This window comes from Aegilops tauschii, chromosome 1 (assembly GCF_002575655.3).
Source record: "Aegilops tauschii subsp. strangulata cultivar AL8/78 chromosome 1, Aet v6.0, whole genome shotgun sequence".
NCBI classification, from domain to species: Eukaryota; Viridiplantae; Streptophyta; class Magnoliopsida; order Poales; family Poaceae; genus Aegilops; species Aegilops tauschii.
Genome location: NC_053035.3, coordinates 60,318,247 through 60,390,335, shown reverse-complemented (window position 1 = coordinate 60,390,335; position 72,089 = coordinate 60,318,247). Strand labels below are relative to the sequence as shown.

General features: G+C 48.1%; 1 long non-coding RNA gene across 2 annotated transcripts; it reads right to left on the bottom strand.

The window, feature by feature from the left end:
- Positions 1-31,641: 31,641 nt before the first annotated feature.
- On the bottom strand, positions 31,642-39,057 carry LOC120972897 (uncharacterized). 2 transcript variants are annotated; one of them, XR_012201903.1, is made up of 4 exons: positions 38,474-39,057; positions 35,452-37,478; positions 32,767-35,286; positions 31,642-32,724 (listed from the first exon to the last, which is right to left on the bottom strand). It is a non-coding gene; the product is annotated as an uncharacterized lncRNA (long non-coding RNA). The 2 variants fall into 2 exon arrangements; XR_005767042.3 differs by having other exon boundaries at positions 31,642-37,478.
- Between the last annotated feature and the right edge of the window lie 33,032 nt (positions 39,058-72,089).

Below are 72,089 nucleotides of genomic sequence, written 5' to 3'. Positions count from 1 at the left end.
TGCAAGCATAGAAAATTTTCTGCTCTCCACATAAGCAAAATTCTTCTCATTCGGGATAGTGGGTTCACTAATTCCTAAAGTTGACACTCTTCCAAACCCGCTTTAGATGATAGTATTATTCATACTCCAAAAGATATAAGTGAAGTTCATGGAGCATTCTACAATTAATATACACTAACCAATATCCAAGCTCAAAATATAAGTGAAGCACAGGAAGCATTCTATAAAACCATACTATAAATATTTAAGTGAAGGACAAAGAGCAATTCTATAAGATCATACTTAAAAGATATAAGTGAAGCTGTCGGGGAAACGACACCTATGGGATCACTGGGACCCCTTCTACGGTTGGCGGGCGCGGGGTTGTGCAAAGAGCGGGTCTGACAGGAAGCACAAAGATCGTTTACCCAGGTTCGGGCCGCGAGGATGCGTAAAACCCTAGTCCTGCTTTGGTGTATGTATTTGAGTGTTCTTGAGTTCGTGAGCTAGCTACGGTGCGTTGGTAGCTCAAAAGATCTGAATCCTTCTCCTGGTCGCCTCAGGCCTCCTTTTATAGGAAAAAGGGGTTGCCACAGTGGCACATAGGAGGTGGAAAGGTCTACAGTGGATGAGTCTATCCTCTGGCACCGTCACACAAACGCATTTAATGCGCTGCCGACGTGCCCCTCTTGCTTTATCGGGGACGGCAAGGAAGCTCGTCCCAGCTGTCGCCGCCTCGCCTAGCTTCGACACGCGTCCGAGCTGATGAGGCGTCGTAGCGCCACGTTGGCTGGCTGCTGGGCTGGCGCGCTGGTGGAGCCTTCACGAAGATCTGCATGTCACCACACAGGTGCTTGCTGAGTCAGCCGTGGAGGCCGCTCGTCGCCACGCAGGTGCCTGCCCAGCTGGTTGAGCTGGCAACTGTGTGGGGACGGCGGTGGAGCCTTGGCAAACGCGGGCCCTGCTGCTGCCCCGTAGGTGTCTCCGGCAAGGGCCTTGCCGGGGCCCCGGCAAGGGGCTTGCCGCGGCATCGTGGTCTTCCCCGGCAAGCGTCTTGCCGGGGGGTCTCATGGATTTCCACGGCTAGGATCCCGCCGAGGATCGTCGTCTTCTGGTCCTCATCTAATCTCGTATGTTTATGATCTTGACAAAGATCTGCATGCCATCATTGAGGTGCCTACCGAGCCTTGATTCCAATGTGGTTGTTGGCGGCGTTGGAACCCTCGGGCTCAAGGGTGGCACGCACCATTGGCGTTGGGCAAGCTGCCCAGGCAAGGCTCATGCCGGGGCCGCGGAGGCCGCCCCGGCAAGGGTCTTGCCGGGGGAGTCCACCTTGCCCCTTTGCTCTTTTGTGTTTCTTGGTCTTGGCGTTGCCTCTGGTCGCCTTTGTGCCTTCGGCTTCCCTCCTCTGTCCTGCTTAGTGTGGCCGTGGGCGCGGCTCCGACTGCCCGTGCACAAGTAAAGGGGTAAAAAGGAGAGCCCCTACTTTTGTACACCGATAGGAGCCCCCGGGCCTGGGCCACACATAAGCGCGACACGTTTTTGGGCCAGGCCCAGAACAGTGCGCGGGCAGGCGGGGCGGATTTTTACCGCGGTAGCTTTTTCGCTCGCTTGCGCTTCCCCACGACCCGCGTTGAATACGCGTCATGGAGGGTCATGCGTGACGTGGGGGGGCATGCATGGGACGGTTCCCGCACGCATGCATCACATCACAGTAAATGGTAAAGAGGCGGCCCGCGCCTTCCCCATAAAAAGGAATAACCGCAGGCGCGCTGCTCATTTACCCTCTGTGCTTTCTCCAATCTCGGAGCCGCCGTCCCCTTCTTCCTCCCTCTCAAGCTCTTGCCTTTGCTCGCCGTCGCTGCGTCTTCGTCGTCCTTCCCCCCTTCGCCTCTCGCAGCCGCCATGGCACCCAAAACCAGTAAAGGCAAGGGAATGGCCAAGGACGCCGCGGCGAAGGAGCCGCCGGAGAGCGAGTTGGCGGTGCAGCAGACGCAGTCCGCCTACTTCCCCACGACGGTCGACGCGGTCCATCTTCGTGATTACTTCAAGCACCTGTGGGGGTGCAAGACGGGGGGAGACGACGGGGCATCCGGCCACGCGCGTCATCCCTGCTGCTTTCGCCGAAGCCGGCCCGAATCGGTACCCATTCTTCGTCGACTACTTTTCCTGCGGCCTCTGCCCCCCTTCTCCGATTTCTTCAATGATATCATGCACACCTACGGCTTTCACCTTCTGGATTTTACCCCAAATGCCGTGGCGTGCATGGCTCTTTTTGCGCATCTCTACGAGGGCTTTGCCTGAGTGCTCCCCAACACGGTGCTCTTCCGCCACTACTTTTATCCTCGAATCCAAAAGGGAGGCGCCATCTCTGGTTGTGTCGCCTGGATCCCAAGGTCCAAGGGGACATACCCAGAGGGCGCTCAGAAGGAGAGGTGGGAGGAGTGGCGGGGCTGGTGGTGCTGGATTGAGGAGGAGGACCCACAGGAATTCTGCCAGGTTCGCCAGGCGCCGCCGGTTCACATAAATGACTGGGGCGATGTCGACGCCGACGATGGGAAGCTCACGGTCGCCACCACCAGGATTCATCTCCTCAACGAGGCCGGGCTCACCCTTGAGATGATTGGGGCAGATTTCATCTGCCGCTGAATCGCTCCGCTGCACAATAAGGGGAGGTCGGCCTGGCTCTTCACGAATGTGGCCGACATCATGAGGCTTCGCCCCGGCTTGGACCACAACCTCACGGTGATGGGGCACGCCCACTTCTGCCAGCGGCTCTTCCAGCTCGACGTGAACCGCGACGGCAAGGTCGAGCGTTCCGGCAAGGCCGCGAAGTCCGGCAAGGTCGCCAAGGGGCCCTTGTTTGGGTTGCCGGCGGGGGTGGTCCCGCTAAGCAATAACTCGCGCCGAAACGACATCATTGCCATGATGCCGGAGTTCAACGCGCACGGCCTGGTCCCAAATTGGGCCGAGCCGCCGGCGGATCAAGTGCAGGAGTTCTTTGATTCCTTGGTGGAGAAGTCCGTTTGCGACGAGCCGCTGCTCGTCCAGGACACCACCCAGGCAGGTATGGACTACATCGCCGCCAGGGCGGCGGAGGCGGAGCTCACTAGGGAGGCCGGCAGCACCGGCGGCGTGGAGGATTAGGCCGCGGCGGCAGCGGAGGAAAAGAAGCTCACCCAGTGGGCGGAGTCCGCTGGGGAGGCCAGGAGTGCCGGCATTGGGGCCCCTCTCATCGAAGATGTGGTCGACGAGTCGTTGGAGGAGGAGGTCGAGACTGTCGACCCTCCGGTCACGGGGAGAGGGCGAGTCCTGCGGCGGGCCATCTCTGGCGAGCCGGTTCAGCCCGGTAGGGCCGTGCAACCACGGCAAGCCCAGGAGGCGTTCGTGTGCCAAACGAGGGCCACGGCGGCGAGGAAGTTGGTAAAGGCCGCGGTGGCGAAGAAGAAAGCAACTGCCTCTTCTTCGTCCAAGCGTGGCCAGACTCCACCCTCCGCCCCTCTTCCAGCAGATGCCGACGCGGAGGTCGTCTTCGATTTTGGGTCCCTCAGCCCAAGGAGGAAGAGGAAGGCAACAGAACAGGAGGTGGAGGATGAGTAAGTATCTTGCTCTTTTTTTTGTCATCTCCGTCTCCTCGGACTGTGCCACTTATCTTGATCTGTTTTCATCTTCGCAGGGACGTGGAGACGCTGGCCCAGAGGGTGAAGAGGGCCAGGGCCTCGACAGGCGGCCAGCCCCCGGCGGGCACTTTGAGTACGCCGCTGGTGGTGGTGAGCAGCCCGGACAACAGCCCCCGGCGCAGCCCCCAGCGTAAGTTCACCACCCCCCCCTCAACGCGTGCTGGGGCACGATCCCTTGGTGCTGACCTTGCCATGGTTGCAAGAGGAGGACGGCAGCAGGGGAGCCACTAGGGGCCACCCCCAACACGCCACCCCCATCAACTACGCCGCCCCGAGGGGCGTCCCCAGTAAGGGCGCCGAGCGTCGAGCCTATGCACACAGAGGAGGAGGAGGAGAACCCAGGTGCTGGTGGCTCCATCCCGGTGCTAGATGTTGGCGGGGAAGGGGCTACTTCTTCCCGTCCCGGCACGGGTAAGTGATTCACCTTCTGTCCTTGTTCATTCCAGTTTCGTCTTTTCTTCTTTTAAATCTTGGTCTTGGCCTCGCCTCACTCCCCTTCTCGGCGTCTAGGTCCTTCCCCGGTGAACCCGGAGGACGTTGACGCCATCATCGAGGAGGTCGCCAGGGACGCCGCGGCCGAGGCCGACAAGATTGCTGCCGAGGAGGCCGCCAAGACTGCCGCTGAAGAGGCCGCCAAGGGGTCTGCTGAGGAGACCGACAAGGCTGCTGCCGAGGAGGCCGGCGAGGGGCCTACCGGGGAGGCCGGCAAGGCCGCCACCGAGGAGGGGGCGGTCGACGACCAACCTTCCTCCTCCGCTGCCTCTGGCTCGGGCAGGTACCTGAGGGTGAGCGACGACCTGTTCGTCCACCTCCCAGGGACGGCGAGCACCGGGGCGCCCGCAGAGGGGAGGTGTTTGATGACGAAGTGCTCGCCGCCGCCGAGCTTGAAGTTGTTGATGAGCCCAGCACTGGTGGCAGCGGTTCCCAGGAAGAGCGGCTCCTTCAGGCCATGACTGCCAACTTCCAGAAGCTCCAGGCGCTTCACCGCGCCCGCCTGGACAAGGCCCAGTCCAGGATGGCGGTGGTGGACAAGGCGGAGGCGGACCTTGAGGAGCGTGTCGCTGAGGCGCAGGCTTGGTTCTGCCAGGCCCACAAGGACTTGAAGGCCACCCAGGACATGATGGCCGAGCGCAACCTGGAGCTCGTCATGAAGCAGGGCGACATCGAGAAGGCCCAGGAACTGGCGAAGTAGCAGGCTGCCCAGGCCGAGGCTGCTCGGCACCAGCAGCAGGCCGCGCTAAACTCCCAGGAGGAGGACCTTGCCGCTCGCGAGGAGAAGCTTGCTGCGACACTCCGCGGCAAGGACGAGGAGGTCGAGAAGCTTGTCCTGCAGTGGAGCCAGGAGCTGGAGCAGAGGCACAGGGAGGCGCTCGATGCCCAAGCCCTGGTCCATGTCGGCAGGGTGAAGGAGCTGGAGGTGGAGCGGGACGGGCTGAAGGACCAGGTCCTGAAGCTGTCCAAGGAGAAGGACACGCTCAACGGCGCTCTGGTTGAGGCGCAGGGCGGAGTCCTCGGCAAGGCTGAGCAGCTTTCCGAGGCCAAGAACTCCATCAAAGACCTCAAGCTGAAGCTGGAGGGCCTCGAGGGAGCGCTGTCGGAGGCCAAGGCCCGGGAGGAGACCCTGACCAAGGATCTGGAGGCCGAGAAGCAGCTGCGGAGGAACGATGCCGCCACCCACAAGGAATACGTGGAGGGAGAAACCGATGGCTCAGCCGCCTCGCCACCGTTGCAGACTGGGCGACCATGCAGCTGGCAACTATGGGGATGTCGGATGTGAGGTACGCCCCGGAGCCGAACTTGAGCCCCAACTGCAACCTGACCCTGTTCTTCGAGAAGGTTGTTGGTGCCCTGGAGCGGCTCCACTCCAACCGGGCGGCCTGTCTGGCCGATGAGGCCCGGAGGCTTTGCCGGGGTGCCATGACCAAGGTCCTCACCAAGGTGGCGCACTGGAATCCCAACCTCGACTTTGATGCCGCGCTGGAGAGCTTGCCGGAGGATGCGGACCTCACGGTGCTCAAGGATCATATCGATCCCATCATCAGCCGCATCGATGGAATTCAGAGGATAGAGGGCCAGCGTCGGGATTAGGCACCCCGTCTCTCACCGCCGCTGCAGGTTCATGACCAAGATAATTTTTATCTTTAGTTAGAACCGCAACAACAATTGATGTAATATAACTCTGCATCACTTTTGATATTATGCATGCTACCTTCCCATTAAATCTCCCCTTGTATGTTCACACCCTACGCTTGTTGAGATAAGGCCGCCGGCGCGTAAACCCATGCCGTGGTGCTTTAGGACGGATCCTTAGCACCTTGCTGGAAAGGCGCTTGCTATCGGGCAAGCCACCTTGCCGCCGCCAGAGCGGTCACTTGAACTGTCGAGCGGACTCGAAGCAGAACAAGAGCGTTGCTGGCAATGGGTAAGCCACCTTGCCGCTACTAGCACGGCCGTATGGACTGTCGAGCGGGCTCGAGGCAGAAACAAAGGCGTTGCTAGCAGCGGAAGGGTCCCATCGTGTGCAGGTTTCCCGTACAAAGGACGAGATCTCTCGGGAAAGGCAGCCTTATATAAGTGAAAATAGCCAAGATTTCGCGTGACTTAGCTTTTCTGTCGTTGCGCGGGCGTTCACCGCGTCCGCGGGCGACGCCGCCCGCTTGGTCGTCTTCTTCCTCAGAGCCATGGCGATGAGGAACTGCTAGGCTAACTGCTAGAATGGATTTTCATAACTGCGCCCCCTACCTGGCGCGCCAAAGATGTCGGGGAAACGACACCTATGGGATCACTGGGATCCCTTCTATGGTTGGCGGGCGCGGGGTTGTGCAAAGAGCGGGTCTGATAGGAAGCACAAAGATCGTTTACCCAGGTTCGGGCCGCGAGGATGCGTAAAACCCTAGTCCTGCTTTGGTGTATGTATTTGAGTGTTCTTGAGTTCGTGAGCTAGCTATGGTGCGTTCGTAGCTCAAAAGATCCGAATCCTTCCCCTGGTCGCCTCGGGCCTCCTTTCATAGGAAAAAGGGGTTGCCACAGTGGCACACAGGAGGTGGAAAGGTCTACAGTGGATGAGTCTATCCTCTGGCACCGTCGGACAAACGCATTTAATGCGCTGCCGACGTGCCCCTCTTGCTTTATCGGGGACGGCAAGGAAGCTCGTTCCATCTGTTGCCGCCTCGCCTGGCTTCGACACGCGTCCGAGCTGACGAGGCATCATAGCGCCACATTGGCTGGCTGCTGGGCTGGCGCGGTGGTGGAGCCTTCACGAAGATCTGCATGTCACCACGCAGGTGCTTTCTGAGTCGGTCGTGGAGGCCGCTCGTCGCCACGCAGGTGCCTGCCCAGCTGGTTGAGCTGGCAACTGCATGGGGACGACGGTGGAGCCTTGGCAGACGAGGGCCCTGCTGCTGCCTCGTAGGTGTCTCCGGCAAGGGCCTTGCCGGGGGCCCAGCAAGGGTCTTGTCGCGGCATTGTGGTCTTCCCCGGCAAGCGTCTTGCCGGGGGTCTCGTGGATTTCCTCGGCTAGGATCCCGCCAAGGATCGTCGTCTTCTGATCCTCATCTAATGTCGTATGTTTGTGATCTTGACAAAGATCTGCATGCCACCACGGAGGTGCCTCCCGAGCCTTGATTCCATTGTGGTTGTTGGCGGCGTTGGAACCCTCGGGCTCAAGGGAGGCGTGCCCCGCTAGCGTTGGGCAAGCTGCTCCGACAAGGCTCTTGTCGGGGCCGCGGAGGCCGCCCCGGCAAGGGTCTTGCCGGGGGAGTCCACCTTGCCCCTTTGCTCTTTTGTGTTTCTTGGTCTTGGCGTTGCCTCCGGTCTCCTTTGTGAATTCGGCTTCCCTCCTCTGCCCTGCTTAGTGTGGCCGTGGGCGCGGATCCGCCTGCCCGTGCACAAGTAAAGGGGTAAAAAGGAGAGCCCCTACTTTTGTACACCGACAGAAGCACATGAAGTATTATATAAATCAATGAAGGGCTATCTCATACTAGCATGGTTCTTAAAGGAAAAACAAAAACACAAAGGACACAAATCATGTGAACAAAACAAAAACCGAGGTATACCGATATTTGTTGTAGAAGAACGATGGGATGCCAACCAGGGCATCCCCAAGCTTAGATGCTTGAGTATCCTTTGAAATATTTACTTGGGGTGCCTTGGGAATCCCCAAGCTTGAACTCTTTCCTCTCTTTATTCTTCTCATATTGATAGCTCCTCGATCTTTGAACACTTCATCCACACGGAACTTTAACAAAAACTTTATGAGATCCATTAGTGTAATAAAGCAAATCACTACCTTTAGGTACTGTTGCAAACTTATTCCAATTTCATATTAGAACTATATCTACTGTATTCCAACTTCACCATGGTTCATACCCCCCTCCCCCCCCCCCCCCCCCGCCCGATACTACCCACTACCCATAGATTCATCAAAATAAGCGAACAACTCATAGAAAACAGAATCTGTCAAAAACAGGACAGTCTGTAGTAATCTGGAAGTTTAATAAACTTCTGTAACTCCAAAAAATTCTAAAAAATATGACAATTTAAAAAATTTGTACAGAAGTAATGTGAGAAAATTTCAGACCCATTTGACCTTCCAGTAAAAAATTAAATCACGCGCTACAGCCAAAGTTTCTGTTTTTGTTCTGCGCATAGTAAACAAGCAATCTAATCATCCTAAAACCAAAGCTTGGCACATTATTTTTATAATACAATGGATATATACAAGGAGATAATTATTTACAGAGAAACTTCCATGAAATGTTCTACATTGTTTCCATGAGCATGAACACAAGTGCTCAAGGTCGACCCTCACTTCTTCAATGCATAACTTTCCAATCACTTCTCTTTTTGAAAAACTTTTTAGGCATGAAAGGCAAGTAATTTTTTTTTGTATTTTCATTCTTTTATTTTTTTGTATGTTTCACCCACAACTAAACAGAAACAAAAAGGAAAAACAAAATCTACTTAGTGACGAAAGCAAACAAGCACACACGAGAATATCAACCCCACGCTATTGCTCCCCGGCAACGGCGCCAGAAAAGAGCTTGATAGTCCCCAAGTGCAGGGAATCATCGTAGCAATTCCCAAAGGTGGAAGTGATAAGTATGTAGTGTCGAACCCACAAGGAGCTAAAGGTAGGATCAATATTCTCTCAAGTACTATCTGCCACTAATACGACTCTACATACACCGAACATTTGCTTCCAACTAGAAACGAGAAATAAAACTACGTTGTGGGTATGAAGAGGATAACTTTGCATGATATCGGACAGCTAAAACATAAAAGTAGGTGTTGTTATCATAAAGTTAGAATATATTACTAAATATTATAAATAGTGAGTGTGGATGATGATGGATCAGTGTGCGGAGTTATCCTAGGCAATTGTTAACAAGACCGATAGTCGTAATTGCAATTTCATATGAGGGAGAGGCATAAGCTAACATACTATCTCTTCTTGGATCATATGCACTTATGATTGGAACTCTAGCAAGCATCTGCAACTACTAAAGCTCATTAAGGTAAAACCCAACCATAGCATTAAAGCATCAAGTCCCCTTTATCCCATACGCAACAACCCCCTTACTCGGGTTTATACTTCTGTCACTCAAGCAACCCACTATAAGCGAATCATGAACGTATTCCAACACCCTACAGCGGGAATCCCTCACGCTTGCATGACACGGAGGGCACAATAGGACAGCACCAAAATAAATAATACAACTCGTACCAATCTAGATCATCAATCAACCCAAAGACAAAGGATATCTACTCAAAACATCATAGGATGGCAACACATCATTGGATCATAATATGTGGCATAAAGCACCATGTTCAAGTAGGGATTACAGCGGGGTGCGGGAGAGATGATGGTGATGTTGATGAAGACAATCACCGCGACGATGATTCCCCTCCCGATGGCACTCCGGCGCCACCGAGAGAGAGGAGGAGAGGTTCTCCCCCTTGTGCTTCCTCCTCCATGGCCTCCCCCCTAGATGGGGAGAGGTTCTCCCTCTGGTCCTTGGCCTTCATGGCGATGATGGCCCCTCCGGGATCCTCCTCCATGGCCTCCGGTGATGACGGCCCCCTCCGGCAAGGTGCCAGAGAGGGCCTTGATTGATTTCTGGTGGCTACAGAGGCTTGCGGCGGCGGAACTTCTGATCTAGGTTAATTTCTGGAGGTTTGGGTATTTATAGAATAGGTTGGCGTCAAGAACAAGTCAAGGGGCCCCACGAGTAGTCCACGAGGCACAGGGGCGCGCCCAGGGGGGTGGGCGCGCCCCCACCCTCGTGGGGCCCACGGGACTCCCCTCTGGTAGATTTTTGTTCCAGTATTTTTTATATTTTCCAGAAAAATTCTCCGTTGATTTTCAGCGCATTCCGAGAACTTTTATTTCTGCCCAAAAACAACACCACGGTAGTTCTGCTGAAAACAGCGTCAATCCGGGTTAGTTCTAATCAAATCATACCAAAATCATATAAAACAATAGTAAACATGGCATGAATACTTCATAAATTATCGATACGTTGGAGACGTATCACGCTTGTTGAAGATTCTCCAAGTGCGTACGCTCAGCCAGAGTGGCTAAGCGCGCAGCCTCCAAAGCCCGAGCCTCGGAGGTCTCCCCAACGATGGGGGTTTGAAGAGCCTAAATGTTTCTGTGATGCAGTTCTTCTCTCTGCTCGACAGTGAGGGCTTGAGGGTAGTACTCGTTGTCAACGTGCGACAGGCTACCAGCGTCGCCGCCGCCACCGCCGCCGTGAGGGAACCTAGGCGGACTGCGCTAGGAGTCGACCATGAGGACTTCCGTCGCGGGATCGTTGCTCTCACACTCGGAAAGCGTATCCGAATGGCCAGTCGGCAGATCGAACAACCCATAGAGGGATTCATCAGGCTCAATTGCTGTGATTTGTGGGGGGTCGATTGACGAGCCACCACGTGTTTCACCCTCCGCTGGAGCCGCGGCCGACTAGATCGCTTGAGGCGGCGGACAGTGGGGAGCGAAGATGTTGCGGAAGCCGGCCGATATTGTGTCGACGACTGCCGCAAGAGGATGCCACAGGCACTCGCGTAGAAGTGTGCCGCCCCACGGATGGGGAGAGCCTCGACGTCGAGGGGAGCTTCTTGGAGCCAGGTGGAGTCATCGGCGATGAAGACGAACGCGCCGAGACGGATCTCGTGACCCAGGGCCAAACCACCACCGGAAACCATGTTGATGGAGATCGAAAATTGCAACCTCACCGGAAGTCGCTCAGACGCCTACCCCACGGTGGGCGCGAACTGTCATGGGAACGAGTATGACAGTAAGAGTAGGGGGTACATAGAAGAGGGCAGTGTCCTAGCCATGGCGAGGTTGTACACACAGGTTTACAAGTTCAGGCCCCTCTCGGAGAAGGTAATAGCCCTACGTCTCGGTGCAGCGGAGGCTTGTCGACTGGATGTGTGCGAATGTTACCGGGGGTGCGAACCCCTGTGCCAGAGGGGAGGGGTGGCTTATATAGAGTGCGCCTGGCCCCTCGCAGCCCTCACTTACACAGGGGTTCAATGTGAGTTATGACTTGAACGTTACTGATAACGCCCGCAATAAAAGATCTTTATGACGATGGAGTGAATGCCTGAACATTGCCATCCTGGGGTGACTTTAGGCCTTCTGTACTCCGAGTGGGTTCTTGTATGGTCGAGTGAAGTTATCATGGTCGAGTGGAATTGGGATATCCGAGTGGAATCTTTCGTCGAGTGGATTGCACTTCATGAGGATTTCAGTCGGTATCTTCTGTTGAACATTGTAGGCCTTTGACTCTAGGGTAGTGTCCTTAGGTAGGGTGTCTAGGTCAGACCTAAGACCTTACCCTAGGTACATGATGTTGTCACCTGCTTTGTGGAGGATTTGCCTCACGAGGGGTTGAGGATGAACTAGTACAAGGGAAGAACAACCTCGCAATGTCTGCTCTGGTGAGGGTGGAAAGGATCCGATCCCTCTCTCGGTGGTGGCCAACCTATACTTATAGTGGTCTCGGTCCTCTTCCTTCAAAACGAAGGCGGGAAGGGATTCCACAGTGGCCAATTTGAAAGGGGACAAGTAGTACATCTTATCCTGACGAAAGGTGGTCTTTGCCTGCAAAGCTCCTGGTCGTGACGCGGCGGTGGGCTCGGTGATAACATCCGTCCTCGCGGTCTTGGTCTTGTTGCACGGGAATGGAAACCTTTGCCTGATTCCTTGGGACCCCGCGCCTGCGCTTGCCTTCTTAACACCAAAGAGGAAACTGGCTCCTCTGCGCCCGCTGGCGCCCGCCTGGCCTTGGTCGTCATGGATTGTGTCATCCCAACCTCATGAGATTGTGCACCTGCATAGAAATCTCCGCTCCTCAGGAGGCAGCATGAGGAGGCCGCTCCCTCCGGAGGTCTTGGTGTCGCCCGCCTTGCGAGGCTTGGCCCCTTGCGAGGGTCTTGTTTTGATGGTCTCGCATATGGGCCGTACCAGGCCGTCGGTGGAGCCACGCCGTGGGCTACAGGCAGGCAAGTCTGGGTACCCTAGTTCCCAGAACGCCGATAGTAGCCCCCGGGCCCAAGGCACGCTCGGACTTGGCTTCGAGGCGAAGCCAAAGGGCAAGGGCGAAGCGCCGCGGGCCCCAATCACCTGCGGACCGAGCCGGCGTGTGGCGCTTGATGGGTCGTGGGCGTCTCCACTTCCCCACGCCGCCTCGGCAACTGCCCGACTTGACAACTGCCTGGCGCATGCAGTAAGGCCATCATTGCTTGGAGCGTGAGAGGCTGGCGAGTAGCCTTCCTCCGGCTATAAAAGGGAGAGGGGAGGAGCCCCCAGCTCATCTTCATCTTCTCGCCTCTTGCTCCTTCTTCTTTGCTCCTCCATCTTGCTAGAGCGTCCATGGCGCCAGTGAGGAGGTTCTTCGCCGCAGAGAAGGAAAAAAACCTCAGGTGGAACCTGAGTTGCTCCCGCCGAAGAAAAGGTGAGATCGCCCTCGCGACGCCACCGCGGCGCCCATGGCAACGCGGACTTGGCATGAACGCGCTCCACCGGGCTTCCCGGTCCGCGCGTATGTTCGCGCGCATAGCCCCGCCCTCGGGAGCAGCCACGGAAGCCGGGGGGACAGAGTCGTGGAGGTGAACAAGCGGTGGCCGCACGGCCACCTCGCCCACAAGCCCATGCGCACGACACGGCTAGCGAGTTCGTGGTGTGGGCAGCAATGGCGTCGCGCACGTGGATCCGACTCCCACGGTCTCTGTGTCGGAGTAATTGGCCACGGGTAGCCTCATCGGCCCCCCATGGCGCTTCAAGACATTGGGGCCGGCTGCGCCCCTCAAAAAACCAAAGCGCCACCTTCTCACAGCCGACTGGTCCAAGCGGCCGGTTGCCAGAAGACGGCAAGGCTCAGCAGGCGGCCATGAGGTGGGCCGGTTCCTAGCAGGCGGCCTCCAGAGAGGTCGGCCCCTAGTAGGCGGCCCCAAGCATCCTCAGAGTCTGCGCCCACATAAATACGTTAAGACAGGGCATGGCTACAGCACGCCCTGCCACCCCCAAATCCAGGGCCAAGCGTGGCCACAGTGCCCCGTACCGAACGAAGATCTCCCATCCGGCGCGGCACTGTTGCCACACCACCCACGACGTCACCTATGGCAGGGAAGGCCATGCCTCTAGTACGGGCTGTCGGTATGGCCCACGAAGCGGTGGGCCTTACCTGTCAGTGAGAAGCCAGAAGGCGGCGAGCACGGACCAGTCGGCATGAGGGGAGTCGACTCCTACCAGGAGGCCCTCCCCTTCCCTCAAAGTCCGTGTGCCATTAATCAGAAGAGATGGGGGATGGCTACAGTGATCGCTCGCCAGGCAGCGGTACTGCAGCCACGCCTCCCCTGACAAAGCATGCATCATTACAAGCATCACTACAGTGTTGAGCAGCCAGCCAGACCCGCGAGCGGCGGGTGCGGCCTGTCAGCCAAGTACGAGACAGTCGGTGGGACCCGCCAGGCAGCGGGCCCCATCAGCCAGCGGAGAAGCCGGCGACCGTAGACACTAACAGCCGGGCCCTACACCCGGCCAGATTACCTTTGTACCCCTAGGGGGTAGGCCTATATAAACCCCCTAGGGCACCCATGCAAAGGGTTCAGACTCTAGTTCATCCACACACCCATATAGAGAGAGGAAGCTAGGGCTAGACTTGTTCTTCTTCACCCTCTAGAGAAATAGCTCAAGGAGCAAGCTTGTAGCCACCATTGTTGCTTGAGTGATCATGCGGAGACCCCGCAGAGCAGGACTAGGGGTGTTATCTCCTAGGAGAGCCCCGAACCTGGGTAAGATTCAACGGCGTGCATGCCTTCGCCTCATCCCATTTCCTGGCACCGGCGACGTACTATTAGCCCCCTCCATGGTAAGCCATCCTTTGGCATATGTCGCACGACACCCCCGACACTCTGGCAGGGGAGATACCGCCAAAGGGGCCTGTGGAGCTGTGGTTGCATCACGACTGCTGCTGCAGCCAAGCTTCGGAGGCGGAGGTCAAGGACGTCCACTCTGGCGACGTCTTCATGACCCGGGGATGGGGCGCAATCGCCCGTGCCTGTCACTCGGAGGGGGCACACCATCCACTTCGAGTACGACAGGGCGTCAACGCTTTTCTTCAAGGTCTTCGGAGAGGACGGCCGACGCCTGGAGTGCTGCCCCATGGGAGGAGGTCAAGGCAGCGGTTCCCCTGCGGGTCGAGTCAGCGACTCCTCCGACAGCAGCAGCGCTTCCTCCGGACCAGGTTCGAGCGACGACGACAGCTACGAGCCACCGCGCCGCCGCGCCTGGGCCTAGGGGAGGTGCGGCACCATCCTGACATCGCTGGCGATGCTGCCAAGGCCATGGCTCTCAGGAGGTTTTTCCTTTTGCTTCATTCATGCGCGAAAAATCATGATGGGCCGCGCGGGGGCATGTAAAATCCGTGATGCTCGCACTTTAATGTTATCATTTCCAATCGATGTTGTGTTTGTGCCTCTCGCTTTGGCATGGTTCCCCTCTTTCATTCTCGCGGTAGCTTAATGCTCTACGCCGACAGGACCCAGTCCCCAGGCAAACTCCGACCATCGCTGGTATGCCTAGTCGCGATGCCGTGGTCAAGGCGAGGAGGTGAGCAGCCCGAGGTTCGGTAAGAGTCCCTGAGGCGTGATGCTCAGGAGGTCCCCTTTGGCGCACAAGTGGCTCCCGAAGGACTGAAAGGGAAGTTTCCTTGCCCGAGCGAGATCGCTAGAGATAAAGCACTGATTATGAGGTTCACGCCTGCGCGTGCGAGGTGACTTATCTTGGCGAGCCTGCAGTGATTCCTTTGTTGCGAGGGCGAACTTCTTGTGGCCTAAGATAGGGATCCTTCGGGAGGTAGGGATCCTCCATGACTGCTTGTGGCCTAAGGTCGGCGCGATGTAGCCTGAATGTGTGGTGCGTCGGGGAGGAGGAAGCTAATGAGAAAGAGATTGCATTTGGAAAAATTGACTGGAGGAGGGTGTCCCACACGTGAATGAGATAAGACAGCACCAGGAGGTGCGTGGGGCCATCAGTCGCGAGCCCACTGCGCAAGGCAAATGATCTCGAGCAAGATCAGTCAACCGATTTGGAATGTTTCCCTAAAATAAATCAATCATCTTCCCCTTTTTTCGTCAATAAAGATTGAGTCCTATACACAACTCTTCTTATCTTTCCCGTAAAAACAAATCTTCCTATCTGACTACTTATAATTATGGGAAATGATCGACACCGACCGATCAATCTCCCTTGTTATCGTTCGCGCTCGCGCCCGTGAAAAATCCTCTATGTGGGCCCCCCACATCATCGCCCATCACATCCTTATCCCTTCTTTCCCTCATCCTCCTCCATTTTTTTCTTCTTGGGTCGCTTTATCTTTCTCCCTCGGTGATACGTCTCCAACATATCTATAATCTTTTATTGTTCCATGCTATTATATTATCCATCTTGAATGTTTTATATGCATTAATATGCTATTTATATCATTTTTTGGGACTAAACTATTAACCTAGTGCCTAGTGCCAGTTGTTGTTTTTTCCTTGTTTTTGTCTTTTATAGAAAATAAATACCGAATGGACTCCAAACGGAACGAAACTTTTTGAGGATTTTTCTTGGACCAGAAGACAACCACAAAGCTTCAGGAAGAGGCCAGAAGACCCACGAGGGGGCCACAAGCCCTAGGGCTCTTCTAACCCTAATCTCTGCTCTATAAATACCCAAATATTCCCCTTACGTCAGAGGGCACACCAAAAATACTTTTCCGCCGCCGCAAGCTTCTGTTCTCGTGAGATCCCATCTTGGGGCCTTTTCTGGCACTCCGCCGGAGGGGGATTCGATCACGGAGGACCTCTACACGAACCTTGCTGCCCTTCCGATGATGTGTGAGTAGTTTACCATAGACCTAAGGGTCCATAGCTAGTAGCTTGATGGCTTCTTCTCTCTCTTTGATCTTCAATACAATGTTCTCCTCGATGTTCTTGGAGATCTATTCGATGTAATCTTCTTTGTGCGTTTGTTGAGATCCGTTGAATTGTGGATTTATGATCAGATTATCTATGAATATTATTTGAGTCTTTTCCGAAATCTTTTATGCATAATTAAAATAGCTTTGTATTTCTCTCTGGTCTATCGATTTGGTTTGGCCAACTAGATTTGTTTTTCTTGCAATGGCAGAGGTGCTTTGTGATGGATTCAATCTTGCGGTGTCCTCACCCAGTGACAGTAGGGGTAGCCACGCACGTATTTGTATTGTTGCCATTAAGGATAAAAAGATGGGGGTTTTACCACATTGATTGGATCTATCCCTCTACATCATGTCATCTTGCTTAAGGCGTTACTCCATTCTTGTTAACCTAATACACTAGATGCATGCTGGATAGCGGTCGATGTGTGGAGTAATAGTAGTAGATGCAGGCAGGAGTCCGTGTACTTGTCACGGGTGTGATGCCTATATTCATGATCATTGCCTTATATATCGTCATAACTATGCGCTTTTCTATTAATTGCTCAACAGTAATTTGTTTACCTACCGTATGCTTTCTTCAAGAGAGAAACCTCTAGTGAAACCTATGGCCCCCAGGTCTATTTTCCATCATATTATTTTCAGATCTATAAAACCAAAAATCCAAAAATACCTTGCTGCAATTTATTTATATTTACTTTATTTTACACTTTTACTTAACTTTTATACCTATTCCTATTAGATCTCACTCTTTCAAGTGACCGTGAAGGGATTGACAACCCTATTTTCGCGTTGTGTGCAAGTGTTTGTTAGTTTGTGCAGGTGCATCTATTGGGGACTTGCTTGTGCCTCCTACTGGATTGATACCTTGGTTCTTAACTGAGGGAAATACTTATCTCTACTTTGCTGCATCACCCTTTCCTCTTCAAGAGAAAAATCAATGCAAGCTCAAGAAGTAGCACTCGGCTTTAGTGAACACTCCATCATGGACACGTCTCTCTCGAACACCATGATACGTCACCAACGTATCTATAATTTATGAAGTATTCATGCTATTATATTATCCATCTTAGATGTTTTACATGCATTTATATGCTATTTTATATGATTTTTGTGACTAACCTATTAACCTAGAGCCCAGTGCCAGTGTCTGTTTTTTCCTTCTTTTTGAGTTTTACAGAAAAGGAATACCAAACGGAGTCCAATTGACGTGCCAAGTTCCGTTAAGTTTTGTGTGATTGAAGTTTTCAAGCTTTGGGTGAGATATCGATATGAGGAGAATAAGGAGTGGAAAGACCCTAAGCTTGGGGATGCCCAAGGCACCCCAAGTTAATATTCAAGGAAGACTCAAGCGCCTAAGCTTGGGGATGCCCCGGAAGGCATCCCCTCTTTCGTCTTCAAAACTATCGGTATACCTTACTCGGAGCTATATTTTTATTCATCACATGATATGTGTTTTGCTTGGTGCGTATTTTCAATTTTACTTGTTGTTTGAATAAAATCATTGGATCTGAAATCTTGAATGAAAAAGAATCCTCCCTTGGCTAGTTAATTATTTGACTACTCGGTGTTCTTCACTTATATCTTTTTGGAGTGGTTTGTCATTTACTCACGTGCTTCACGTATATCCTATGAGTAAATGGTTGAATGAATTGAATAGTATAAATCTGAATTTATATATGTTTCATATGCTTATAACATGGGGAGTAATGACTTCACACATAATAAGTATAGGTAGTAAACTTATTGAAGGTTAGCAAACACATAATTGGTCACTTGAACAATTCATGAAAGAATATTGAAGGAAGAGAGATTTCACATATAAATATACTATCTTGGACATCTTTTGTAATTGTGAGCACTCATTAAAATATGACATGCTAAAAGGTTGATGTTGGACAAGGAAGACAACTTAATGGGTTATGTTTTCCTATATCCGAAACGTTATATTGTCTTGGATCATCCAACATGTTGAGCTTGCCTTTCCCTCTCATGCTAGCCAAATTCTTTGCACCAAGTAGAAATACCACTTGTGCTTCCAAACATCCCTTAAACCAATTTTGCCATGAGAGTCCACCATACCTACCTATGGATTTAGTAAGATCCTTCAAGTAAGTTGTCATCGGTGCATGCAATAAAAATTGTTCTCTAAATATGTATGATCTATTAGTGCGAAGAAAATAAGCTTTATACGAACTTGTGATAGGGAAGAAATAAAAGCGGCGGACTGCATAATAAAGGTCTTTATCACAAGAGGCAATATAAAGTGACGTTATTTTGCATTAAGATTTTGTGCATCCAACAATAAAAGCGCATGACAACCTCTGCTTCCCTCTGCGAAGGGCCTATCTTTTACTTTTATCTTCTACCCTTATACAAGAGTCATGGTGATCATCACCTTTCCTTTTTACACTTTTTCCTTTGGCAAGCACTTTGTGTTGGAGCGATCCGGATATATATCCACTTGGATGTAGGTTTTCATAAATTATTATTGTTGACATTACCCTTGAGGTAAAAGGTTGAGAGGCGAAACTATAAGCCCCTATCTTTCTCTGTGTCCGATTAAAACTTTGAACCCATAAATATCACATGAGTGTTAGCACTTGTGAAAGATTAAATGATAGTTGAGTATGTGGAGTTTGCTGAATCAAGGCTCTTACATAGACCCTTCCCGAAAATAAGATGAATTGCAATTGTTTGATGACTAAGAGCATTGTTTGTTAGTTTTCAAGAAAGTTTATGATCTATACTTTAACATGTGAATAGCTTGTTACTTGATCATGAAAAGTTTTATGAGATGAGCTATTGTTATGACATATAATGATGCTAGAAAAGGTGATTGAAATTATCATTGATCAAACTTATGCACTTGCTAACATTCACACTTCAGAAATTATTTCTTTTATCATTTACCTACTCGAGGACGAGCAGGAATTAAGCTTGGGGATGCTGATACGTCTCCAACGTATCTATAATTTATGAAGTATTCATGCTATTATATTATCCATCTTAGATGTTTTATATGCATTTATATGCTATTTATATGATTTTTGGGACTAACTTATTAACCTAGAGCCCAGTGCTTGTTTCTGTTTTTTCCTTGTTTTTGAGTTTTACAGAAAAGGAATACCAAACGGAGTCCAATTGACGTGCCAATTTTTGATGATTTTTTATGGACCAAAAGAAGCCCCTGGAGTAAAAGAGCTGGGCCAGAAGAGTCCCGGGATGTCCACGAGGGTGGGGGCGCGCCCACCCCCCTGGGTGTGGGCCCCTGCCTCGTGGACGACTCGGAGACCCCCCTGACGTGAAACCAACGCCAAAAATTCCTATAAATACAGAAACCCCCAGAAAATAACCTAGATCGGAAGTTCCGCCGCCGCAAGCCTCTGTAGCCACGAGAAATCAATCTAGGCCCTCTCTGGCACCCTGCCGGAGAGGGCCATCATCACCGGAGGCCGTGGAGGAGGATCCCGGAGGGGCCATCATCGCCATGAAGGCCAAGGACCAGAGGGAGAACCTCTCCCCATCTAGGGGGGAGGCCATGGAGGAGGAAGCACAAGGGGGAGAACCTCTCCTCCTCTCTCTCGGTGGCGCCGGAGTGCCATCGGGAGGGGAATCATCGCCGCGGTGATCGTCTTCATCAACATCACCATCATCATCACCATCCTCATCTATTTTACGCGGCCCACTCTCCCGCACCCCGCTGTAATCCCTACTTGAACATGGTGCTTTATGCCACATATTATGATCCAATGATGTGTTGCCATCCTATGATGTTTTGAGTAGATATCTTTTGTCCTTGGGTTGATTGATGATCTAGATTGGTACGAGTTGTATGTTTTATTTTGGTGTTGTCCTATTGTGCCCTCCGTGTCGCGCAAGCGTGAGGGATTCCCGCTGTAGGGTGTTGCAATACGTTTATGATTCGCTTATAGTGGGTTGCTTGAGTGACAGAAGCATAAACCCGAGTAAGGGGGTTGTTGCGTATGGGATAAAGGGGACTTGATGCTATAATGCTATGGTTGGGTTTTACCTTAATGATCTTTAGTAGTTGCCGATGCTTGCTAGAGTTCCAATCATAAGTGCATATGATCCAAGAAGAGAAAGTATGTTAGCTTATGCCTCTCCCTCATATGAAATTGCAATGACGACCACCGGTCTTGTTAACAATTGCCTAGGACAATTCCGCACACCGATCCATCATTATTCCACACTCGCTACTTATAATATTTAGTAATATATTCTAACTTTATGATAACAGCACCTACTTTTATGTTTTAGCTCTCCGATATCATGCAAAGCTATCCTCTTCATACCCACAACGTGGTTTTATTTCTCGTTCTAGTTGGAAGCAAATGTTTGGTGCACGTAGAGTCGTATCAGTGGCAGATAGGACTTGAGAGAATATTGATCTTACCTTTAGCTCCTTGTGGGTTCGACACTCCATACTTATCACTTCCACCATTGGGAATTGCTACGATGATTCCCTGCACTTGGGGATTATCACACCACCCCTCCTCTTCTCTCTTTACCTCCCGGCTCCCGCCCGTCATCACCACCGTTTTGCCAATGCCCACGAGCGCATAACAGGGTTTGTTGCGAGCTCAATCCATACACGCACACCCACATACCTCTCGAAGTTGTTGCACGGGGTGCTCCTCAATAGTGATGCAAACTCACATGCCTCCACCGACTACTGATGTTGCAACCCAAATGTGACACGCTACAGCCGAAGATGCGTGGCGCTGCAACGTTGATGCTACCATCGAAGGATCTAATGGAGACAAGGCCACACCAACGACGAGTGTTGCTGCTGGCGCCCGCTGATGCTAGGGATGACACCTCCCAAACGACAGGTTCTACCACCAGCAATCACCGGTGCTAGAGACGACGACCGGCGATGCTGCAACCGTCAATCACCAATGCTGGAGCAAGGTATTTGTAGCACATCAGCAAGTCGACGTGCTGCAACAGGCACAACACCGAGCTACAACGGGCGAATCATTTTACTGGTACCGACAAGCCATTTTTGTTGGGACTGGTGACATCCAGAATTGAACAACCCACTTTTGTTGCGACCACTGACTACTAGAGATGCAAAGGGTGAGCCTTGTTACTATGACTAGCAACCAGTATGACATGTGTTGCGAGCTTGATGAGGGCTGTTGCGGTTGGCAGCCAAGGCTATGTGTGTTGTGAGCTCTCTGCCGGGTGTTGCAAGCTGGGCGAGGTTAATGAAGCGCTACGACAGACTTTGGTGGTGCTACGACTACGGTCAACCAAGCATTACCTGCTCCGAGTGATGGGGTATGCGGCGGAGCCTAAATGTAACGCCCTAGGACCAACACTCTACAGATCTATCATCTCCGCTAGAAAATGCATAGTATTGAACCCAAGACGCCAAGCAAACACAATTGCACATTATATCCATACACTCAACATTCATGCTATGTAGCTGGAACGACATGTATCACAACACAACTCTACAAAAGAACTGTAAGGGTCTCACGACCAAGTTGCGGCTCTCGCAACGGAAGAAAAATATACCTAGACCGGTAAAGTTTAAAAAATGCCTTAAGAAGGATAAAGAAAATCATATGGCGTTCATGACCCTGCACAGACCACTGCTTAGTATAGCCATCGTTAATGTCGTCTTCACAGCTAGAGATCACCTATTCCAGTTGCTATCATACGATTTGCAGCATCTGGGTCAAAAGAATAAATAAAGCAAGACGAGTACTTAGTTGTACTCGCAAGACTTACATCGGATCTATACCAAGTATCTATCATTTTCAAAGATGTGGTATGTGGTTTGAGCGGCAGCAAGCGCTAGAATTCTATAGAGACACACTACAACTTGTCTCTATAGATATTAGGTAAGAGAGCGTATCAGTGCCATCTAACATAAACACCATAACATAACACTACCTTGCATCCCCCTCGCATCACCCACAACTCCACAAGGAAGGATCCCCAAGGCACTCACACGTAAGTTGGCAGGTTTATTAATTATTAGTTGAAGTTGTTCTATGACCAGGTACAAAATCTCCAAGTCGTACATAACCACAGACATAGCTATTCAAATAGATTTAACTCTACATGGGTGTACCAATTCACCCTAACACATGGCAAGGGCCCTTTATGCCGATCAATAGCACACACGGGGTATGCCGACAGAGTGAGAATGGCCATGACACTTCCCCTATGATGCAAACAAGTCCAGAGTATCACCCAATTGAATTGCACCCAAGGGCTTTGTTCTTCTTTAGAAATATTTCATTTGTTCTCTTGAGGGTGGAATGTACTTCGCCTGTCCAGACTTCCTAAGGAAGCCCCTAGTAATTTCTTCATTGTAGATTCTTTAAAGGCCACCTTTCGTTCATCATAGTCCACTTCTGTAGTTGTGGTACTAAGGAAAGGTCTCCCAAGATCAATAGACAAGTTTTCATCTTCAAACATATCAAGTATAATAAAATCGATAGGGTTAACATGTTAAGTGAGCCTTAGCAGCACATCCTCGATCATATCTACTAGTTGTTTAGTAAATTTTTCCTCCATTTGCAAAGTTATAGTAGTCGAGACATACGCTCCCCAATCAAGTTTTTTATAAAGCGGGCGTGGTATATGTTAGGAAACATAGTAGAAAACAAAAAAAATTGTCCTACAATAAAACCAGGAACACTATGATGATGCATTAACGGTTTAGATCAGATCGTTACCAACTTCGAGTTGCAGCGGAAGAAGAATCTGTGTAGATCGTACTTGAAGTCCCTCGAACCATTTATGGACGAATGTAACGCCCCGAGACCGACGCTTCAGAAGACTTCCATATTTTTCGTGATCACCGTGTGTTTCTTTTGTGCTTGCTCTTTTATTTTTCATTGCATCATGTCATCATGCCATCATGTCATTAATTTTTAAAAAAAACTCAACTAAGTAAATTGCATGGATCTTCGATCCATTTAAATCAAGGGAAATGCACATGGTGACTTCTCTTTATAACATATCCTCCCAATATTAGGGAGCTATATTAAATATTTCTTTATCTTGGAAATCACCATAACACACTTGTAAATTATCCCAATGCCTTTGTTATCTTAATTCTTGGTCTCCAACCTTGTCATATATTCTTTCTTCACTTTCCGGAGCTCCACCAAAAATCCAAACATTTTTGGACCTTCCCAACCCTCACTTCCTATTCAAATCATTTGAATTAAATTCAATGCATTTGAATTTTTATCTTTCAATCATGCCACTGCTATTTTTCCTGGATCAAGCACATTTTTGTGAGTCCAGGAAAATTGTCCTCGTGCTCAAATTCTTTTCCCTAACCCCCCTATACCTTTTCCTTCTCTCTAATGCTTTCAGTTAAAGAAAAATAAAGGAAGAAGGGGAGAGAGCACAACCAGCCTCCCAGGCCGGCCCATCCTTCCCCCGCGGCCATTTGCCCCTCCAAGGCCCAGCACCCCCTGCTCTAACACTAGCCGCTCCCTTGCCCGATCCACCTCCCTCTCCCCTCGTTCGATCTCTTCCTCCAGCACCGCCAGAGAGAGACAGAGCGAACAGCAGCGCCTCGCCCCGATCCCCTTGCGTCTCTTCTTCCTTCCTGCCTCGCCCTCGGCGACTTGTCCCCAAGCTCGCCGGAGCATCTCCGTTGCCGGACGAAACCCCCGCAGGAGCTCGTCCCCGCTGCCTTCCCCTCGTGCCCGTGCGCCTTCTCCACGAGATCGGAGTCCCTCGTGCCCGGGCGTCTCCGTCGACCCTGCCGTCGGCCGGCGACCTCGTCCGCCGGAGCTCGCCTTCGCCGGCCAGTAGCAGCAACATCCAGCGCGTCCCTTCCTCCTCCATGTCGTCCATCACCCGGAGATGTCGGAGTTGCGTCAAGTCCGCCAAGCCCCACCATGGTCGCTAGGGCCTTCCCCTGCCTCGATCCGTCAAGTCCGCCGCCGGGAACGGCCTTCACCGCCCGAATCCGTCGATGCCTCGCCTCCTCCTTCGGGTCCCGACGACACAAGCCCCGGCGACCCCTCTAGGACCTACTGAAGTCGTCAAGTCCACCCGCCGCCGGCGCCCTGCAGCCGTTGCCGTTCTACTGCCATGCTGCGCCCCACCTCCATGGCCGCCTCGCCGCCTTGGCCTCGCCTGACCCCGTCGGCCTGGATCCCATTCGCCAGCAGCCGCACGCCACTCTTCGCTCGAGTCCCAGCGGCCTCGTTCGCCTCCTCGCTGCTGCCTTCGAGCGCCATCGATGCATCTTCGTGGGGAACCTGCCAAGCACCCCTGGTTGCCCCCAAGCAACACACCGCAAGCGCCAAGTACCACGACGGCCCTCGAAGAGTTTGGATTCGACAAGTCCGACGACGCATAGTACCACTACGATTGCCGTGTACATCTACCAACGCCGTAAACTGCTTCCCGAACGTGTGTACCACTACCATCGCCGAAGACCCGTCTAACGGAACCGTCAAGTTCGACTACCTCCGCGTGCACCACTACTTCCACTACCGTCGCGAGAACGACTACTTCCACTACGGCTCGTGAACCACTACTTCCCTCGACGATTTTGAACCGCTCCGAAAATGCATGCTTCGAAGGTATAACCCCGAGACGACCGCCCATGTACGAATGCATGTTGTCTGAGATGAACCGTATGTTTGCACCATGCCCGTTTGCTTCATGCACGTTCCTCCTCGGTTGCCATGCCGTCGACCCGTGGGAACCCGGTAACCGGGATCACCCCACCATCTTTTGCATGTTCCGCACATCCGCACACTTGCTCTTTTGCACCGGTATCTCCGTGAGCTATCAGAACCGATATGTTGCCGTGGCATCATTTTCGGATTCGTTGCCGTGGCACCCTTTTCCTTCCGCCATGGCGACAAATGCTTCATAACATGCTCATGTCAACATTTTCATAAAAATTGCTTAAAACTTGCATATGTCATCCACATCATGATAACAACATTTAAATGTTTAAAATTGATGTTTGCATTAAAATTGCTAAATGACATGGGGATTGTTCGGAATTGTTGTTTGTTGTTCCGGCCTCATTTAAATTGCCTAGATAGTTAGTTTATTTATGCTTCACCTCTTGCCATATTAATCAACATTTAATATGGTCGAGTACATAATGAGAGAGAACTAAATAATTGATGTGGTGTTTCGTCAATATGCAACTCGTTGCATATTGAGCTCCACTTAACTTGTAGTTTCGTTTGTGCACTTTGCCATGCCATGCATATTTAAACCGGACATGCATCATACTTGTTTGTGCATCATGCCATGTGCATGTGGTGGTTGTTTACTATGCTGTTTGTTTCTTTCCGGGTTGCTTCTCTCGTTAGCTTCGGTTTCGTTCCGGAGTTGTGAGGATTCGTTCGACTACGTCCGTTTGTCTTCTTCATGGACTCGTTCTTCTTCCTTGCGGGATCTCAGGCAAGATGACCATACCCTCGAAATCACTTCTATCTTTGCTTGCTAGTTGTTCGCTCTATTGCTATGCTGTGCTACCTATTCATTTGCTCTTCAAGCCTCCCAAATTGCCATGAACCTCTAACCTTTGTCACCCTTCCTAGCAAACCGTTTTTTGGCTATGTTACCGCTTTTGCTCAGCCCCTCTTATAGCGTTGCTAGATGCAGGTGAAGATGAAGATTTGCTCCATGTTGGATTATGTTTATGTTGGGATATCACAATATCTCTTATATTATTAATGCATCTATATTTTTGGTAAAGGGTGGAAGGCTCGGTCTTATGCCTGGTGTTTTGTTCCACTCTTGCCGCCCTAGTTTCCGTCATACCGGTGTTATGTTCCTTGATTTTGCGTTCCTAAGGCGGTTGGGTGATTTATGGGACCCCCTTGACAGTTCGCTTTGAATAAAACTCCTCCAGCGAGGCCCAACCTTGGTTTTACATTTGCCTCACCTAGCCTTTTTCCCTTGGGAGTCGCGCTCCCGAGGGTCATCTTATTTTACCCCCCCCCCCCCGGGCCAGTGCTCCTCGGAGTGTTGGTCCAAACTAGAGCCACTTGCAGCGCCACCTCGGGGAAACTTGAGGGCTGGTTTTAGTTGTACATAGTTTTCATCCGGTGTATCCTGAGAACGAGGTACGTGCGACTCCTATCAGGATTGTCGACACATCGGGCGGCTTTGCTGGACTTGTTTTACCATTGTCGAAATGTCTTGTAACCGGGATTCCGAGACTGATCGGGTCTTCCCGGGAGAAGGAATATCCTTCGTTGACCGTGAGAGCTTATAATGGGCTAAGTTGGGACACCCCTGCACGGTATAAACTTTCGAGAGCCGTGCCCGCGGTTATGTGGCAGATGGGAATTTGTTAATATCCGGTTGTAGAGAACTTGACACTCGACTTAATTAAAACGCATCAACCGCGTGTGTAGCCGTGATGGTCTCTTCTCGGCGGAGTCCGGGAAGTGAACACGGTTTCTGGGTTATGTTTGACGTAAGTAGGAGTTCAGGATCACTTCTTGATCATTGCTAGCTTCACGACCGTTCCGTTGCTTCTCTTCTTGCTCTTATTTGCGTATGTTAGCCACCATATATGCTTAGTTGCTGCTGCAACCTCACCACCTTACCCTTTCCTACCCATAAGCTTAAATATTCTTGATCTCGCGGGTGTGAGATTGCTGAGTCCTCGTGACTCACAGATACTTCCAAAACAGTTGCAGGTGTCGAGGATACCAGTGCAGGTGACGCAACTGAGCTCAAGTGGGAGCTCGATGAAGATCTTGTTCGTTGTGTTGTTTCTTTTTCCTGTTGACCAGTAGTGGAGCCCAGTTGGGACGATCGGGGATCTAGCAGTTGGGTTGTCTTCTTTTCTTTTGGTTCCGTAGTCGGACCTATGTGTGTATCTTGAATGATGTATGAATTTATTTATGTATTGTGTGAAGTGGCGATTGTAAGCCAACTCTTTATCCCATTCTTGTTCATTACATGGGATTGTGTGAAGATGACCCTTCTTGCGACAAAACCACAATGCGGTTATGCCTCTAAGTCGTGCCTCGACACGTGGGAGATATAGCCGCATCGTGGGCGTTATAAGTTGGTAATCAGAGCCATCCCCGACTTAGGAGCCCCCTGCTTGATCGAATCGCTGACGTTGTTGAGTCTAGAACAAAAATGTTTTGAGTCTTAGGATTATATATATCGGAGAGTAGGATTCTTTTTACTCCTCAGTCCCTTCGTCGCTCTGGTGAGGTCCTCCTGACGTAGATGTTTTGACTTTCCTCTCCTCAAATTTCACTAAAAAAAATTTAGGATCACGCGGGTATCTTGGAATCGTTCCGATGATTTTGTGACGAGAACATTGTTCTTGGTGCCTCCTGACATTTAGGGGTTGTGGCAGTGTCCCGGGGAGTTGAGCTCCGAGGTGTTGTCGTCACAATTTTATCGTTGTAGTTCTGGAATACCTGAGTTTCGCCGACATCGAAATCTCTTTTATGCAGTTGTTGGTGAGATCACCTCGACGCCACCCAGTACTGGGGCGGGAGTTCGGGAGTATTGCCATAACTCGTATAACGGATGCTTTTCGAAGGTTGAGGTAAATGATTTCCGAAGGTTTCTTGGTTATGTGTTGAAGGATGGATACAGCTGGATCTAGGTATTGTTAGTTTGGGTGATATATTTTGTGTCCCCTGTATCCCCAACACCAGATTGCATAACCAGAAAGTTTCGGGAGTTTATAAGTGGGAATTCAAGTAGCTCCTAGGATATCTTTCCGACAGATGCATGATATGAGATTGGGGTTCGACGTCTAGTGGTCCGCCTTTCCACGGTTGGTTTTACAGTGGTCTCATAGTGTCTTAAAGAGTCCTTGGCTATGCCTACTCGGGGACGCTTCGTATGTCATGTGCACTGCCTTGTACATGATGGTGCTGTACGATCGAGCCCGTGTGGGCCCCACCACGAAAACTTCGGACGAAATCTCGATCATATGTTTGTTCCGGCTTATTCCGCAAGCCAATCCTTGGTTTTGTTTTATTTATGGTATTCGAGTTGCTTCGAAGTCAAATGTTGAATCCATATTTTTCCTAAACAGTGTTCTCATATTGCTATGTGAATACTAATCCTTCTTGATCATCGAGGTTGCCATGTTAATTCCTTCCCAAACGGTGTGCTTCTCTTCAAGTAAATCCGATCATTTCAACATTCGCGAGATCAATTCTCAGTTATTTGCAACGGTGTTTGCTTCATCCGTCCCAGTTTTTCCCGCCCTCCCACCCTTTTTCTTGAAACACTCAGATTTCTTAATCAAGTATCCATCTTATGGATGTGAAGTCTCTTCATTCTTTTCCTCCATGTTCTTAACCGGTGATTTCTCATGAAGATGCTCAACAGTTTCAAGTTCATCATCCTTCATTGTTGTTTCTTCTCTGGTGGATCCAATTCAAGCTTACAGTGTTGATCATATTCCTTTCCTCGTTTCAAATGTTTTCTCATGCCGGTGCACCTCTTAATCATCCATTTTTTCACCATTCATTCGTATCCGGAGCGCTGAAGATATCTCAAAAAATTCAAGCTGCCATTCTTAATCAATTTAAGCTATTTTGAGGTTGTTATCTCATTCAAGCCATTTAATTCAACCGGTGCAATCTCCTTTTCAAGTAATCATTTCAACGGTGTTTCTTTTGAGTGGGCCCTAACCCACAGGTCTTTTCCCAGGATCTTACCTAAGTCTTCTAATTCTTTCCGGAGCTATTCCCAAATTCTTTTCGAAGTTTGACGTAAGAATGGAGTATCATCAGTCATACTCCTTCTCCAAGATCGCTTTCAAATTCTTTTCATTGTTGATTCAACCTTTATATTCTTCATTATTCCGGAGTGTCACAACAAGTCATGGTGGTGTTTCTCATCGTCATTCTCAACATTTGAAGACCGAAGAAGAATTTCTCTTAAATCTTGGTCCGTTCTCTTGAAGATTCATAGTTCTAGCTTATGCCATCCTCTCACAATTGTTTTCGATTGTGAGAATTATTTTCACCCATCCGGAGCAGTTCAGGAGTCTTTTCAGGTTGATTCTCCGGAGCCATCATCTCAAGTATTATTCATTCTCAGCTTTTCTCATTCTCCAAATCTTACCGGTGCATCGTTCAAGTATTCTCTAATCAGCTCGTGATATCTTCGTTCTCGTGTATCAAATTCCCTCGAGTATTTTCGCGCGCTCTTTAATTCTTACAGTGGTTTCGTTCAAGATTCCTTTTCCTATGTCCTCATATTAATTTATTCGTTGTTTCAATCCTACCGGTGGTTCGATGAAGACCTTCCCAAGTTTGCGCTATATCTATCTTAATCCTTTCTACGAGAATAAGTAGTATGCCAAATCCGTTGTTTGTCATCAATCTAAATTGGTGAAGGATACGCGTAATGTAATTCTTGTTCTTGTTTCATCCAAGTGATTAATTCCTTCTTCCGGAGTTCGTTCATGATATCAAATTCTCGCTTCCAAGTTGTTCATCTTTTCTTTCCGGAGTTCCAAGTTTTCTCGGTTATATCATTTCAAAGCTCCACCCAAATCATTGCAAGGCTTCACCTTGTGTTGTCAACTTCTCTTTCTTTTTATCATCCTTTTATTACCGGAGTTCTCACGAAGGCTCAACATGGTGGTTCGTCAAGGTTTCCTTTTCATTCTTCAATTGTTCTTCAAGATTTCTCTCGGAGTTAAGATCCGCCAAGCTATACTTCAAAATAAACATGGTGCTCAACACATGTTTGTTTTGAGGAGTTCAAGCATTCTTCATCTTGCATTCTAAAGTGCAATTCGTTCTACCTTATCATTTGAGGTGGTGTTATGTCATTCTTGACAATTTGAGTTCGCGTTTCATGATTCGCATGTTGTCAAGAATGAGATATTTTAAATCCACCAATCTCTTCTTATCGTGATGTTATTCATACCAAATGGCATCTTGCGATGGCAGAGAAGATTGTTCATCTTGAGCGCATCGGCACGTGGGATATTGTTTCTCTTCCTCCTCGTGTTCGTCCCATCACTTTGTGGGAATGTTATGACTCACTTTTACATTTTATATGTTCCTTCTTTTGCTCATGTTCCTCGACTTTACTACACTCGTGGTCCGCGTGTTGTGGATTCTTCTGATAAGCCATCTCCCTCGACTATTATATCTTCTTCCCTTGGAAACGCACCGCCTCCAGCTTAGCCTACTTATGCTTTTCGAGCTCGCCCGCTTCTGCCTATTGACCGCTATGGTTACTGCTCAGCTCTTCCCGAGACGACTTCTTGCCGTGAGGTTGTTCATCCCAAATGGCTGCATGTGATGGCATCGAAGATTGATGCTCTTGCCCGCATCGGCACATGGAATCTCATTTCCCTTCCTCGTTCTCGTCTCATCACTTGTAAGTGGGTCTACAAGGCTAAGACTGATGATACTCTTGAGCATAACAAAGCTCGTTTAGTGGTGAGAACATGGTCATGACTACGACGAGACATTTACTGCTATATATATGGCCCACATGACCACTCTTCGCACACTTCTCACTGTGGCTTCTATTCGCCGCTAGTCTGTCTCTCAGCTTGATGTCAAGAATGCCTATATTAGCCACCACCTCGGTTCTCTTCCTAATGGCATGGTTTGTCGTCTTCGTCGCTGTCTATATGGCCCTAAGCAAACCCTCATGCCTGCTTTGAGCGCTTCGTCTCAGTGGTGATTGCAGCTAGTTTTTGGCGAGTGCTCATTATCCTACACTTTCGGTCCACCATTCAACTCGTGGTCGAACACTTCTTCTACATGTCGATCATCACTGGCAACGACTCTAAGTACATTGCCTTGGTGAAGGCTCGTGATCGAACACTTCTACATGTCGATCATCACTGGCACCAGGATCATCACTAGCAACGTCCACCTTTGTGACCACCTTCGCACCCTACCAGTCTTGATGGGCATCATTTGCCTCTCTGCGGGTTGCTACAAGCACTGTCTCAATCCCACATCCTGTGTTCCCTTTATGTGTGACACCATAACCGCACGCTCGAGCACCACCAATGGTGAGCAAGAGCTCGGACAGTCGACGCGTACCTGGATTATCCACGGGACGAGCCGAGCACAGGCGCTACCAAAGTCGAGGCCAAGGGCGCACAGTAGGAGAACCCGGGGTGCTTAATTAAGCACGTGGCACACAACCCGCAAACAGGAAAGGAACACCCAGCCAAATCGGCGGGATACGAAGAGTGCACAGGCAAGTGGGATGCCAGATCAAGCCCCTCTACTTGCAGTGCCGCCAGTCTTTGTCTCTGTTGCCTTGTCTACCACATATTTTCAAGAGTGGCATTATTGCCTTGGGTCACGTGTGATCTCTCATCCTTAGTTCGACGTGATCTTCTTGGATCTGTCTCCGATGATGTCTCTAATAGGTGGTCCAGTTACCTTTTATACTCATGGCGAGACGTCTCAGCATCCTTTAGACATTGTTCACTCTGATCTCGAGGGATCATCTCCATTTGCCTCCGCTAGTGACTTCTCTCAACACACCTGAATATATACTTTATTTCTTTTCGTAGTGAGGTCTTATCTATAAGCCTTTTGCTGCCATGGTTCACACTCAATTCTCTCTCGGCCTATTTCTCGGGATATGACTTCTGACGAGTCTCATCCATTCTACCCGCGTCCATCTTCCTCGACCTTTTCAATGGAGGAAATCTCCTTATTTTTTTAATCTAACAATCCTATCACTCCCTTATCCATTCGTTGTACCGCTCCGCTTCTTCGATAATTGCAGATCCAATGCCATCATCTCCTATGATTTCCTCACCTCGCTTATCACAGGATTCTACACCTTCATCAGTTGTGGCTTCCTTGTCTCCATCACCTGAGTTTATCCCGATGATTTCTGCTCGTAAACTTCCATCTTTTCCTCACTTTTATATACATCGCCCGCGTGTTGTGAATGTGTCTACTGATGTGCCACTTCCCCTCTTAGCCTACTTGGCTTGCTTCCTCGTCCGCTTCCACCTGTTGACCGCCTTGGTCTTCCAAGCGTGGCGCTGGTGTTCTTGAGCCGACTTCTTATCGTGATGTTATTCATACCAAATGGCATCTTGCGATGGCAGAGAAGATTGTTCATCTTGAGCGCATCGGCACGTGGGATATTGTTTCTCTTCCTCCTCGTGTTCGTCCCATCACTTTGTGGGAATGTTATGACTCACTTTTACATTTTATATGTTCCTTCTTTTGCTCATGTTCCTCGACTTTACTACACTCGTGGTCCGCGTGTTGTGGATTCTTTCTGATAAGCCATCTCCCTCGACTATTATATCTTCTTCCCTTGGAAACGCACCGCCTCCAGCTTAGCCTACTTATGCTTTTCGAGCTCGCCCGCTTCTGCCTATTGACCGCTATGGTTACTGCTCAGCTCTTCCCGAGACGACTTCTTGCCATGAGGTTGTTCATCCCAAATGGCTGCATGTGATGGCATCGAAGATTGATGCTCTTGCCCGCATCGGCACATGGAATCTCATTTCCCTTCCTCGTTCTCGTCTCATCACTTGTAAGTGGGTCTACAAGGCTAAGACTGATGATACTCTTGAGCATAACAAAGCTCGTTTAGTGGAGAGAACATGGTCATGACTACGAAGAGACATTTACTCCTATATAAATGGCCCACATGACCACTCTTCGCACACTTCTCAATGTGGCTTCTATTCGCCGCTAGTTTGTCTCTCAGCTTGATGTCAAGAATGCCTACAAGTTGCCACCACCTAGGTTCTCTTCCTGATGGCATGGTTTGTCGTCTTCGCCGCTGTCTATATGGCCTAAGCAAACCCCTCGTGCCTGGTTTGAGCGCTTCGTCTCAGTGATGATTGCGGCTAGTTTTTGGCGAGTGCTCCTTATCCTACACTTTCGATCCAAAATTCAACTCGTGGTCGAACACTTCTTCTACATGTCGATCATCACTTGCAACGACTCTAAGTACATTGCCTTGGTGAAGGCTCGTGATCGAACACTTCTACATGTCGATCATCACTGGCACCAGGATCATCACTAGCAACGTCCACCTTTGTGACCACCTTCGCACCCTACCAGTCTTGATGGGCATCCTTTGCCTTTCTGCGGGTTGCTACAAGCACTGTCTCAATCCCACATCCTGTGTTCCCTTTATGTGTGACACCATAACCGCACGCTCGAGCACCACCAATGGTGAGCAAGAGCTCGGACAGTCGACGCGTACCTGGATTATCCACGGGACGAGCCGAGCACAGGCGCTACCAAAGTCGAGGCCAAGGGCGCACAGTAGGAGAACCCGGGGTGCTTAATCAAGCACGTGGCACACAACCCGCAAACAGGAAAGGAACACCCAGCCAGATCGGCGGGGTACGAAGAGTGCACAGGCAAGTGGGATGCCAGATCAAGCCCCTCTACTGCCAGTGCCGCCAGTCTTTGTCTCTGTTGCCTTGTCTGCCACATATTTTCAAGAGTGGCATTATTGCCTTGGGTCACGTGTGATCTCTCATCCTTAGTTCGACGTGATCTTCTTGGATCTGTCTCCGATGATGTCTCTAATAGGTGGTCCAGTTACCTTTTATACTCATGGTGAGACGTCTCAGCATCCTTTAGACATTGTTCACTCTGATCTCGAGGGATCATCTCCATTTGCCTCCGCTAGTGACTTCTCTCAACACACCTGAGTATATACTTTATTTCTTCTCGTAGTGAGGTCTTATCTATAAGCCTTTTGCTGCCATGGTTCACACTCAATTCTCTCTCGGCCTATTTCTCGGGATAAGAGTTCTGACGAGTCTCATCCCTTCTACCCGCATCCATCTTCCTCGACCTTTTCAATGGAGGAAATCTCCTTATTTTTTTAATCCAACAATCCTATCACTCCCTTATCCATTCGTTGTACCGCTCCCGCTTCTTCGATAATTGCAGATCCAATGCCATCATCTCCTATGATTTCCTCACCTCGCTTATCACAGGATTCTACACCTTCATCAGTTCTGGCTTCCTTGTCTCCATCACCTGAGTTTATCCCGATGATTTCTGCTCGTATTCTTCCATCTTTTCCTCACTTTTATATACATCGCCCGCGTGTTGTGAATGTGTCTACTGATGTGCCACTTCCCCTCTTAGCCTACTTGGCTTGCTTCCTCGTCCACTTCCACCTGTTGACCGCCTTGGTCTTCGAAGCGTTGGTGCTGGTGTTCTTGAGCCGACTTCTTATCGTGATGTTATTCATACCAAATGGCATCTTGCGATGGCAGAGAAGATTGTTCATCTTGAGCGCGTCGGCACGTGGGATATTGTTTCTCTTCCTCCTCATGTTCGTCCCATCACTTGGTGGGAATGTTATGACTCACTTTTACTTTTTATATGTTCCTTCTTTTGCTCATGTTCCTCGACTTTACTACACTCGTGGTCCCCGTGTTGTGGATTCTTCTAATAAGCCATCTCCCCCGACTATTATATCTTCTTCCCTTGGAAACGCACCGCCTCCAGCTTAGCCTACTTATGCTTTTCGAGCTCGCCCACTTCTACCTATTGACCGCTATGGTTACTGCTCAGCTCTTCCCGAGACGACTTCTTGCCGTGAGGTTGTTCATCCCAAATGGCTGCATGTGATGGCATCGAAGATTGATGCTCTTGCCCGCATCGGCACATGGAATCTCATTTCCCTTCCTCGTTCTCGTCTCATCACTTGTAAGTGGGTCTACAAGGCTAAGACTGATGATACTCTTGAGCATAACAAAGCTCGTTTAGTGGAGAGAACATGGTCATGACTACGAAGAGACATTTACTCCTATATAAATGGCCCACATGACCACTCTTCGCACACTTCTCAATGTGGCTTCTATTCGCCGCTAGTTTGTCTCTCAGCTTGATGTCAAGAATGCCTACAAGTTGCCACCACCTAGGTTCTCTTCCTGATGGCATGGTTTGTCGTCTTCGTCGCTGTCTATATGGCCTAAGCAAACCCCTCGTGCCTGGTTTGAGCGCTTCGTCTCAGTGATGATTGCGGCTAGTTTTTGGCGAGTGCTCCTTATCCTACACTTTCGATCCAAAATTCAACTCGTGGTCGAACACTTCTTGTACATGTCGATCATCACTGGCAACGACTCTAAGTACATTGCCTTGGTGAAGGCTTGTCATAGTGAATTTCTTATGTCTAATCTTGGTCCTCTTCGGTACTTCCTTGAGATTGAGGTTTCTTCTACCTCTAATGACTTCTTTATTTTCCAAGAGAAGTATGTCTTTATTTTCCAAGAGAAGTATGTCCATGATCTTCTTACTCGTGCTACTCTTACTGATGAGCGCACTGTTGAGACTCCTATGGAGTTAACGTCCACCTGTGACCACCTCCCTTTGTGACCACCTCCACTCCCTACCTGTCTTGATGGGCATCCTTTGCCTTGCTGCGGGTTGCTACGAGCATTGTCTCAATCCCACATCCTGTGTTCCCTTTATGTGTGACACCATAACCGCACGCTCGAGCACCACCCATGATGAGCAGGAGCTCGGACAGTCGACGTGTACCTGGATTATGCATGAGACGAGCCGAGGACAGGCGCTACCTAAAGTCGAGGCCAAGGGCGCACAGTAGGAGAACCCGGGGTGCTTAATCAAGCACGTGGCACACAACCCGCAAACAGGAAAGGAACACCCAGCCAGATCGGCGAGGTACGAAGAGTGCACAGGCAAGTGGGATGCCAGATCAAGCCCCTCTACTGCCAGTGCCGCCAGTCTTTGTCTCTGTTGCCTTGTCTGCCACATATTTTCAAGAGTGGCATTATTGCCTTGGGTCACGTGTGATCTCTCATCCTTAGTTCGACGTGATCTTCTTGGATCTGTCTCCGATGATGTCTCTAATAGGTGGTCCAGTTACCTTTTATACTCATGGCGAGACAATGTCTCAGCATCCTTTAGACATTGTTCACTCTGATCTCGAGGGATCATCTTCGTTTGCCTCCGCTAGTAACTTCTCTCAACACACCTGAATATATACTTTATTTCTTCTCGTAGTGAGGTCTTATCTATAAGCCTTTTGCTGCCATGGTTCACACTCAATTCTCTACGCCTATTCATGTGTTCTATGGTGACTCTGGTGGAGAGTATCTCCAAGCTGTTGTGTGGAATCCTTGCTGAGCAGACTTTGGTTCTCTTATCCTGGTGCTCATGCTCAAAATGGCGTGGCTAAACGCAAGCATCGTCACCTTCTTGAGACGGCTCGTCCATTGATGGTTACCACCTCTCTTTCACCGCACTTTTGGGTCAAGTCCGTCTCCACTTCCATCTATCTCATCAACCTTCAGCAATCCACTACTCTGCAGGGTGACGCTCCTTTCGAGCATCTATTTGATCGGTTATTCGGCGCTTCAATTTTTTGGTTGTGTTTGCTATGTCCTTCTTGCACCTCGTGAACGCACCAAACTGACATCTCGGTCTGTTGAGTGTGTCTTGTTAGGATACAAAGATGAGCATAAGGGATATCGTTGTTGGGATCATGTTGGTTGTGGGATGCCTATTTCTTAGGATATGACCCGCGTCCATCTACGTAAATTATTTTAGCTCATTTAAATATCACAAAATTATTTTAGGACAGACCATCTACGTACTCAATTGTGGCATTGGCCGTGCTATTATTTTATGAGTTTATTTTGATGTCTACTTATTTATTTTAAAATTAAAATCAATATTATGGGTAGCAGCACATTCACTGGTTATGCAAGAACATTCCAGCTTGCCTGAAGAACAAAAAGTTCCATTATTTTGTGAGTCTATACAATTGTTTGCTTGCATTGTATATTAAACTTCATGTGAATTTGCATCACTTGCACCCTAATCCTTATCGGATATATACCTATACTAACTGCCAACCCCAAGAAAATTCACACGCTAATTATTAAATAAAAAGATCTGAATCATGATTATTTTTTTGTCCATACAAGATAGTCAGAGTGTAATCAACTGTAAATAGACCCTACATTATTAATATATGCAGATGAAGAATACAAGACTTGCACTCAGTCCCGCTTGGTTCCTTTCGTTTGTGCCACATCCATTGGAAGTGAGTTTGATAAAATGTGAAAGATTCAAATCCAACGTTGATATCTTCTTTCCAGAATGATGCTCTGTTGGTCTTTTTCACCTATTGTCTCACATGTTAAATATCTAGAGCATACTTAGATTTGCTATTTCTGTATTTTGTTTTGGTAGACTTAGTACAAGGAGTAAGGACACATAGAAATAATATTTGAAAGGTGCAGGTTGAAATATAATTGACAAGAAACATATAAGGAAAAAGGTCTTACTAGAGATAGTCATTTATGATGTCAAATTCTCTCCCCTCACGATTCTTGGCTTGTTGCCTTAGGCTGATGACCCACCTAATAAAAATAACTAATAATTTGAATTACAACGCATAATGTGAGTTTTATCTCTCCGTCAAGACATGTATCCTTCAATAGTGTACTAGACCTTATGTAGAGAAAACCTTATGTAGAGAAAGAAAGATAGAGAGGACTAGTTCGGACGGGAACTTGGTGCTCTTGGGTTCTGGCGCACCCTATATGCGCCAAAAAAATTAGTAATTCAAAAAAAGTTCAAAAAATTATAAATCTTTTTTGGAATCAAACATGATTAGGTATTCTACTCGTATAAAAATTTTGGACAAGAAATGATTCATTTTGACTTCAGGGCAAAAAAGAGAAGTTTATGACGACAATATAGCGTGTATAGTACTTGTATATAACGTTTTTTGCCGAATCTTCGACCCAGGATACAACAAAAGTCTTTCTCTGACGAATCTTTTTATACGACTACAATATTCGATCATGTTTGATACCAGAGAAGTTTCAGGATTTTTTGAACTTTTTTGAATTACTATTTATTTATTTATTGCATATAGGGTGCGCTGGTACCCAGGTTCTCCTTTGTATTTTCTGGACTAGTTCTTGTTAATTTTGTCAGAGAGATGGAGAGACAAACATGGAAAGATGGGAGACACACAAATGGGAGAGATGGAACATCAGGGGGACTTCGGTGCTGCTTCTTGATCTGCTTGGTGCGTGAGGAGGTAAGAAACAGGGGCATAGAGGAACATTGGGCTTAAAATTTACAGAAACTCAAAGATTGACAGCTGGAAGCCATGCTGCTTTCTGTTCCCATCGAATTTTGTGTGCGCAATTCGGTCGGGCATTACGTCAAACATGTGGAAGGCATAACATACATGTATTATGGTTCACTACTCATACACAGCAACTCCAGCCGCATGCAGCAATCAAGAAATTTAGAGCAATGGCATGCAGTAATCAGAATATTTAGATCAAAAGAGGGAATCAAGTCATGACCAAGAAAACAGAGCAATAATGATGAAACTTACATCTCGCCGTGGCTTCGTGCTTGGAGATGAGGCGTGCAAAGAAACGTAGAGAGGAGAAACGCTGGACGTCGCTGAGCTGATGCAATTGTTTCCCACAGGGCTCAGTTTGTCCATCGCTCTTGTATGAGGAGCCGGCAGATAGCGGCGTAGCGCCCCCACAGCCTGCGCTAGGAGAGAACACGGAAGAGCACAGAGCCGTGGACGTCGAGGGGAGGCGGCAGACCGGACGCACGACTCGATTGCGGATCTGCGGAAGGGCGGCGCCCCGGCCCACACCGTCGAAGCCGGCGGGCAGCGAGAGCGCACCGCGAACGCAGCTTGTCCCGTGAGGAGGACTGCAGGCCGGCAACCTGTCGTGGCGCCGCCTGCCGCCGCGATCCGGTCTGATCTGGGATTTCGATCGAGGGACTCGAGTCCTTTTTCGGCTTGCGGAACGGGCAAAGAGTCCATGCCGATGACGGGAGCCATGGGAGCGAGCTTGAGCAGAGTTCGTGGCGGCGGTGGGGACTGGGGAGGAAGGAGGGGATCAAGGCTGCCGCCTGCGTTGGGGGCTTTTTCCTTTTGAGAATCCTGCGTTCTGGGCTTCGACGGTTTCTTTGACAGAAAATCGACCTAGCGGAAAACCGGGCCGATGTACAGCAGCTAGACACGGGAGAAGGCCCAAGAGGACCGCAGGCCCAGCCAAGCGACAACCGCAGCGGACCACCAATTGTAAGGAATTTCCTATATGACGCTCGTTCGTATTTTCTAAATTTGATCACTTTTTAAAAAAGAGTAATTTTAAAAAATCTTCAATTTTTAATAAAAATGTTCAATACTTCTAAATCTAGTTTAGATTCACAATTAAAAAATGATCACATTTAAAAAAATGTTCATGCATTTTCAAAATTTGTTTGCGGGTTCAATTTTTTTTCGAACATTTCTTGGAAATCATGAACAATTTCTCAAAAGACAAATAATGTAACCCAAACATTTTTTACCAACATGAACAAAAAATTGAAATTTCAAACTTTGGCTACCGACAGTCCTTGACCAGTGAGAGGTATGTAGTTTGATTCCTTGTGCGTGCACTGCTTTTTGTGAATTTCCGTTGCGCTACAGTACCAGCAGGGCGAACGTCGTGCACGCCAATGGGTTGGCCCAGTCGAGGGGTCAAATAGGAACTCCCTAATTGTAATGCAAGCTCAGTCGAACAACAACGGAAGAAGTAGTCTTTGGTGTCGCCATTTCCCTCTCTCCAGGGTTTGTCTCTTCTCTCGTTGTTCCACCGATGTTTTAGTTTATCTTTTGTCCTCCCATATGTGGTCTTATTCGGGTTGACCAGGGGTTGCGCTATAGTACCAGCAGGACAAATAGGCGTGTACGCCAATGGTTCGGCCTAGTCAAGGTGTCAACTAGGAGCTCCCCAATTGTTACGCAAGCTCAGTCGAACGATGACGAAATAAGTAGTGGTTGGTGTCGCCTTTTCCCTCTCGCTAGGGTTTGTCTTTTCTCTCATCGCTCTGTCGGTGTTTGTGTTTATCTCTTCACATCTCATTTGCGGTCTTGTTCGGGCTGACCAAGGGGTGGTCTCGTACGACTTCCCGGCCTTTGTGAGCTTTGGTTTGGGTTATGAGGAGGGAAATCAGCGGGTTTATTCGATCTTGGGTAAGATTGGATTGCGGTAGCTGCTCTCATGGCGTCAGGTGATTGGACTTCATCGTTTGAATTGTCAGAAAAGGAACAACATGAAGCCATGACGCAGGATCTGTATCTTTTTGGAAAATAGACCAAACAACCAAGTTCAAACACAATATAGGTACAAATACACAAACATCAAGTCTGCTGGGGGCACCAGCTCAATAATAAGCCCACACACAGGTTAAAATAGAGGGTACACTAATCTGGATTCGACGAAGGGTGTGGCATCAGGCGCTGAGCAAGAGTGAGTCTAACTGATATGTCGTCGCTAGTGTCGCGCTCATGTTGCTTATTGAGGACCTTCCATTTGATTAGTCCCTTTAGTGATCCCGTAAAGGATCATAAAGGATTCTCGGCTTTTTACCCAAAGGTGACCCTGAGTTATCAAACCCACGAGAGGACAGTGCCCTTTAAGCAAGGGTTTGTAACAAGCTTTTGCAAAAGAAATAAATTCCAGCTTTTGACCAGATCGTAAATCAAGGTGACACTAAAAACACTTAAAATAAAAATAGGCATGGGTATGAGAACTTATGCTTACAACCATATGTTTGTGTTGGGATCATTATGATATTATTTGTGCCGTAAAGTCATCCATCGAGATGTGCTTGCTACATATGGAAGTGGGGAATGTGTGCAAATTACGTCTTGACCAACACGCGTCCTGCATCAAGAGTCAATTGTCCAATCGAAGACCTTATTTTTTGCCCGGGGTTGCCCCAGTAATTAAGATAGCAATAACCAGACAAAATTGGTCGTTTAAGGACTACACTTCTTGTATCCCCAGAGATAGGATCCGTGTTACCGTACTAAGGGTCAGTTCTTTTGTTGCCTTCTAAAATAAGTTGGAATAAGCCACCCCTATTGAAAGGACATGCGGTGCCCCCATGTGTTGTTTTGGTAATTGATGACATTCTCTATAGACTAATGGTTGCATTGAGTTATATTTGAAGGATTTGTCCATAGGCATTTCTAGAAGTCCATGTGTTGGTTTCAAGGAGTTTATGTGTTGACCAAGGTGCTATTAAGGAATTATCCAAAGATTGGTCATGTGAGTGTTGTGCTTATTGCAAGCATGTCTTGAAGAAGAAGATTGTGTGATCATTCATGTTTACCTTCAAGACATCATCCAAACGAAGAGAGTTGGAAAGTTTCAAGGTTGATCAAGACTAAGTCAAGAGTGAATCAAGTTGATCAACTCACGAAGCCGTAAAAGATGTACCGAGAGGGATCAAGTGTGTTGGGGAACGTAGTAATTTCAAAAAAATCCTACGCACACACAGGATCATGGTGATGCATAGCAACGAGAGGGGAGAGTGTTGTCCACGTACCCTTGTAGACCGAAAGCGGAAGCGTTAGCACAACGCGGTTGATGTAGTCGTACGTCTTCACGATCCGACCGATCAAGTACCGAACACACGGCACCTCCGAGTTCAGCACACGTTCAGCTCGATGACGTCCCTCGAACTCCGATCCAGCCGAGTGTTGAGGGAGAGTTTCGTCAGCACGACGGCGTGGTGACGATGATGATGTTCTACCGACGCAGGGCTTCGCCTAAGCACCGCTACGATATTATCGAGGTGGACTATGGTGGAGGAGGGCACTGCACACGGCTAAAAGATCAATGATCAATTGTTGTGTCTCTAGGGGGTGCCTCCCTCCTCGTATATAAAGGAGTGGAGGAGGGGGAGGGGGCCGGCCACCCTTGGCGCGCCCCATGAGGAGTCCTACTCCCACCGGGAGTAGGACTTCCCCCCTTCCATGTTGGAGTAGGAGAGGAGAGGGAAGGAGAGAGAGGGGGAAAGGAAAGGGGGCGCCGCCCCCTCCTTGTCCAATTCGGACTTGGGGGGGAGGGGCGCACGGCTGCCCCTTGGCCGCCTCTCCTCTTCCACCACTTGGGCCCATGAGGCCCAATAACCTCCGGGAGGGTTCCGGTAACCCCTGGTACTCCGGCATTTATCCGATAACCCCCAGAACCATTCCGGTGTCCGAATATAGTCGTCCAATATATCAATCTTCATCTCTTGACCATTTCGAGACTCCTCGTCATGTCCGTGATCACATCCGGGACTCTGAACTACCTTCGGTGCATCAAAACACATAAACTCATAATATAACCGTCGTCGAACTTTAAGCGTGCGGACCCTACGGGTTCGAGAACTATGTAGACATGACCGAGACACGTCTCCGGTCAATAACCAATAGTGGAACCTGGATGCTCATATTGGCTCCTACATATTCTACGAAGATCTTTATCGGTCAAACCGCATAACTACATACGTTGTTCCCTTTGTCATCGGTATGTTACTTGCCCGAGATTCGATCGTCGATATCTCAATACCTAGCTCAATCTCATTACCGGCAAGTCTCTTTACTCGTTTTGTAATACATCATTCCGCAACTAACTCATTAGTTGCAATGCTTGCAAGGCTTAAGTGATGTGCATTACCGAGAGGGCCCAGAGATAACTCTCCGACAATCGGAGTGACAAATCCTAATCTCAAAATACGCCAACCCAACAAGTACCTTCGGAGACACCTGTAGAGCACCTTTATAATCACCCAGTTACTTTGTGACGTTTGGTAGCACACAAAGTGTTCCCCCGGTAAACGGGAGTTGCATAATCTCATAGTCATAGGAACATGTATAAGTCATGAAGAAAGCAATAGCAGAATACTAAACGATCATGTGCTAAGCTAACGGAATGGGTCAAGTCAATCACATCATTCTCCTAATGATGTGATCCCGTTAATCAAATGACAACTCATGTCTATGGCTAGGAAACATAACCATCTTTGATCAACGAGCTAGTCAAGTAGAGGCATACTAGTGACACTATTTGTCTATGTATTCACACAAGTATTATGTTTCCGTTTAATACAATTCTAGCATGAATAGTAAACATTTATCATGAAATAAGGAAATAAATAATAACTTTATTATTGCCTCTAGGGCATATTTCCTTCAAAGTGATCCCACGGTATGGTAAGCATTGTCCATTGCACTTTGTGTACTAACCCATGGTCTATGTGAGAGTTCTATGTGGGGTTAGGTACGTGTCCATGGGCTTGCGTCAAGAGGAAGGTATCATACAACCCATGGAAAGGATGGCATCAAGTGGTGATCGTAATCAAGGTTGTGTTGTGCAAGTTCAAGTGGAGCATTACGAAGAAATCATGCTTGTAGCTTGTCGTCCATTGTGGTGACAATGGACTTGTGAAGTTGTACCGAAGAGTGACTCACCCATAGTGGAGTATGGGGGAGCAATCATCTAGTCTTCATCGAGCCAACGCAATCAAGAAAGGTGGTCCAACTTGAGGGAGTCAAGATCGTCATCATCTAGCTCAAGTGGACCATGTGCAAGGCAAAGGTTTGCCCTTGATAGGTTTTCTATTTTACCGGTCTCATGGTGGTAGTTGGGAGACCGGGTTATAGGATCGTTTGCCGTACTATCAAGGGGGGCTCTCAAGTTGGTAGCTTGATCGTATTTTTAGTAGAGAGCTCAAACCATTGCATCCTTGCATCATGTTTCTTGGTTCTCGTTTGGTTCTCTTTGTGAGTCTTAGAGCTTATGGTCGTCTTGATGACAAGCTTGAGTTCATCGAAAACGGAATTCACATGCGTCTTCTATGATGTTTTCAGTGTTGGAGGTTTTACCGGTCTTATCCGAGGAAGGGTTCTCACCATTTTCTTATGGGCCTTTTCTCATTTGCTTCTTATTGATATTTCTTTCAAGATTGTGTTAGCCCATGTCGTTAGCTTTCCAACAAACTTGGTTTCGTCGAATTCGGAGTCCGTTTGCAGAAGTTGTGGTAGTTTTGGTATTCTGAAAAGGCTGCAGCGGTACTACCGCGGACAGGAGCGGATGTAATTTTTTACTACCGCTCTTGGGAGCGGTACTACCGCTTGGAGCGGTACTACCGCGGCTACTTCCGTGGCTACTTCCGCTCTGGACCAAAAACTCGTCACAAGTCCAGCGGTGGTAGGCACGGATGTATTTTTTTTAGTACCGCTCGCAAGCAGTAGTACCGCTACCCTTAGCGGTAGTACCGCTATCCCTAGCGGTAGTACCGTGAGGACGAGCGGTAGTACCACTCTGTGCGGGCTGTGAGCATAACGGTTGGATTTTTCCCACCTATAAAAGGGGGTCTTCTTCCCCAATGAACTTTATCTCTTGAGCTCGGGTTCTTTCCCCATTGTTAACCTTCTTCGAGCTTGCTAACTCTCAATCCCTCCATGGATTCTTGCTAGTTTTTGGGGGAAAGGAGAGAGGAGATCTAGATCCACATTTCCACCAATCACTTTCTCCTCTATGTGAGGGGAACCCTTGGATCTAGATCTTGGAGTTCTTGGTGTTCTCCTTGTTCTTCCTCTCATTTTCCTCCCTAGCATTAGTTGCTTTGGTGGGATTTGGGGGAGAAGGACTTGGGAACTCCGTGTCCCCTTGCCATTGCATTTGGTGCATCGGTTTGAGTTCTCCACAGTGATACCTGGAAGTTACAAGTTGAGAAGCTTATTACTCTTGGGTGCTTGGTACCCTTGAGCTTGTTCCTCTTGGGTGCTTGGGCGCCCTAGACGGTTGGTGGTGTTTGGAGCTCAATCATTGTGGTGCAAAGCTCCGGGCAAGCATCGGGGTCTCCAATTAGGTTGTGGAGATCGCCCCGAGCAATTTGACGGGTACCAGTGACCGCCCCCAAGGGTTGCCAAAGTGTACGGGTTCGGTGACCGCCCTCAAGGGTCCCTTAGTGGAATCACGACATCTTGCATTGTGCAAGGGCGTGAGGAGATTACGGTGGCCCTAGTGGCTTCTTGGGGAGCATTGTGCCTCCACACCGCTCCAAACGGAGATTAGCATCCTCAAGGGTGTGAACTTCGGGATACATCGCCGTCTCCGCGTGCCTCGGTTATCTCTTACCCGAGCTCTTTACTTATGCACTTTACTTTGTGATAGCCATATTGTTTCTTGTCATATATCTTGCTTTCACCTAGTAGTTTATATTGCTTAGCATAAGTTGTTGGTGCACATAGGTGAGCCTAGTTGTTGTAGATTTTGTGCTTGGCAAATTAACCGCTAGGTTTATTCCCCATTTGTTCAAGCCTAAACCGTAAAGCGCCTATTCACCCCCCCTCTAGGCGACATCCACGATCTTTCAGTTGGTATCAGAGCCTCGTCTCTCTTTGTTAGGCTTAACCGCCTAGAGAGTAAAGATGTCGACTAGGGGATTAGGATTCTCTGACACACTTAGTTTCGATGGCACAAATTTTGATGTTTGGGTAATTCGCATGCTTAATCTCTTTAGGGTCATGGACCCAAATTTAGAGCGAATTGTAGATATGGGTTTTTCTCCTCCAAAAGATCCCCAAAGATTATCTTTAGAGGATGAAAAAAACTCTTATCTCAATGCTCAAGCTTCTAATGTGCTTTTCGATGCTTTGAGCAATGTAGTTATATTTCAACTCATGCCGTTCTGGGATGCTCATGAGTTATGGACAAAGCTTCAAGATAAATATGGTGTGTCCAAGATTTGTGGGGATGATTGTTCTCCCTCCACCTCCAGCCGTGTTGCCTTCTCAACTTCTTCTACTTCACCTACATGTGGATTGCCACAAGGTAATGCCAGGGTGAGTAGTGGTGGTCATTGCAATGATGATAGTGTGCTTGTTCTTGGTGATTCTTCATCACTATCTTATTGCAATGGTCCTTCTTTGGACTTTAACACTTCGAGCACCTTACATGTTTCACATGCTCGTGTTGGTAGTCCTTGCATATCATGTAGAAATTGCTTGCTCAAATCTCATGATGATATGCTTGCTATGTCTTGTTGCCATGATGAAAATGTATCTATTTCCTCGAGTTGTTGTGCTAACAATGTAGAGGAAACCCAACACTCCATGGAACAAGATGTGGTCTTGAACGGTGCTTCAAGGGATCCTACATCATCATCGATTGCTTTTTGCCTTATGGCTAAGGCTTCAAAGGTATCTCCCACTTTGAATCCCAATATATCTTGTGATGATATTGATGATGGCAAGAATGATGGTGATGTTGATTATGATGAAGAGAATGATAATGTTGCCTCCTTAAAAATTAAGGGGGAAATGATTTTTAAAGCTCTTCATAAAAATAAAATTGCTTGTTCCAACTTCATGGAAATCATGTCCATTGCCATTGAGGGCAAGAAATATATTGAGGAGTTGGAATCTCATCTCGAGGAGCATGAGGTCACCATTGAAAAAATGGAAGGTCATGAGCGTGATTACACTAATGAGATTGCGGACCTCTCTCAAGCTCTTGAACTTGAACAAACCACCAAGGAATCTCTTGAGGAGAATTTTTCTCTAGAATTATCTAGAGTGAAGGAATCTCATGATAGAGCTCTTAAGGTGGCCAATGTTTTTGAAACTAAAAATGAGAAGCTTGAAGTTGTGCATGCTAAACTTCTTGAGGACTTTGGACACCTTGAAAATGGATCAAGAGTCATTAAGAGTGAGCTCATCAAACTCACCGAGTCTCATGCACAACTTAAAGCTTCATATTCAAAAGAGCTTGCCAAGTTGCCTTCTCCTCTTGCTATTATTGATGATGCTTGTGCTACTAACTCTATTACTTGTGAAGCATCCATTTTGAAGGAGAATGTTGAGCTTCAGACTCAACTTGAGTTGCTATCTAGCAATTATGGGAAATTGGAAGAAAGTCATGAAAAGCTCTCAAGCTCTCATGATGATCTTCTAGTATCCCATAATGTGCTAAAGATAGCTCATGAGGCCATGATTGCTAAGGTAACATCTAGTGAGCCTCATGTGGATACTAGCACCACATCTAGTCAAAATACTATATTGCCATGTGCTAGTCCTTGTAATTCATCTACTCACAATGTTGGTACATCTTGTGATGAATTGCTTTCCTTGCCTTATTGCTCTAACAATGAAGCCTATACTTCCTCTAGTACTTGTGTTGAGACTAACCATGTAGAGGAAATCAAATAGCTCAAGGCCCAAGTCACTTCTTGAAGAAAGACTTGGAAAAGAGTCATGAAGGGAAATCCACACTCAACAATATCTTGAGTGTGCAAAAATCCCCCAATGACAAAGGTGGACTTGGATTCAACTCCATTAAGAAGAAGAAGTCCAAGATGAACAAGAACAAGGGCCAAGAACAAGTCAAGAATTCGGCCAAGATTGTTTGCTTCAAGTGCAAAATTGAAGGGCATCATGTGAGATCTTGCCCATTGAAGAAGAAGACCATTTGTGACAAGCAACAAGGGAAGCGTCCACGAGTTCAATCTCATGCTCAACCACAACTTGAAGAAATGCCTCTTCCCAAGAAAACTCGAGCTAATGCTTCTCAAGTTGAGAAATCAAGTGAGAAGAAAGTGAAGAGTAGACGTTGCTACCCATGTCGTGAGAAAGGTCACCTCGCTTCTTCATGCACTAGTGGCAACTTATCCAACCCAATTATTATTGATGATATCTATTCTCTTGGGAAGGATAAGGTTGGAAATGTTTTTGCCAAGTTTGTTGGTACTCAAAGTGGTTTGAAGCAAAGAACCATTTGGGTAGCCAAGCCTATTGTGACTAACCTCTTAGGACCCAACTTGGTTGGGGACCAACTAGCTCATACTTGATCAATAGGTGCTGTTGGAGGTCATTGGAGACTTGGCTACATTATGAAGAATTAAGGGGACTTCATCATTATTATTGTCTCAAGCCAAGTCATTCGGATTATCAAGTTTCTATCTTATATCCAATGTTCCTCCTTGCGGTAACTCCTGCTTAAAGTGTTTACATTGATAGTTACTTGCCCCTTTGCATGTTTGGTTTCGTTCCTTGCATGTGTTTGTATATGTTGTGCTTCCAAATTGATTATCTTGAGCAATCAAGTATGCGTGTGTTGGTTTGCACATCATATACATAGCATATTACTAGCCTATAAAATGTGTACATTTGAGATATTGTCACCTAACGTTGATATTGTAGATTATACTGTTCCTAGGTGGCATGTTAGCTCTACAAGTTGCATTTTGCTCGTGTTTGGTGTGAAGATGGTGTTGGATATCCTTGCTATCTACCAACGGGAATCATTTCCAAATACTTCTTGTCTTATGACAATTGGTACTCACTTATGTGTGGTAGAAATTATTGATCATGTTTACATTGGCCTTTGCTTTTATTTGCCTTATCTCGTGCCTAAGTTTGTGTCAACTTCCATTGTATTCCATTCCACTTGTGGATCTTGTTATTTCCTTGAGCTTGTCTAGTGCTTGTTTAGATATAGTGAAAGTGGTGATCCCATCTTGTGCTTTTTGTATTCAAATGCAAATTCTCTATAATGCACAATGCTTGGGGGAGCTATCCTATTTTCTTAGAATGCTCACCTTGTGATCCTTATCAAGTGTGTGTTGGTGGAATGCAAACCATTTCTTTTTGGTACTTTGTGCCATCATGAAACTTTGTAGAGAGCTTGGTTTGTTTGGAACCATTCTCTCTTTTGGGAGTTTGACATCTTTCTTTTTGCGTGTATCATTGGATATCTCATTCCTTGATGTATCTATTATGGATATCCTCCAACTGATGATTTATTCATTTGGTATCTTTTCTTCACTTGGTCTTTCGTTGTCATTTGGTTTCGGTTCTTGAAAGTCTTGAGCATGCATATTAACTTCATGTAGTTTCTTTGGCATGTTTTCTTTCTTTGACCCAATATATAGGGAAACTCCACCAAGTATCAAATTGGATGAGATGTGCATGAAATTCATTTTCATATCTATATGCACATATTTATGTGGAGTTTGTCATATGTATTGTTGGTTTCCTAACTCTTTGGTCCCAATGAGTTTGGGTACCATTTTGTTTGTGGTGTTGTTCTAGGAACAACTAGAGATGCATTGGATGCTCGGATCATTCAAAAGGAAGGTGGTGTCACCATGTGCTTATTGGAGTCAAGCTAGGACGCTCAATGAACTACTATCGTTTACATTCAATTGGTATCTACTACATCCTTCCAATGCTATCTCGGTAACAAGTATCTACTCATGCATACATTTCCTTCATACAACCTTGTGTAGGTTCCATCATGGCATGAATTTCTTGATTAGTTCTTGTGTTACTTGTTTCCCTTTTCAAAGCATCTCAACGATGATCTCATGTTGCTAGTTGTGATGTCTTTGATGGTTGTGTGGTAGGAATTCATTTACATACTATAAGACCATATCTAGCCATGTGCTATGCTTCCAAGCAAATATCTTATTGGTATATGTATGACTTCCTTTTGGATATCTTGTTCCTTCGTGTTGTAACTATCTCGGGTGTACATCCTTCTTTGTAGATATATATCATCATGATTTCGTCTACCTAGAATCTTATACACTTGAGAGAAGTTGCATATCTAGATGATATCCTTTCTTTCACGTCCACCTTGTCTTTCATATGTTATTTCTTTGGTGGCTCCGTGAAAGCTTTTGCCTTGAGTGCGTGTCTTATATCGTTGCATCTTGTTGCACTCTTGTGTGGTGAAGATTATTTTCCTCATGCTTATCTTTACGAGGCTTTTGCCATCTTAATTGGTACCCCTCGTCTTGATGAGGCTTTCATCTTATATCTTCACCATGGGTTGTCACAAGCATAGGTTCTTTATATGCTTATTAGTGAGCTTGTGAACCCTTTTGCTTGGTGTGTGTGGGGAGGACATGTCATGCACCTTGTATCTCCACTATCCAAGACTATGTTGATGCTTAATGCTCATCCATACATTAGTCTTCTCAAGTGCTTTGCCATGACTCACACACATCATTTTGGTTGAGCCTAGTCTTAAGTTGCCTCTTTTACATGTTGCTCAACCATGTGTTTATTGCAAGTTCTAGGCTTTGTTTCCTTTTTGCTACCTTGCACTTGTTGTAAGTTTCTATTGATTTTCGGGGAGCTATGATCCTATTTTGTGCACTTTGTATCCAAATACAAAAATTCTTATGTGTGCACAAATCATGGGGAGCTCCTCTAGTTTTCTTTAGAACACTCCTTTACTCATATCGTATTATCCTTATTCATGTGGCTCATAGGATCTTCGGTCTAGTTGGTTCAATTGATATCCTTTGTTTGCTTGCTTCAATTGGTATCTTTTGATTGCTTGATTACTTGTTTCTCTCTTTTTTATGTCTTTGTGGCATATCATTCTTTTTCTATCTTTGTGCCTCAATATAGTTTGTGTTCCTCCAAGTATTTATCTTTGGATATGTGTGTTGCATTCCACTCACTTGTTGAGAAATACACAATTTATGGAGGACCACAATTTATATTGGCCTTCTAAGCTTTTCGCCCATTTTGGCAATTGATGCCAATGGGGGAGAAGTTTCAGAGAGTTTTGTGGAGAAGTTTAGAGAGTTGTCTCTTCTGGCTTTGGTTTGTTCCTAAGCATACGCATCTCGTACGCATGCATTATTGGTTGTTGCATGGCATGGTGATGCATAATTCCATATATAAACTCTCTTGAAAGTGATTGTCATCAATTACCAAAATGGGGGAGATTGAAAGGACATGCGGTGCCCCCATGTGTGGTTTTGGTAATTGATGACATTCTCTATAGACTAATGGTTGCATTGAGTTATATTTGAAGGATTTGTCCATAGGCATTTCTAGAAGTCCATGTGTTGGTTTCAAGGAGTTTATGTGTTGACCAAGGTGCTATTAAGGAATTATCCAAAGATTGGTCATGTGAGTGTTGTGCTTATTGCAAGCATGTCTTGAAGAAGAAGATTGTGTGATCATTCATGTTTACCTTCAAGACATCATCCAAACGAAGGTAGTTGAAAAGATTCAAGGTTGATCAAGACTAAGTCAAGAGTGAATCAAGTTGATCAACTCACAAAGCGTAAAAGATGTACCGAGAGGGATCAAGTGATCCCATGGTATGGTAAGCATTGTCCATTGCACTTTGTGTACTAACCCATGGTCTATGTGAGAGTTCTATGTGGGGTTAGGTACGTGTCCATGGGCTTGCGTCAAGAGGAAGATATCATACAACCCATGGAAAGGATGACATCAAGTGGTGATCGTAATCAAGGTTGTGTTGTGCAAGTTCAAGTGGAGCATCACGAAGAAATCATGCTTGTAGCTTGCCGTCCATTGTGGTGAAAATGGACTTGTGAAGGTGTACCGAAGAGTGACTCACCCATAGTGGAGTATGGGGGAGCAATCATCTAGTCTTCATCGAGCCAACGCAATCAAGAAAGGTGGTCCAACTTGAGGGAGCCAAGATCGTCATCATCTAGCTTAAGTGGACCATGTGCAAGGCAAAGGTTTGCCCTTGATAGGCTTTCTATTTTACCGGTCTCATGGTGGTAGTTGGGAGACCGGGTTATAGGATCGTTTGCCGTACTATCAAGGGGGGCTCTCAAGTTGGTAGCTTGATCGTATCGTCAGTAGAGAGCTCAAACCATTGCATCCTTGCATCATGTTTCTTGGTTCTTGTTTGGTTCTCTTTGTGAGTCTTAGAGCTTATGGTCATCTTGATGACAAGCTTGAGTTCATCGAAAACGGAGTTCGCATGCGTCTTCTATGATGTTTTCGGTGTTGGAGGTTTTACCGGTCTTATCCGAGGAAGGGTTCTCATCATTTTCTTATGGGCCTTTTCTCATTTGCTTCTTATTGATATTTCTTTCAAGATTGTGTTAGCCCATGTCGTTAGCTTTCCAACAAACTTGGTTTCGTCGAATTCGGAGTCCGTTTGCAGAAGTTGTGGTAGTTTTGGTATTCTGAAAAGGCTGCAGCGGTACTACCGCGGATAGGAGCGGATGTAATTTTTTACTACCGCTCTTGGGAGAGGTACTACCGCGGCTACTTCCGTGGCTACTTCCGCTCCGGACCAAAAACTCGTCACAAGTCCAGCGGTGGTAGGCACGGATGTATTTTTTTGGTACCGCTCGCAAGCAGTAGTACCGCTACCCTTAGCGGTAGTACCGCTACCCCTAACGGTAGTACCGTGAGGACGAGCGGTAGTACCGCTCTGTGCGGGCTGTGAGCATAACGGTTGGATTTTTCCCCACCTATAAAAGGCGGTCTTCTTCCCCAATGAACTTTATCTCTTGATCTCGGGTTCTTCCCCATTGTTGACCTTCTTCGAGCTTGCTAACTCTCAATCCCTCCATGGATTCTTGCTAGTTTTTGGGGGAAAGGAGAGAGGAGATCTAGATCCACATTTCCACCAATCACTTTCTCCTCTATGAGAGGGGAACCCCTTGGATCTAGATCTTGGAGTTCTTGGTGTTCTCCTTGTTCTTCCTCTCATTTTCCTCCCTAGCATTAGTTGCTTTGGTGGGATTTGGGGGAGAAGGACTTGGGCACTCAGTGTGCCCTTGCCATTGCATTTGGTGCATCGGTTTGAGTTCTCCACGGTGATACCTGGAAGTTACAAGTTGAGAAGCTTATTACTCTTGGGTGCTTGGTACCCTTGAGCTTGTTCCTCTTGGGTGCTTGGGCGCCCTAGACGGTTGGTGGTGTTCGGAGCTGAATCATTGTGGTGCAAATCTCCGGGCAAGCATCGGGGTCTCCAATTAGGTTGTGGAGATCGCCCCGAGCAATTTGACGGGTACCGGTGACCGCCCCCAAGGGTTGCCAAAGTGTACGGGTTCGGTGACCGCCCTCAAGGGCCCCTTAGTGGAATCACGGCATCTTGCATTGTGCGAGGGCGTGAGGAGATTACGGTGGCCCTAGTGGCTTCTTGGGGAGCATTGTGCCTCCACACCGCTCCAAATGGAGATTAGCATCCGCAAGGGTGTGAACTTCGGGATACATCGTCGTCTCCGCGTGCCTCGGTTATCTCTTACCCGAGCTCTTTACTTATGCACTTTACTTTGTGATAGCCATATTGTTTCTTGTCATATATCTTGCTTTCACCTAGTAGTTTATCTTGCTTAGCATAAGTTGTTGGTGCACATAGGTGAGCCTAGTTGTTGTAGGTTTTGTTCTTGGCAAATTAACCGCTAGGTTTATTCCGCATTTGTTCAAGCCTAAACCGTAATTATTTTAAAGCGCCTATTCACCCCCCCTTAAGCGACATCCACGATCTTTCACCTATCCAGCTTATTCAAAAAGCCCAACCAATTTTATGTTTTTAAAATCCTACTCATTAAGACTTGACTAGTAGGCTTCTAAAAAATATTTATAGTTGGGCTTATAGAATAAGCTGGGTAGGGGAGCTTATTCTAGAAGCCCAAAAAAACCACCAAAAGAACTAGCCCTAAACCTTTCTGTCACTGGTGTTCAGGATAACACATCACGGTCTCCCTGCCCTTAGCCTCTTTGTGACTCGCTCTCCATGATCCTGGGTACGTGATGGATGAAGAACGCGAACGAGACAAGAGACAACTACGGAACAACTTTATGCTACACATATAGGAAGTTAATTCAAAGTACTTCCATTGATCCCTCCAACAAATGCATCTGGTTGAAAGGCCCTTGCCTCAACCCATGACCTTACCGAACCACTCTCACATGAAGAACTCATTGAAGAACTGATATGTCTCCAACGTATCTATAATTTTTTATTGTTCCATGCTATTATATTATCTGTTTTGGATGTTTTATATGCATTAATATGTTATTTTATATTATTTTTGGGACTAACCTATTAACCTAGAGCCCAGTGCCAGTTTCTGTTTTTTCCTTGTTTTTTTGAGTTTCACATAAAAGGAATACCAAACGGAGTCCAAACGGAATGAAACCTTCGCGATGATTTTTCTTGGACTAGAAGACAACCAGGAGACTTGGAGATGAAGTCGGAGGAGCCACAAGGCGGCCACAAGGACAGAGGGCGTGCCCAGGGGGTAGGGCGCCCCCCACCCTTGTGGGCCTCGTCAGCCTCCTGACCTAATTCTTTCGCCTATATTTTCCCAAATATCCCCAAACCACCAGAGGCATCCACGAAAACACTTCTCCACCGCCGCAACCTTCTGTACCAGTGAGATCCCATCTAGGGACCTTTTCCGGCACCCTGCCAGAGGGGGATTCGATCAAGGAGGGCTTCTACATCAACTCTATTGCCCTTCCGATGAAGCGTGAGTAGTTTACCACAGACCTATGGGTCCATAGCTAGTAGCTAGATGGCTTCTTCTCTCTCTTTGATTCTCAATACCATGTTCTCCTTGATGTTCTTGGAGATCTATTCGATGTAATACCTTTTTGCGGTGTGTTTGCCGAGATCCGATGAATTGTGGATTTATGATCAGCTTATCTATGAATATTATTTGAATCTTCTCTGAATTCTTTTATGCATGATTTGATATCTTTGTAATTCTCTTCGAACTATCGGTTTGATTTGGCCAACTAGATTGGTTTTTCGTGCAATGGGAGAAGTGCTTAGCTTTGGGTTCAATCTTGCGGTGTCCTTTCCCAGTGACAGTAGGGGCAGCAAGGCACGTATGTATTGTTGCCATCGAGGATAAAAAGATGGGGTTTTCATCATATTGCTTGAGTTAATTCCTCTACATCATGTCATCTTACTTAATGTGTTACTCCGTTCTCTATGAACTTAATACTCTAGATGCATGCTGGATAGCGGTCAATGTGCAGAGTAATAGTAGTAGATGCAGAATCATTTCGGTCTACTTGACACGGACGTGATGCCTATATTCATGATCATTGCCTTAGATATCATCATAACTTTGCGCTTTTCTATCAATTGCTCGGCAGTAATTTGTTCACCCACCGTATTATTTGCTTTCTTGAGAGAAGCCTCTAGTGAAACATATGGCCCCCGGGTCTATTTTCCATCATATAAGTTTTCGATTTATCATATTAGTTACCGATCTACTATTTTGCAATCTTTTACTTTCCGATCTATAAACCAAAAAAAATTACTTTACTGTTCATCTATCTCTATCAGATCTCACTTTTGCAAGTAACTGTGAAGGGATTGACAACCCCTTTATCGCGTTGGGTGCACGTTCTTTGATTATTTGTGCAGGTATTCGGTGATTTGTGCGTTGTCTCCTACTGGATTGATACCTTGGTTCTCAAACTGAGGGAAATACTTATCTCTACTTTGTTGCATCACCCTTTCCTCTTTAAGGGAAATACCAACGCAAGCTCAAGAAGTAGTAGGAAGAATTTCTAGTGCCATTGCCGGGGAGATCTACGCCAAGTCAAGACATACCAAGTACCCATCATAAACTCTCATCTCTTGCATTACATTATTCGCCATTTCCCTCTCGTTTTCCTCTCCCCCACTTCTAAAACAATTTTTAAAAAGATTTGCCATTTTCTTTGCCTCCTTTCGTTCGCCTTTTCGTTTGCCCCTATGTCTTACTTGGCTCGTTTGCTTGTTTAGTTGGAATAATTGTGTATTTATTGAAAATCAGAAACCAACGAGTTTATGGATCCTCATCCACTTGCTAATCTTTTTAATAGGCCCAATTATGATGAACCTATTGCTAGTGAGTTGAGTGCACTAGATTATCTTTATGAAGTTTTGCTTGAAATTCGTGAATATAATTTTTTTGATGAAGTGTTAAAATAAGAAATTTATGAAGTGATTCACGATAGCTCCTTGGATGAAAAGCATGATTGCAATGGTTCTACTATAAATTCTATTAATGTCACTTGTGCTAATAATATGCAAAATCCCAAGCTTGTTGGGAGGCAACCCAGTTTTATTTTTGTTTTTGCTTTTTGTTCCTATTTTGATTTAAATAATTCATCTAGCCTCTGGTTAGATGTGGTTTTGTGTTTTAATTACTGTTTGTGCCTAGTAAGACCTTTGGGATGGCTTACGGTGATGGTTGTTTTGATCTTGCTGAAAAACAAAAACTTTTCCACTCAGGAAAATAATTTTCATTTTTTACAGAAGTGTGATTTTAATCTGATTCTTTTTGCACAAGATTGGTACACAAACTTCCCAGGTCGTCCTAATTTTTCAGAATTTTTGGAGTTACATAAGTATTCAAGAGTTACAAATTACTACAGACTGTTCTGTTTTTGACAGATTCTGTTTTCTATGTGTTGTTTGCTTATTTTGATGATTCTATGGGTAGTATTGAGGGGTATGAACCATGGAAAAGTTGGAATACAATAGATATTACACCAATATAAATAAATAATGAGTTGACAACAGTACCAAAAGTGGTGATTTATTTTCTTATTCTAACGGAGCTTATGAGATTTTCTGTTGAGTTTTGTGTTGTGAAGTGGCCCGGCAAGGGTCTTGCCGTGGCGCGCTGTCGTCCCCGGCAAGGGCCTTGCCGGGGGTCTGGTGGCCTTCCTCGGCAAGGATCTTGCCGAGGATCGTTGTCTTCTAATCCTCATCTGATCTTGAATTTGTCTTCACAAAGATCTGCATGCCACCACAGAGGTGCCTTCCTGAGCCCTGGCCCCACGTGGATGATGGTGTTGGGGACCGTGGGCTCAAGGGTGGCTGGCTCTGTTGGTGTGGGGCGAGCTGCCCCGGCAAGGGTCTTGCCGGGGGAGCCTGCTTCGTCCCTCTGCTCCTTGTGGTCTCGGCCTTGGTGTTGCTTTGATTATCTTGGGCTTCGGTCTTACCTTGGCTCACCTCCCCTGTTCTACTTGGTGTGACCGTGGGCGTGGCTCCGACTGCCCGTGCACAGGTAAAGGGATACAAAAGCGTGCCCCTCTTTTTGTACACCGACAGGAGCCCCCGGGCCTGGGCCACACATAAGCGCGACACGTTGTTGGGCCAGGCCCAAAACGGTGCGCGGGCAGGCGGGTTGGTTTTTACCGTGGTAAGACTTTTCGCGCGCTGTGCTTCCCACGACCCACGCGCGCGGCGCGGCGTGGAGGGGTGTGCGTGACGTGGGCGGCATGCGTGGGGCGGTTTCTGCACGCATGCGTCACATCGCAGTAAATGGGCAGCGCGACCCGCGGCTTCCCCATAAAAAGGGATAACCGCGGGCGCACTGTTCCTTTTACCCTTCGCGCAACCCCAATCTCGGAAACCTCCGCTTGCCTTCCTCTTCTTCTCCAAGCTTCATTCCTGCTCGCCGCTGTTGCGCTTCCGCCGCCCTCTGTCCTGCCCCCTCCCCCAGCCGCCATGGAGCCAAAATCCACCAAGGGCAAGGGAGTGGCCAAGGATGCCGGAACCGTGGAGGCGCCAGAGAGTGCGCTGGCGGTGCAGCGGACGCAGTCCGCCTTCTTCCCCTCGACAGTTGATGTGTTCGAGCTTCGGGACTCCTTCAGGCCCCTGTGGGGAGTGAAGACGGGGGGGGGGGGGATTCAGGGCATCCAGCCACGCGCGTCATCCCTGCCGACTGTGCCGAGGCTGCCCCAAATCGGTACCCCTTCTTTGTCGATTATTTTTCCTGTGGGCTCTGTCCTCCCTTCTCCGATTTCTTCAGCGACGTCATGCATACCTTCGGCTTCCGCCTCCTGGATTTTACTCCGAATGCGGTGGCGTGCATGGCCCTTTTCGCGCATCTCTGTGAGGGCTTCGCCGGGGTGCACCCCAACACGGCGCTCTTTCGCCATTACTTCTCCCCTCGGATCCAACCAGGGGGGCGCCATCTCCGGTTGCATCGCCTGGGTCTCAAGATCCAAGGGAGCGTATCCAGAGGGCGCCATGAAGGAGAGGTGGGAAGAATGGCGGGGCCGGTGCTGTTGGATTGAGAAGAAGGACCCGCCGGCGTTCTGCGAAGTTCGCCGGGCGCCGCCGGTCCGCAGAAGCGATTGGAGCGACGTCGATGCTGACGACAAGAAGCTCACGGTTGCCACCACCAGGATCCTCCGGCTCACCGAGGCCGGCCTCACCCTTGAGATGATCGGGGCGGACTTCATCCACCGCCGGATCGCTTCACTGCATAACAAGGGGAGGCCAGCCTGGCTCTTCACGAACCCCGCCGACATCATGCGGCTTCGTCCCGGCCTCGACCACAATTTCACGGTGATGGGGCATGCCCATTTCTGCCAGCGGCTCTTCCAGCTTGACGTGGCCCGCGACGGCAAGGTCAACGGACCGGAAAGGTCACGAGGGCCGCTACGAAGGCCGGCAAGGTCCTCAAGGGCCCTCTGTTCAAGCTGCCGACGGGGGTGGTCCCATTGTGCAATAACTCACGTCGGTCCGATATCATTGCCATGATGCCGGACTGCAACGCGCATGGCCCTGACCCGAGCTGGAAGGAGCCGGAGGACGCCGAGGTGCAGCAGTTCTTTGATACTCTGCACGAGGGATACATCAACGCCGACGCCGAGCGGCTGCTGGTCCAGGACACCACCCAGGCGGAACTGGACTACATCGCCACCAGGGCGAGGGAGGCCGGCAGCGCTGGCGGTGTGGAGGACAAGGCCGCGACGGCCACGGAGGAGGAGGAGCTCGCCCGGTGGGCGGCGGCCGCCGGGGAAGCTAGCAGCGCCGGCACCGAGGCTCCTCTGGTTGAGGATGTGGTCGGCGAGTCGTCGTCGGAGGAGGCCGGGACCGCCGGCCCGACGCCGGCTATGGGGAGAGGGCGAGTCCTGCGGCGGGCCAGTTCCGGCGAGCCGGTCCGGCCCGGTAGGGCTGCGCGGCCGCAGCTGACCTTGGAGGGGTCCGGGCGCCACACGAGGGTCGCGGCGGCAAAGAAGCCGGCGAAGGCCGCGGTGAAGAAGAAGACAGACGCCCCTTCTTCGTCCACGCGTGTCCAAACACCACCTCCTTCCCCCCCTCCGGCGGATGTTGACACGGAGGTTACTTTTGATTACGGATCCCTCAGCCCGAGGAGGAAGAGGAAAACAACAGAGGAGGAGGCAGACAACGAGTAAGTATCTGGTTCGTTTTTGTTATCTCTGCCTCCTCAATCTGTGTTGCTCGTCTTGACTTGTCTTCGCCTTTGCAGGGATGTGGAGACGCTGGCCCAGAGAGTGAAGAGGGCCAAGGTCTCAGCGGGTGGCCAGCCCCCGGTTGGTACTTCGAGGGCGCCACTGGTGGTGTTGAGCAGCCCGGATAGTAGCCCCCGGCATAGCCCCCAGCATAAGTTCATCATTCTTCCCCCGCCGACATGTGTCAGGGGCACGGCACTTTGGTGCTGTCCTTGCCAGGTATGCAGGAGGAGAGCAGCAGCAGGCGGAGCCGCAGAGGGCTACGCCTAACACGCCGCCCCCATCGACCACGCCGCCCCGAGGGGCATCCCCGGCAAGGGCGCCAAGCACCGAGGCCACGCACATGGAGGAGGAGAACTTGGGCCCCGACGGCTTTGCCTCGACGCCAAATGTTGGCGGGGAGGGGACTTCCGTTTCCTAGCCTGGTACCAGCACAGGTAAGTCGTTCGCCATTCATCCCTGTTTCTTTTTCTTTCTGGCTCTTGGTCTTGGCCCTGCCTCACCCCCTTCTTCGGCGTCCAGATCCCTCCTCGGTGAACCCAGAGGACGTGGACGCCATCATCGAGGACGTCGCCAAGGCCGCCGAGGCGGACGCCGAGAAGATTGCCGCCGAAGAGGCCGGCAAGGGCGCTGCCGAGGACGCCGCCAAGGGGCCTACCGGGGAGGCCGGCAAGGCTGCCGCTGAGGAGACCGGCAAGGGGCCTGCCGGAGAGGCCAGCGGGGCCGCTGCCGAGGAGGAGGACGAGGTGGCTAATGACCAACCTTCCTCTTCTGCTGCTTCCGGCTCCGGCAAGTACTTGAGGGTGAGCGACGACTTGTTCGTCCACCTTCCAGGCGCGTCGAGCACCAGGACCCGTTGAGGGAGAGGTGTTCGACGACGAAGTGCTTGCCGCTACCGGGCTTGAAGTCGTCGACGAGTTGATCGTTGGTGGCGACGGTTCGCAGGAAGAGCGGCTCCTCCACGCCATGGGCGCCAGCTTCCGGAAGCTCCAGGCGCTCCACCGTGCCCGCCTGGACAAGGCTAAGTCTAGGACGGCGGTGGTGGAGAAGGCGGAGGCGGACCTCCAGAAGCGCGTTGCTGAGACGCAGGACTGGTTCCGCGAGGCCCACAAGGAGCTCAAGGCTGCTCAGGGCGAGCTGGCCAAGCGCGACGTGGAGCTCACCATGAAGCTCGCCGACGTCGAGAAAGCTCAAGAGACGGTGAGGAACTTGGCTGCGGCCGCCGAAGCCGCCCGGACCCAGCACGAGGCTGCGCTGAACTCCCAGGAGGAGGACCTCGCTGCACGCGAGGAGAAGCTTGCCGCCATGCTTCGCGGCAAGGATGCAGAGGTGGAGAAGCTTGTCTTGCAGCAAACCAGTGAGCTGGAGCAGAGGCACAAAGAGGCACTCAATGCCCAGGCCCAGGTTCACGCCGGCAAGGTGGAGGAGCTGGAGGCGGAGCGTGACGGGTTGAAGGAGCAGGCCCTGAAGCTATCCCAGGAGATGGACACGCTTAACAGTGCCCTGACAGAGGCGCAGGGCGCGGTCGTCAGCAAGGCTGGGGAGCTCTCCGAGGCCAGCAACTCCATCAAAGACCTCAAGCTGAAGCTGGAGGGTCTCGAGAAGGTGCTGTCGGAGGCCAAAAGCCGAGAGGGGACCCTGGCCAAGGAGCTGGAGGCCGAGAAGCAGTTGAGGAAGAACGAGGGCCTCTACTTCGCGGATCACGTGGAGGGCGAGAACCGTTGGCTCGATCGCCTTGCCACCGTCGCCAACTAGGCCGCCGCGCAGCTGGCCATCATGGGGATGCCGGACGTGAGGTATGTCCCGGAGCGGAGCGTGAGCACCAATTGCAGCCTGACCATGTTCTTTGAGAAGGTCGTCGGCGCTCTGGAGCGGCTTCACGCCAACCGGGCGGCCTCACTGGCCGACGAGTCCCGGAGGCTTTGCCAGGGTGCCATGACCAAGGTTCTCACCAAGGTGGCGCACTGGTACCCCGACCTCGACTTCGACGCCGCACTGGAGAGTTTGCCGGAGGGTACTGACCTCGCGCCGCTCAGGGAGCGCATCAAGCCCATCATCAGCCGAGTCGGCGAAATTCAGAGGGTGGAGGGCCAGCGCCGGGATTAGGCACCCCGCTCTTTATCGCCGCTGAAGGTTCACAACCAAGACAATCGCTATCTCTAGTTAGAACCACAACAACAATTCGATGTAATATAACTCTGCAGCACTTTCAGTATCATGCATGTTATTTTCCTGTTCGATTTTCCTTTGTATGTCCACCCTACGCTACCTGGGTAGGTTCGCCGGCGCGTAAACCCAGGGCGGCGTCTTGGGGACGGATCCCCATTGGCCTGCCGGGTGTGCTTGCTGCCGGGCAAACCACCTTGCCGCCCTTAGCGCGGCCGCCCGAACTGTCGAGCTTGACTCGAGTCAGAATCGAGAGCGTTGCCAGGTGCGGAAGGCTACCCCGCCACTCTCGACGCGGCCGCTTGAGCTGTTGAGCGGACTCGAAACAGAACAAAGGCGTTGCCAATTGTGGGAGGTCCCCTTTGCGTGCAGGTCTCTCATACATAGGCAAAATCTCCGAGGACGATAACCTTATATATAGGAGGAAATAACTCAAAGCTCTGAATGACTTAGCTTTTCTGTTGCCGCCGGCGTCGTTCCTCCGGCCTTCTTCTTCTCAGGAGCCAAGGGCGATGAAGAACCGCTAGGCTAACTACTAGACCAGATTCTCACAATTGCGGTCCCCTACCTGGCGCGCCAAAGATGTCGGGGAAACGACACCTATGGGATCACAAGAATCCCTACTACGGTTGCCGGGGCGCAGGGTTGCAAGAAGAGCAGGATCAGTAGCCAACACAAGGAGCGTTTACCCAGGTTCGGGCCGCAAGGATGCATAAAACCCTAGTCCTGCTTTGGTGGGTGTATTTCAGAGAGTTCTTGAGCTCTCGAACTAGCTGTGGTGAGTGTGTGGTTCGAAAGAGCCGAATCCTTCTCCAGTATGCCATGGGCCTCCTTTTATAGTTGAAAGGGGCTGCCACAGTGGCACACAGGAGGTGGAAAGGCGCACAATGCCCTGAGCTTATCGCTCATATTACAGGATAAGACGCATTTAATGCGTAGCTTAGGTGTCCCCCTGCTTTATCGGGGACGGGGGCGAGGCCCGTCCCGTCCGTCGCCGCTCCTCCTTGCTTCGACACATGCCTTGGCCAGCGATGCGTGCGGCGCCATGTAGGCAGGCATGCAGCTGAGGTGGCGCGGTGGTGGAGCCTTCACAAAGATCTGCATGCCGCCACGCAGACGCTCGATGAGTTGGCCTGGGGGCTGCATGTTGCCACGCAGGTGCCCGCCTAGCTGGTTGGGCTGGCAGCTGCATGTGAACGGCGGTGGAAGCTTGGTTGGCGTGGGCCTGGCGGTGGCCCTGCTGGCGTCCTTGGTGAGGGCCTTGCCGGGTGGCCCGGCAAGGGTCTTGCCGTGTGGCCCGGCAAGGGTCTTGCCGTGGCGCGCTGTCGTCCCCGGCAAGGGCCTTGCCGGGGGTCTGGTGGCCTTCCTCGGCAAGGATCTTGCTGAGGATCGTTGTCTTCTAATCCTCATCTGATCTTGAATTTGTCTTCACAAAGATCTGCATGCCACCACAGAGGTGCCTTCCCGAGCCCTGGCCGCACGTGGATGATGGCGTTGGGGACCGTGGGCTCAAGGGTGGCTTGCTCTGTTGGTGTGGGGCGAGCTGCCCCGGCAAGGGTCTTGCCGGGGGAGCCTGCTTCGTCCCTCTGCTCCTTGTGGTCTCGGCCTTGGTGTTGCTTTGATTATCTTGGGCTTCGGTCTTACCTTGGCTCACCTCCCCTGTTCTGCTTGGTGTGACCGTGGGCGCGGCTCCGACTGCCCGTGCACAGGTAAAGGGGTACAAAAGCGTGCCCCTCTTTTTGTACACCGACACTTGGGTGTTGCCCTTCCTTGGACAAGCCTCCCACTTATGATTAACCCCTCTTGCAAGCATCCGCAAGATAAATCTAACCATAGCATGAAACATATGGATCCAAATCAGCCCCTTACGAAGCAACGCATAAACTAGGGTTTAAGCTTCTGTCACTCTAGCAACCCATCATCTACTTATTACTTCCAAATACCTTCCCCTAGGCCCAAATCATGGTGAAGTGTCTGTCGGTGTCAAAACCGGCGGATCTCGGGTAGGGGGTCCCGAACTGTGCGTCTAGGATCGATGGTAACAGGAGACGGGGGACATGATGTTTACCCAGGTTCGGGCCCTCTCTATGGAGGTAATACCCTACTTCCTGCTTGATTGATCTTGATGAATATGAGTGTTACAAGAGTTGATCTACCACGAGATCGTAATGGCTAAACCCTAGAAGTCTAGCCTATGTGTATATGGTAATGAATCTGTCCTATCCGGACTATTCTCTCCGGTTTATATAGACACCGGAGAGATCTAGGGTTACATGGAGTCGGTTACATAAGAAGGAATCTTCACAGCTGGTCGCCTAGCTTGCCTTCCACGCCAAGGAAAGTCCAATCCGGACACGAGTATGGTCTTCGGTCTTCATGTCTTCACAGCCCATCAGTCCGGCCCATGGATAACAGGCCGGACGCCCGAGGACCCCTAAGTCCAGGACTCCCTCAGTAGCCCCTGAACCTGGCTTCAATGACGAGGAGTCCGGCGCGCAGATTGTCTTCGGCATTGCAAGGCGGGTTCCCCATTCTTCGAACTCCAACATAGTCTTCGGACGTAGTAGATATATCCGGACCTGTATATATAGTTGCAAAAAATATACGAGCCTAATTTATTGATAATTGTTCATGGCATTAGGCCTGCCCGGTCACTATTTCCAACCGTTGGCTGGCGCGTCGCCCCACGTCTCGGGACGCGGTTTTACTGGCTTGTCTTGCCAAGGCAGAGATCGTGTTCCCTTATTCACGGGATTTTCATCAATGCAAGCGTGGGTAACCCAACCGTCTCCCGGGTACAACTCTCCGGAGATTGGTAAGTTTCGAGACCCAGGTGGATACGCTTAGTACTTGGGGTCTTTATATAGGGTCCCAGACTAGTCTTCTTCCTTTGCGCTTGCTTCTTCCTCAACCCTAGCCACCCCAAGTTCCAACCCTCGGGTCCCCATCGCCACCAGCCCCAATCATGTCCGGATCCGGCCGTCCAGGCCGGTGGGTGGCTTCTTCTGTCATAGAGGAGGATATTGCGAAGCTCCGCGCAGCGAGGTAGCTGACCCCGGAAATCCTCCATCGGCTTCCTGCACAGGGGCAGGTCGTTCCTACCCCCAAATCCGGCGAGAGGGTAGTGTTTGTGTCCCACTTCCTCCACGGGTTAGCGTTCGCGCTTAACCCCTTCGTCCCGGGGCTCATGTTTTACTATGGGCTAGAATTTCATGATCTGACCCCGGACTCTATTCTCCTCATCTCGACATTTATCGTCACATGTGAGGCCTTCCTCCGGACTCCTCCGCACTTTGGTTTGTGGCTCAAGACCTTTGACGTGAGGCCGCAGGTGACAGAGGAGGAGCAGGCAGAGTGCGGCAGCGTCATAATAGGCAAGCTTGCCAGCGCGGTTTGGTTTGAAGGATCTTTCGCCAAGTCTTCCGACCTATGGCCGCAGGGGTGGTTTTATATCAACGAGCCGCGGGGCTCCAAGTGGGCGGCTACGCCCGCGTTCCGACCCGGCCCTCCAATTCAGCTAGCTTCATGGATCAATAAGGGACTGGACTGGGGATACGTCAATGAAGTGCAGACTCTGCAAGGTCGCGTCCGAAGCCTTACCGAGAAGGGCGTCGGTCTTGTGAACGTCGTTCAAGTAATGCTAGTCCACCGGACCCTGCCATGTCAGCGGCGGCCTCTCCGTATGTGGGAGTTTAATCCTGAAGGACGGCGGACTCTTCAGCACTTCCTCGGCACTACGCATGAGGGAATGTGGAAATTATATTTCGGGGAACGAGAGCAATGGCCGGACACCACCGAAGATGTTGGCCTCGACTGCAATCATCCGGACACCGCGGTAAGTATTTGATCTCCGCACACCCTTTATTCGAGTATTTCTTGGTAAGATATTGAACAATCCGTCCCTTCACAGGACTGGATAAAGAAAGCGGTGTTGATCTGGTGTCCGACGCCCCTTCCCGAGGATTCTGCGAACGCCCTACTAACGAGGATGCTGACTCTGACACCATACCAGGTGTCTGCGGAGGAGGGCGAGAACAGGGAGGCCGGAGGTGGTCTCTGCCCCAAGGATAAATCATACGTTGTGTTCGGGGAAACCGAAACCCTCTTGCCCGAGGGCAAAGGTGCAGAGGAGGCCTTCCATGGTAAGAAAAGGGCCGCTTCTGAAGGTCAGGAGGGGAAACCTTCCAAGAAAGGGAAAACGCCATCGACGGGCGGCTTGGGCCGGGCAAGCGATGTTGACGTGGAGCTTTATGATGAAGATAAACCTCTGGCCAAACTGTAAGTGCAGCAGGGCACTTAAACCATACCTCCTTCCTTTCTTATTACTGAAGTAATCCTCCGGCATACGTATGTCCTCGCAGGTTAACGCCCGGGGTTTCCCAATCGTCCTCCTCCTCGGGAGACCTTCTTCTAGAAACGATGGAGAGTGACACGCCTTCTCCGGCCCCCTCGCCCAACAGGGCGGATGATTCTGAAGTATCATCCCGGGGGGCTCCTCCTAGTCGACAAGCAGTGCAGGAAACGAAGAGGGCATTACCTGAAGGTGGTGTCTCTGTCACTCAGGGTTCGGGAATCAAGCATGGCGGCCCCGCCCTATCCGGTTTAGAGCCGGAGACGATCCCGGGGCAAGTGGGCGGATTCCTTCAAAGGAATACCGTACTCCGGCGGCGGCTTCGGAAGACCCAGAAGCGCCGGAAATGCTGACGGACATGCTGCGACAAGCGTCCGTTTCGGAGGAACACCGTGCCTTGATGGTTACGGTGGTCGAAAAGGTTCTATCCGCGAAGAGCGGGTTGAACGAGGCCTTCACGAGCCTCCTAAGGGGTTTTGAGGTTTGTGATGTAGTTTTGCCAATTGAATAGTATTGACAGAATGCACCTATTGTATATGCAGTAGCCCCTGAGACTTGGATTGCCTTCCGACGAAAGCGATCGGAGGATCAAAAAGATATGCTCAGTTGCTAACCCTGATTTAACTTGGAATACAGGCTGCCTCCCCTCCCGCGGCTACCCGATATACGGAAGTGGCTGAACTGCAACGAAAGCTGGATATTGCGGAAGATGACATTGCATTGATCAACATGCGTCTTGACGACTCGCAAGGTATATATGTCGAGCATTCCTTGCACCAATGTGCTTGTGATGTAGGCCTGATGCTGAAAATGGTTTATATGAAATATGCATGATTGCAAATGGTGCTGCCGCCATTGAACCTCTTCAGGCGGAGCTAGCCCGGGCCAAGGAGCAGGCCCGGCGTAGTGATGCGACTGCCGAGAAGGCATCGGCTGATTTAAGAGCCGAACAAGCAGCTCGGCGCCAAAGTGAGGAGAAAATATCCGCAATGGCACTTGAATTGAAGAATACTGCCAGCCGATGTGAATTCCTTGAGAAGGAGAATGAAGCCAAAATGGCTGAGCTTGATAAGGCCGTACGAGAGGCGAGTCCAAAAAAATCCACAAAAAGTTTTGCTGCATTTGGACTCCGTTTGGTATTGATTTCCTGCGATGTAAAAAACATGCAGAAAACAACAACTGGCACTTGGCACTATGTCAATGGTTAGTACCAAAAAATTATATAGACTGACTAGAACATGATTATAAAACATCCAAGAATGATAATATAACAGCATGGAACAATCAAAAATTCTAGATATGTTGGGGACGTATCAACATCCCCAAGCTTAATTCCTGTTCGTCCTCGAGTAGGTAAATGGTAAAAACAGAATTTTTGATGTGGAATGCTGCCTAACATGTCATCTCATATTCTTTTCTTTGTAGCAGTGACATTTGGACTTTTATATTGTTCAAAGCAATAGTCTAGTTTTGACATGATAACTTAAATACTCAAGCATACCAACAAGCAACCATGTCTTTCAAAATATCAACGCTAAAATAAGTTATCCCTAGTGCATCATGCTCAATCATTGATCCATTCAAGAAACACACTCGCATATTAGCTACACCCAATGCTCAAGTACGATCATAGTGCCCCCTAGTTGGTGCTTTATAAAAGAAGTTGGAGACACAAATTAAAAATAAAAATTGCATAAAGTAAAAGAAAGGCCCTTCGCGAAGGGAAGTAGGGATTTCTAGAGGTGCCAGAGCTTAAAGCGAAAATTGGGAGATAAAAACATTTTGAGAGGCATAATTTTCCCACCAACGAAAACGACTTAGAGTTCCCAACACTTTCCATGCTAGATATATCATAGGTGGTTCCCAAACAGAAATTAAAGTTTATTCCTTTTTCCACCGTACTTTCACTTTCCATGGCTAGTCGTATCCACGGGTGCCTTCCATACCAACACTTTCCAAGGAATTTATTATTTGACAACATAAAGTAAATTCATTTTTCATTTCGGGACTGGGCACCCCTAATACCTTTGCCTTACTCTCGTGCAATGACAAGTGAATAAACACTCATCGTGAGAATAACACATCTAGCATGGAAAATATTAGCCACCCCTCACCGCCTCGCGAGCGGTACGAGCACACAAAAGAGAAATTTATTTTGGATATTAGAGATGGCACATACAAATTTGCTTAGAACGGCAAAAGAATACCGCATATAGGTAGGTATAGTGGACTCATGTGGCAAAACTGGTTTAAAGGATTTTGGATGCACAAGTAGTGATCATACTTAGTGCAAAATGAAGGCTAGCAAAAGATTGAGAAGCGACCAACCAAGAAACGAATAATCCAATAAGCGAGCATTAAGCATAATTAACACCGAATAATGCACCACAAGTAGGATATAATTTCATTGCATAACTATTGACTTTCGTGCTTGCATCGGGAATCACAAACCTTAACACCAATATTCTTACTAAAGCATAATTACTCATCAACATGACTCACATATCACATCATCATATCTCAAAACTATTACTAAGAATCAAGTTTATTTTGTCTAGTGATCTTAATGAAAGTTTTTATTATATCCTTCTTGGATATCTATCACTTTGGAACTAATTTTCATGTGTTGCTTTTGATAAGCTCAAACAAATATAAGTGAAGATCATAAGCATAATATTTCTTTCTCTCAAATTAATTTAAGTGAAGCAGGAGATAATTTCTTCAAAAAAATTACTAACTCTCAAATAAATCTAAGTGAGGCAAGAGATAATTTCTTCAAAAATACTAAAGCACACCATGCTAAAAAAGATACAAGTGAAGCACTAGAGCCAAGTCCATAGCTCATAAAAATTTAAGTGAAGCATAGAGAGCAATTCTAGCAAGTCATGACATAATTTTGGCTCTCTCAAATAGGTGTGTCCAGCAAGGAATCAAGACTAAAAACACAAAGCAAAACAAGCAAAGACTCATATCATACAAGACGCTCCAAGCAAAACACATAGTATGTGACGAATAAAAATATAGCTTCGAGTAAAATACCGATGGTCGTTAGAAGAAAGAGGGGATGCCACTCGGGGCATCCCCAAGCTTAGTTTCTTGTTTCTCTTTGGAAAATAACTTGGGGTACCATGGGCATCCCCAAGCTTAGGCTCTTCTTACTCATTATTCCTTCATCCATCGTAAGATAACCCAAAACTTGAAAACTTCAATCACACAAAACTCAACAAAACCTTCATGAGATCCGTTAGTATAAGAAAGCAAATCACTACTATAAGTACTGTAGAAAACCAATTCATATTTTATTATTGCATTATATCTACTGTATTCCAACTTTTCTATGGCAAAACTCACCAAAGAAAACCATAGAATCATCAAAACAAGCACATAACACAAAGAAAATAGAATATGTCAAAAACAGAACAGTCTATAGTAATCTGGATATTTCGAATACTTCTGAAACTCCAAAAATTCTGAAAAAAATTAGTAACACATGAGAAATTTATATATTTATCTTTTTCAAAAAGAATTGGCATTTTATCACGCTCTGGTTAAAAATTAGAATAGTTTTCGTGAGTGCAAAAGTTTCTGTTTTTCAGCAAGATCAAACAACTATCACCCAAGAAGATCCTAAAGGCTTTATTTGGCACAAACACTAACTAAAACACAAAAAACACAATCATATCAGTAGCATAATTGTTCTAACACTCAATAACATAAAGCAAAAATCAAAAATAAATTTTATTCATCGGGTTGCCTCCCAACAAGCACTGTCGTTTTACGCCCTTAGCTAGGCATAAAGCAAAAGATCTAAGTTTTGTCATCTTTGTTTCGAGATCCATAAGATTCCCTCATGATTGATTCATATGGTGGCCTAATTCTTGTTCTAGGGAAGTGTTCCATACCCTTCCTTAGTGGAAATTGGAACTTAATATTGCCTTCTTTCATATCAATCACGGCATCGATAGTGCGTAAAAACAGTCTACCAAGAATAATTGGACAAGACGGATTGCAATCAATACCAAGATCAATAAAATCTATGGGCACATAATTCCTATTTCTAAGAATAAGAACATCATTAATTCTTCCCATAGGCTTTTTAATAGTAGAATCCGCCAAGTGCAAATTTAAAGAACATTCTTCAATATCAGTAAGACCAAGCACATCACATAAAGATTTTGGAATTGTAGAAACACTAGCACCCAAGTCACACAAAGCAAAACCCTCATAATTTTTAATCTTGACTTTGATAGTAGGTTCCCACTCATCATGTAATTTTTTAGGAATTGAAACTTCTAATTCCAACTTTTCTTCTAAAGCTTTCATCATAGCATCAACAATATGTTTAGTAAAAGCTTTATTTTGTTCATAAGCATGGGGTGAATTTATCATGGATTACAACAAAGAAATACAATCAATCAAAGAGAAACTATCATAATTAAAGTCTTTGTAATCCAAAAGAGTGGGCACATCACTAGTTAAAGTTTTGACCTCTTCAAACTCTCTTTCATCAATTTTCTCAACAAGATTTTCACCCTCCGAATTATCGGGACGCCTTCTAACTAAAGTTGACTCTTATCCAGTCCCTTTTTCATCAATCTTAGCATTACTAAACAAGGAATCAATAGAAGAAGCACCAATCATTTTAAGATCTTCACCACTTTTACGAAAGTAATCCCTAGAAAATGCTTTTTCTAAAATTTCTCTTTTAGCTCTAAGCATAGCGGTTCTTTTCTTACTTTCATCCATAGAAACATAGAGAGCTTTAAATGATTCCTCAACCTTAGGCACAAAAATTTTCATCTTGAGATTTTCTACATCATGATAAATTCTATCAACACTTCTAGACAAATCATCAATCTTATTCAACTTTTCTTCTATGGTAGTGTTGAAAACTTTTTGTGTGTTGATAAATTCTTTAATATTATTCTCAATATCAAAGGTGTTTCTATTATTATTGTAAGAAGGATTTACATAAGAATTACCATAATTATTAGAGGAATTACTAGGAGAAGGCCTAGGATTAAAATTACCTCTATAAGCATTGTTATTGAAATTGTTTCGCGAGATAAAATTCACATCTACGACATCACTATTTTGCTCAATCAGAGTAGACAAAGGCATATCATTGAAATCAATAGGAGCACTTTTACTAGCAACCAATTTCATAAGAGCATCAGCTTTTTCACTCAAAGAAGAAATTTCTTCAACCGAATTAACCTTTTTACTAGGAGCTCTTTCGATATGCCATTGTGAATAATTTGCCATAATATTATCAAGCAATTTGGTGGCTTCACCAAAAGTAATTTCCATAAAAGTCCCACCCGCGGTGGAATCTAAAAGATTACGAGAAACAAAATTCAATCTCGCATAATTTTTTTGTATGATCATCCAAAGATTTAACCCATGAGTTGGGCAATTCCTTAGCATCATTTTCATCCTTTCCCAAGATTGTGCAACATGCTCATGTTCAAGTTCCTTGAAATTCATGATCTGGGTTCTAAGGGAAATAATTTTTGCGGGCGGAAAATACTTAGTGATAAAAGTATCTTTGCACTTATTCCAAGAATAGATACTATTGCGAGGCAAAGAAGAAAACCAATTTTTTGCAGAATCACGCAAAGAAAATGGAAATAATTTCATCTTCACAACATCATTGTCCACGTCTTTTTTCTTTTGCATATCACATAATTCCACGAAGGTATTAAGATGGGACGCGACATCCTCATTAGGAGTACCGAAAAATTGATCTTTCATGATAAGATTCAGCAAAGTGGTATTAATATCACAAGATTCCGCACTAGTGGCAGGAGGAGCAATAGGAGTGACAATAAAATCATTGTTGTTGGTCTTTGAGAAATCACACAACTTGGTGTTCTCTTGAGTCAGGGTGACTACGCAACAAGATTGCACTCTAAAACAGATCCGACAGGAAAACGGCGAACGAAAAAGAGGGCGAATAAAACGACAAATTTTTGTGAAGTGGGGGAGAGGAAAATGAGAGGAAAATGGCAAATAATGTAATTGCGAGGAGATGAGATTTGTGATTAGCAACCTGGTAGATGTTGAAGATCCTCCCCGGCAAGGGCGCCAGAAATTCTTTTTGATGTGACTTGAAGCTACGTCGGTATTTCTCCAAAGAGGAAGGGATGATGCACCACAGCGACGGTAGGTATTTCCCTCAGTGATGAAACCAAGGTTATCGAACCAGTAGGAGAACCAAGCAACACTGCGTAAACAGCACCTGCGCACAAATAACAAATACTTGCAACCCGACGTGTAAAAGGGGTTGTCAATCCCTTTCGGGTAGCGGCGCCAGAAATTGGCAAACGGATGTGAGAGAGTAGTAAATATTGATAGATCGAATGCCAAATAAAAAAAGTGCAGCAAAGTATTTTTGTATTTTTGGGTTTAATAGATCTGAAAATAAAAGCAAATGAAAATAGATCGCAAAGGCAAATAATATGAGAAAGAGACCCGGGGGCCGTAGGTTTCACTAGTGGCTTCTCTCGAGAAAAATAGCAAACGGTGGGTAAACAAATTACCGTTGGGCAATTGATAGAACTTCAAATAATCATGACGATATCCAGGCAATGATCATTATATAGGCATCACGTCCAAGATTAGTAGACC